Genomic DNA, 72,089 nt, shown 5'->3' with positions numbered 1-72,089 from the left:
GTATTCCTGGTAAACTATATGGGAGGGTATTGATTGAGAGGGTGAAGGCATGTACAGAGCATCAGACTGGGGAAGAGCAGTGCGGTTTCAGAAGTGGTAGAGGATGTGTGGATCAGGTGTTTGCTTTGAAGAATGTATGTGAGAAATACTTAGAAAAGCAAATGGATTTGTATGTAGCATTTATGGATCTGGAGAAGGCATATGATAGAGTTGATAGAGATGCTCTGTGGAAGGTATTAAGAATATATGGTGTGGGAGGCAAGTTGTTAGAAGCAGTGAAAAGTTTTTATCGAGGATGTAAGGCATGTGTACGTGTAGGAAGAGAGGAAAGTGATTGGTTCTCAGTGAATGTAGGTTTGCGGCAGGGGTGTGTGATGTCTCCATGGTTGTTTAATTTGTTTATGGATGGGGTTGTTAGGGAGGTAAATGCAAGAGTCCTGGAAAGAGGGGCAAGTATGAAGTCTGTTGGGGATGAGAGAGCTTGGGAAGTGAGTCAGTTGTTGTTCGCTGATGATACAGCGCTGGTGGCTGATTCATGTGAGAAACTGCAGAAGCTGGTGACTGAGTTTGGTAAAGTGTGTGGAAGAAGAAAGTTAAGAGTAAATGTGAATAAGAGCAAGGTTATTAGGTACAGTAGGGTTGAGGGTCAAGTCAATTGGGAGGTGAGTTTGAATGGAGAAAAACTGGAGGAAGTGAAGTGTTTTAGATATCTGGGAGTGGATCTGTCAGCGGATGGAACCATGGAAGCGGAAGTGGATCATAGGGTGGGGGAGGGGGCGAAAATTTTGGGAGCCTTGAAAAATGTGTGGAAGTCGAGAACATTATCTCGGAAAGCAAAAATGGGTATGTTTGAAGGAATAGTGGTTCCAACAATGTTGTATGGTTGCGAGGCGTGGGCTATGGATAGAGTTGTGCGCAGGAGGATGGATGTGCTGGAAATGAGATGTTTGAGGACAATGTGTGGTGTGAGGTGGTTTGATCGAGTAAGTAACGTAAGGGTAAGAGAGATGTGTGGAAATAAAAAGAGCGTGGTTGAGAGAGCAGAAGAGGGTGTTTTGAAATGGTTTGGGCACATGGAGAGAATGAGTGAGGAAAGATTGACCAAGAGGATATATGTGTCGGAGGTGGAGGGAACGAGGAGAAGAGGGAGACCAAATTGGAGGTGGAAAGATGGAGTGAAAAAGATTTTGTGTGATCGGGGCCTGAACATGCAGGAGGGTGAAAGGAGGGCAAGGAATAGAGTGAATTGGAGCGATGTGGTATACAGGGGTTGACGTGCTGTCAGTGGATTGAATCAAGGCATGTGAAGCGTCTGGGGTAAACCATGGAAAGCTGTGTAGGTATGTATATTTGCGTGTGTGGACGTGTGTATGTACGTGTGTATGGGGGTTGGGCCATTTCTTTCGTCTGTTTCCTCGCGCTACCTCGCAAACGCGGGAGACAGCGACAAAGTATAAAAAAAAAAAAAAAAAAAAAAAAAAAATATATATATATATATCCGACAAATCAGCTAATTTCTCTATGTTAAGGCCTGGGTTGCCCCACTTACGTATATAATCTTCAGTCGAACACTGTGTATAGCACTATGTGGACCCCCTTAACCTACTGCCACGATCCATCACTCACAAACCACTGACACACGTAAGGAAAAGTTTATCTGCCCTCAACAAACGCTGAAGACCATAGGTGCTCTATCTTACCTCGAAAGGACCCAATGGTCTATTGCTGTTTGAATTCCTTTGTCTCTGTATCCTCTGTGTCCTCGCCGGTGACCCATCCTCCAAGACTTTTTCTCTTTCTCTTTCTCTTTTCTCAGCGTGAGTCCCTGAGGTGGCTTATAAATCTCAAGGAACCGTCGTCTTGTACTAGTAATCGAATTGCCAGAGGGATGGCAATCGAATCAGAAAACCCCCCATAGAGCCAGTAGCATCCTGTAGACCCGTCGTAACATTAGGTGCCTCCGAGAAACTTCTTTAACCTTAAAGATCCAGGCAGTAAGATCCCCACAGTGTAGCAGCACCGTGGGAGTCATACAGAAACTTACCCGTACCCAAAAGGCGCCCAGAGATCACAATGGAGCCCCAGAGAGTGTGGCGCAATATTCATTATTCAAAGCAAGTTTTCCACGAAGAGTAGTAATATCATATCCATTCTGGACCAGGCTGGTATAATGAGCGCGACTTGTTTACCAAGTAAGCCGGACTGTCACACGCTAGATGTGTTGTCTTGTTAGGTCTTCGAATAGCTGTTGGTCTGACACGGACCTTTGTCTGTTACTTGAAGTGTTGCAAGAATTCTTCGTATCACTATAGTGACCGCAGAGAGAAAAGGTTTCTTGATGTTCGTATTGCAAATTTTATTTAATAACTGACATACGTAGTACGACCCCCCCCCCCCAAAAAAAAAAAAAAAAAAAAAGAAAAATACCGCCAACTTAGAACTTTTGTTTGGATGAAACTAAATGTAACAGATGCAAGAAAAATCAGCTAAAGCTAAATCTTGAGCTACTTAAGCTTCCAGAGACATGAATCTTCAAGGTGGAGAGGTAATAAGAAGAATGAAAGACAAAAGAAAACGCGAGAATTTCATTGCATTGTGGCAGTGGCACAACAGGCATGAAAGACTGTAAAATGCTACCTTTGAAATCCAAAGGTGCTACATGCACAAAAGAAGAGAACACTTTGAACATCTGCGGCTCAGGACCAGTTTGCCTGCCATCATCAGAAACACCGTTGGATGTATAGTGGAGATGTTAAAGAGTGCACTGGATAAGTAGTGTCCACAAAGCGTACCAGACTAGCCAGGCTCTAGGGGTTATGTGACCCTGCAGGCTGTGGGGGATAGAGGATCCTCGGAGTCTTCACTGGTTGTTCATCTTTATCCTATGATTACAAAAAGGAAGGTTAGAAAAAGGAGTTTGGTTGCTTAAAACATATCAAGAAAAGATGGACCTCAGCGTTTTGGGCTGTGATGATGACAAAGGCACACATCCCAGCCAGCCAGTATAAGAGACAAAGAAACGACCACAGAAAAATAAGGAAGAAAGAAGAGACAGAGACTTTGAAATGACTATAGTGGACGTGGTATGAGGCAACCCATCCACAAGCCCAACAGGAGTAGATTCCCATCGTCATGGAAAGAACAGCTAATTAGGCAAAGTGATTCAGAGGAAAGAGCTGGTGAGAAGGATGTAAAGATAAGCGAGGTATCACGAGTTCAAATGTGCTTTCACAGCGGAAAATACTACAGCCCCATTATCAGTGATGAAAGTACTGAGGTATGAAGATACAAAACACAATTCTAATGGTCATGACTTATATAAAATTCACTGTTCAGACAGCATGTGTCCGTATGTGTTCAGTGTGTGGGAATACGTACTTCACAAACCACTTGAACTATATCACTCACTGTTTCATTGAAGATAAAGAATGTGTTAAGGGAATGGAAGAGAGCGAACGTTATACCTATCTTTAACAGAGGAGACAGAGAGGGTACGCTGCAATATAAACAGGTCATCTTGACGAACGTGAACTGCTGAGTACTGGAAAAGATAATCAAAAAACTAAATGCATGACATAGCTGAAATTACTTACGTAAGAAGCTACACAGTTTGGGGAAAGATCATGGGTAACGAGCCTTTTAGATATACTCAAGAGAATAAATTCTGCCTTTGACAAAATTGCCTTTGTCATAAGAGAAGGCTGAATGGACTGTCTGTGTTTGGACTGCCATAAAGCATTTGACACTGTGCCATATAATAGCTTGTAAGGAGGCTTGCTTATCATGCAGGAATATTGGGAAGACTAATGTTTGGAAGATTATCTTAGACAGAGGCTAAAGAGGATATACGTGGATGAGGTCACCAATGGCGTGGTTAAGAACTCTTGTTTTAGGATCGATGGTCTTCGCGATCTATATAAATAACCTAGATTCTTACCTGGATATGTTTGCAGATGATGTCAAAGTGATGTGGGAAGCGAGAAGTATGAGGAATTGCATCAAATTACAATGGGAGTTGGTCAGGGTCCAAAGTCGATCTGATACATGGTCGACAAAGTTCAAATTACAATGGGAATTAGTCAGGGTCCAAAGTCGATCTGATACATGGTCGACAAAGTTCAAATTACAATGGGAATTAGTCAGGGTTCAAAGTCGATCTGATACATGGTCGACAAAGTTCAAATTACAATGGGAATTAGTCAGGGTCCAAAGTCGATCTGATACATGGTCGACAAAGTTCAAATTACAATGGGAATTAGTCAGGGTTCAAAGTCGATCTGATACATGGTCGACAAAGTTCAAATTACAATGGGAATTAGTCAGGGTCCAAAGTCGATCTGATACATGGTCGATAAAGTTCAACTAGAGTAATAAGAATGCGTTTCAGCGAAAGGAGGTTTTTCTCTTATGAATGTTGACAAGCAGACCATACGACCCGGGAATCGGTGTGTGAGGGGGAACTTAGGACCAGACAACGTCCTTAACCACTCGACAAAGTCCCACACTTACAGGATATATATTGAAGGAATCAAAGGATATATGAATACAGATATATCCTAGGGCCCGATGAGCTTGAAGCAGGTGCAGTGGAACAGAGACCGGGAGAAATTAGAAGAAATGAAAATGGAAAATTATGAAGTGAAGCTATACAGCGACTACTAGATGTAGAGCAATTAGGGAAGTTTATGTTTTATGGTACAGAGAATTCGTATAAATGATTTCAGATAAAACCCATAACATGATATGTGACGAATCGACAGTGCTCGAAATAATTGACACATAAACTGCACCAAATAAAAGACCATTAGTGAGGATTGGTCGACTGGCACAAACGCCACACTCCAGCCAGCGTAGAAACGTGCGAAGATATGAATAGTCATTGAAAGATGGATAGGGACGAATGATATGCCAAAAGCAACATCTGGGATGAAATAAATGAAGAGAATTGATAGATATAGTCTGGTGCTCAAAGGGATCGATCTATCAGTAATGATTACGTTCGGTTTGAAGTTAATGAAGCCGCGAGGTACTTAAAGAGACTACGAAACTTTGCAAACAAGAGAGGCTTCCATAGGGTATTAATTACAGGCGATAGATCGAGGATGAGATGATCTAGAGAGATGCACAGAACACAGACAGACTATAGAATCAGGGCACAGCTGAGGAGGCTAGACAGTGCAACACCCTCTGGCAGTACTTCAGGGAGGTCAGGAGTCTTAATTAGTGACGGGAATGGTCGACTGGAAAAGTACTGCACACAAATGCAGATGGAAGAGCAGTGAACCGAAAAGAGCTGGACTTTTCTGATCAAATTAGGGAAAGGAGATGCGTTCAAGGAGTGGACACAAAACTTTGCGAAAGAGATAAGACTCGACCCTAAGCTCTTAGGAAAGGGAACATGGAAACAAGGAGCAGGCAAGATTATCTAAAGTTCCAGGATACATTATAAGATTTATTCAGACAATAAATAAAGGAAGTATACTGTTGGAGACGTAGTAGTGGATCTCATAATCTTTAAACATAAGGAGAGTTTTGGTAAACTAGAGCAAACGCTCTCCCTGTAGTATAACGGTTATGGCTGCTGACCGTGAGGCTGGACAGTTACGTACACCCCAGGGGTCAATGCCGTTTAGGTTTGAATCCTGGTCGTGGCATTCCGTCCACAGTCAACCCAGATGTTTATCCTCTTTTGAAGGATACGAGACCCAAGGAGGAGATACGGTTATGGACGCTACAATAAGCTCAATAATTTCTATGGAGGCAAAAGATAAGATGGGACATTGAGTTACGTAGTTACATGTCATTAGGATGAAAGTTTTCTGCGAAGGCTGCAATGACGAAATGATAGTATTGGTACCTATAATCAAGAATATAAAGAGGAGAGAGAGAGAGAGAGAGAGAGAGAGAGAGAGAGAGAGAGAGAGAGAGAGAGAGAGAGAGAGAGAGAGAGAAGGAGGCTATCCAGTAAGTCAAGAAGCGAAGGAGCCTAGAGTTGATCTATAGCGGAGACACAGGGACCACTAATAGGGTCAGCCAGCGTTTCGAAGGTGTAGGGAAGATGATGATACATGTAACATAATAAAGACAGGAGGAAAAGTAGAGAGCTTTCTGAAAAGCATAATGTGGCGAAGGTGGGGCAGTATCCAGAACCTTTCCCGCTTTCAATTCACCAGGAGTAATGTGTTCTTTGGAAAGCACCCAGTCAGGCGATGGGGATTCACGGGGGACGAGAGTAACAAAGAACGCTTGGGGAGATATGGAAACAGGTGAAAGACAAGTGCAAAATCTTCTTCACACTGGATGGCTTTATAGCCCCCCGTACTGGTGAGCTGAAATGAGGAAGGGCCAGAAAAAAAAAAAGACATAAACAGTCTTAGGTCCTTGACCCATGTGAGGATTCTGATACTGAACACATTTATTTACATGGCAAGCAGATACGCTCGACAGGTCATTTTCATTATCATTTGAATTGTCAGAGATGGTAGGCAAAATCCCAAAGGAAGTGAGAGTAGGCAAATGTTATTTCCAGCTCTAAGAAAGGAGGTAAGAAATTTATGCTAAACTACAGACCGGTCTCTTTGTCGAGTGTCACATATATAATACTGAAAAATATGTTAAGAAGGCGTATGGATGACTATTTGGAAAAAGGATAAACTCCATAAGTGATATATATCACGGATTAAGGGAAAGCAGGTCATATGTGGCAGACTTGTAACTCAAGAAAAGAGTGGGCAACTGGTTTAGAGAGAGGAGTATGTGTATGTGCACTACCAGAAAGCCTTTGACACTGAGGATCCTCTCCTCACATAACCACACCGCCCACCCTTATAATAAGGTTCTCTCACCACACACTCTGCCCTGATTTGTAATGAGGTCTTCTTCAATCTCAACCATCCTCCTCCTTCTTGGAGATGAGGCCTACGTACGCCCATTACCTTGCCTCATAACGAGGCCTTCTCACACACTCACTATCCTTCCCTTGGAATGAGACCCCCCCTCGCCTCACACGTCCTCCACAGGACTCACAATAGTGTCTGCAGCCTATCGCCTCGCTAGGCTTCACACACACACACACACACACACACACGGTATTGTGTATCCAAGATCTATACAAGGATCCCGAGGGTTTAGCCTCCCTGTGAAACTCCCTCGCCTATTAATGTGTGAATCGTACGTGTAAGAAACAACAACTCTCTCAGTCCAAGATCTCTTCCTCCGCTCATCTCCCCTACTCACCAACCTACTCACCTCCTTCACTCGCCTACCTTCCACACATCCCATTCATCTAACTCACTGAGCACACTTGCGACTCATCTCCCTCACTCATCTTACCCATATCACATTTACCAATCATTCACCAAACCTCTCCTTATATCTCGCATTCACCCACTCCCACTCACCTCCCCTTCTTATGCCTCACTTATCTGCCCCATTTTTTTTCTACCATTTTACCTTTTCTATTCATCTTCATATACTCATCTCTTCCATTAATCTCTCTTACTTATCTGTCCCTCACTACCCCAACCCCCCAAAATAGACTCATCTAAGACAAATTATTCTTTCAGGACAAGTTAGTGTCATTTTCTTTTCATTACTTCGTAAATATTTCTGGTCAGACTTGGAGAATATCACAGAACTACTGACTTAGTCTTCTGAAATATTGCTCATCCACTGGATAATGATAGCTGTGAATTTACTGAGATGAAAGTCACTTTCTTTCGATTCGGAACAGATGGCTTTCCATAAGACTCTCCAATGAACCAGACACAGAAACTTCAAACCTTATAAGGCTTTCAGAGAAATGTCGTTATTCTTAGAGAGAACGAGATGATTGGACTTGATCCCCTCCCCTCGTTGCCCTAACAAAGATCATTAAAAACTAGATAGTCCATTAAACATAACTTGATGTGCTATGAATTACAGTTATATATTGAAGTTACCCACACATCCGTCATTGATAACGATGCTTCGTCAAGCGTCTAAATAGCCAATTCGAAGCATAAAGACGATCTCAGCTCTCAACGCCTATTGGCGGCGTATGGCAACAAATGAATGAGGAGGTTTGGGCTTAATTACATAACCCCAGACAGAGCTTCACCACTTGGACCTTATAGTTCTCACCTCCCTACACCTTCAACAGACCATCACACACTTGACCGTAAGTTTCAGACGACACAATTTCTTCTATTGCTCTGCTCAGATCAGGAGCATTTGAACCTCTGACAAATTCTAATAGATAATACATGTTACCACTTCCCCATTGCAGTTATACGGAGCGTCCTAGCTACGTCTCTTCGTTGTATATCAACTGACTGTTATATTTCTCTCTTGTGTCTCCCCTGATGATGTGATTATTACACGAGAGTGCACTTGGGAACTTATCGTGTTTCATTTTCCCTGTGGACTCTTAAGAATATATATATATATATATATATATGTATATATATATATATATATATATATATATATATATATATATATATATATATATATATATATATATATATATCTTTCTTTTTTTCTTTATATATATATATATATATATATATATATATATATATATATATATATATATATATATATATATATATATAGAGAGAGAGAGAGAGAGAGAGAGAGAGAGAGGAATGTTACTTACCAGTACACCAGTCAGTTCTCACCTTCTCTAACTTGAGGAATCATAACCCTTGGCTTGCTGTGTGGGATCTAATTACCAGAATAAGGAAGGAAATGGATATAGCCGAGAGTACACTGGGTGCGGAGGAACATAACCTATGCATCCTGCTGGAAAATTCAGCTTCAATTTGAAGGGGAGCAAGCCTCTTCCTCCTCCTCCCACATATCTCCTGCCAGGGTTTAGAAAGGAATCTGGTGGAAGTAATTCACGCCTCAGACCCACCAATAGTCCTCCCCGTTGATGTAATTTTTTTCCTCTCAGCTCAGAATACGGTGACTGAGGAAAACTGTAGCAGGGTACATGGCCTGGCTATGGTTGGTGATGTGTACATGGGTGCAGACTGGTCAAGGGGAAAAGCCAACACGCTGTACACGTAAATTGGCTATGTAGGGCTCCTGTATAGCCAATTAAGGGCTTGAAAATATTGAGGAATACGACTACAGAACGGGAGTTACGCGAATTAGGGAGCAAGTAGGAATCAAAAATGCTAACACCCTGATTTCTAATCACAGAGAATGGATTACCAGAGCTCAGAACACTTACTTTTGTCCCGTTTGCTTTTATATAATCGCACTATAAAGGCATTTTGATCGTCCTCAGACACCTCACCTTGAGCCATTCATGAGGTGAAAACCCTGTTTAACAAACCAACGGCATTGTATCCCATTTGTTGATTGATACCTCTTCTCCAGCCACTCTGCCTCACCTCCTCTTACGCAATGCTTTTTCCACTTCTCTTTCATCAGCCAATTAGTCACGACCCTCTCGCTCTAATTGCATGTGCGTCTCAGACATGCCACATCCTGACACCTAACACATTCAACAGTCCTTCAAGATACTCATTCCACCTCCTATTTACTTATCTTATGTTTGTTACCATATCCATACCAGCTCCCCTCACTGCTACTCTCATATCTTATACATCTCATTTGCCTTACGACTCACAGTTAAGAGTCATTGTCAATGTGTATGAGATGTCTCTTCCGTCCACTCGTCTCCACCATCCCCACTCATTTCCCAGTCATCAACCTAATTCACCCTCTCTCCTCATCGCCCCATCCACATACCCACTTATTTCCTTTACCTATCCTCCCAACCTATCTTTCTAACTCAGCTCCTCGCTCAGTTCCACCATTCAGCTACCCACTCAACTCTCTACATTTATCTTCCTTCTCTCCTTTCCACTAACCACCCCAGAGCTTCCGCCTCTTATCTTCCAACTCACCTCCGCTCTCGCCGCCTCACTCATGTCCCTCCCACTCACTTCACTCCCTCCCTAAGTGATGCGCGCCCTTTCCAGTTCAGAGAACACAATTCGTTTCAAGAAGCGTCTGTGTAATTCTGTATTCAGTGTTTCGTAAACATTTTATTTCACACTTGCATAATATCGCAGTGTATTCCAGCCCGTTCTCTGAGCTACTGACTTAACACCATGGAATACTTTCTCTCCTGCATATGAATCTCGCCTTGCACCAGATTCTGACAAATGTAAACTTGGGGAAGTGGAGCTCAAGTTCTTTTGAACTCGGAATGGATGATGCTCGACTAGATTCTCATATGAACGAAAGATACATTCGTTAAGCACCTCACATAAGTTCTGCTATGATCATGTCACGTTTGGATATCTCATTACGTGCTGTGGGGCTTCCAAACTGCTATCCAGTAATGCCCTCAGAAAGAAAACGATAAGCAAGACACTCATAAACTTCGACTGATGCAGTAGCCAATCTTGATTGCACTGGAGGTTCTCCTATGCAATCAGGAACTGCCTTTGAGCCTATATGATTCACAGGGGCGATGACGGCCATTCACGTACACTGGCTTATGTCGAATATGAAGTGAAGAGATCTGTGTCTTTCGGCCCTAGAGAGTTAGACAGTTACACAGACTACACAGATCTACATGTCCGAGCTAAGTGGTCTGGCCTTAGCACTGTTGAGGAAAGAGGCCATCCTAATGCTCTGCGCATAAATCAGACGAGTGAGAACCACACAGACCTCTGATATACACCTGTGTCTGACGCCTTCTGCCACGTCTCTTGAGGCAAATTGATTGAAGCATTGTCGACTGTCGACTGACCTCAGTCAGTGTGGCTATAATGTATCCCGATGAAGGTGGAGAAAAACCTGTAAGAGACGAATGTTTATCTACTCAGGTGTTGTGACTTGGGGTTGAAGCAGCTGGTTCGTCCTCCTCATGCGTTCGCCACTGGCAAATTTCAATGAGAATTGGTGACAGGCCTTTGGCGAACTGAAGATCAAAGTCGTTTAGTATTGTTTAATGATTTGATTGGTCAATTTTGCTGATGCTAATTGTTTACATAAAACTGTAACCTCATTTCACTTAAGTTTAATCAAAAGCTTTCGCTTTTGAGATGTTACTGCAGCATTTATGTAATAGTACTCTGGTTGGTTCTCACACATCATTATATTTTCGATTCGATGTGGCCATTCTAGCCGGCTAACTGCCACAACTGTGTCGAGCAACAGACATCTTGTTGGAGAAGATGTGCCATCCAAACATATATAGTTATTTTCAGCTACTCCTGGCGACATACAAGAAAATCTCCAACGTCTGGAAACTTGCCAACATAATAAGAATCCTAAAACCCACCAAGTCATCCAACTCCACCCATCACAACCTGTTATTGGTTGTGCATTGACTGACAAATATCATTATCATAAATATTCCAAAACAAAATGAATGAACCCTAAGATGCCACACTTTTATTACTGGATAACCAAACAAGGATTTTTTTCTTTTTTATTCTTCTAAACCAACAAAAAATACAGGATGCCCCACACGAAAAGCAAATCATTCTTTTACCTTCTGCGTCCATCTTGTCCATCACACCATCCTGTATGATCCCGTACACCCACTATCAAAAGCCATAAGACAGCTTTTATATCCAGGACAACCCTCGTCCATTCCCTCACAAGCCATTCGGTCAACGGGAACTCATTCACTCGATTAACCTGCCTTACATCCACTCAAGTAATTGCTGAGGCTCTGGCCCCTCCTAGGGTAAGTGTTTGAGGACTTGACTCTGGCCTCTCACCCTCGCTAGCCACCTTCCACATGTCCGGAGTAATACTTTCCAATTCTTTTTTTCAAGTCATTGTCTACCCTCCATATGATCCTTGTGTTTGTGTCTCACAGGAGTCCTACATACCATCAGATGGCTGCTCAACCTCTTGAATTTAAGGGATAGTGGAAAGAACAAAGCCAAAAAAAAAAAAAAAAAAAGATATCCAAGACTCTCTCTCTCTCTCTCTCTCTCTCTCTCTCTCTCTCTCTCTCTCTCTCTCTCTCTCTCTCTCTCTCTCTCTCTCTCAATAGGGTGGTAAGAGGAGAGGAAGAGGAGGTGAGACAGGGGTAAAGGGACAGTTTGAAATGAAAGAAAAGATTGAAGTGTGGACAGGTTTATGGCGTAAGTGTTTTGATGAATGTTGCTGGTTCTCCGGAAGCGTGTTTTTGGTGTCTTAAATATACATACTTCCCCTCTCTCTCTTTTTCTGTCTCTCTCTGTCTATCTGTTTGTCTGTATAACTATATTTCTATCTCCGTCTGTCTGTGTCTCTGTCCTTCGCGAAGCTAATTCTTTACAACTGAGGTTATAGTGGCCATTCTTCGACTTATCTTCAGCAGTGGCGCCCACAACTCCATACCATTATTCTATGCAGTGTGTAGGCCAGGATTGCGTAAAGTATAAAAACCAAGGATCAAAACCGCCACCGGGTGAGACCAGTGAGCATCATGGTGAATTTTCTGTAAACTGGGGGGGGGGCGAGACCGTGTCCTGAGCTAACAGGGTAATATGCACTGTAAGATCACATGCAATATGGAAGTAATGTAATGTAATGGCTTAGTCCATGTGCACCGCAGGAGGTCATGACCATGGTAAGAGAACATGAGCGGGAGCGTGAGTGGGGTTATGTGTAGAGCGAAGGAGGTCATGAATACATGTGAATGGGGTCGTGTCTTCCTCGGAGAGAAATGTGAATGATAATTTCTCCTCCCTACTTCAGTGAATTGATGACTAAGGTAATATCTATGAGCTCACCCCCTGCAGTGACGTGGGTCACAGAGGCGTTTTCCTGTTTTAGGAGAAAGTAAAACACTTGATGAGTGTCATCCTAGACCACAACAGCGACTTTAGTAAGTGATGGAAGACGAAATAATCTGGTATACACTAAGAGGGATATGTTGGAAATGTCCCGAGATCCGGCCACCTGACTCTAAAGGAAATGTTTCAGCGATTTTGTACGATCAGTCTGACAGCTGAGTCCACTGGACAAGAACGTCTCTGATGCAGAACACCAGCCCCGGTTGTGACCCAATTCAGAACCCAGTTCCATAGGTTTTTTTACGGAACGCGTGGCCTCGGACTTTTTAATGAGTCATCTGCCGAACGAACAGTAATCCACCTGAGTGTTTACTAAGATGCTATTCAACCCTCCTGTGAACGTGTTTCAAACTTGAACGTGACAAAGATTCTACTCAAATGCTGACATACGCGGGAGTCTTGAGGATGGTGGTTGAAACTAGTGCCAGGATGAACAGCAGGGTTAACTGTGGACTAACTGCTGCGACCAGGATTCGAACCTATGCTCACTCGTCCCCAAGGTGACCCACGAATTCCTCACGATTTAATTAATCTATTCATTATCCAGGTTTCGAGGAAGGTGATCTCTGTTTATCTTCACCCAAAAAGTTTTTCCTTACATCTAGGTGTTATGATAAGTAATATTCAGGTGTTAGACTAGCATTAGTATGATTTCAGTAGGTAGACGATGAAGGAGGTGCAAAACTTCAAACACAAACGCTGCCAGTGTTAACATACTTGACTTTATGACGTCAAACTCTTCCGTTTTTAACAACGCTTTCCTCTATGTTTCGACATACTGGACGAATGGATTGAACTGAAGTAGTCGAAGCTGTGGGGACACCAGTTGAACTACGTGCATTACCAGAACTGAAAGAAAAGGACCGATATCATCCGAACTGGGAACAAAAATAAAAAAGATGGCTGAAAGGGATCCCAAATCAAGAATGCTATATACATATGTGTTCATCGTAGATTTGGCTGAGACTGCCCGGGCAACTGAAGCGCTAATCAAGGTCAAGAAGCTCTTAGTAGTGAATGAACAGCTGGGTTGACTGTGGACCGACTTTCACGACCAGGATTGGAACCCATACGCTCGAAACCTAGGCCGCTAACCACTACACCACGAAGGTCCATATGTATGCCAACAAACATATTGCAAGTCTACTGAGGTTGATATAAATCACATAATGTTTTTTGCAAGAGTAGGCCCAGATTTGCCAGTATATTACAAACATCATCTTACTCGCTTATGAACTAAAGAAGGTTTAAAACACCTCCGTGGTGTAGTGGATAGCGTCGCTGCCCTTGATGCCTTCGTGGGCCGCACGGGGGTCAACGAGACGAACTTAATAAGGTCATTCACTTGTACCTTCCATCTCAGCTAACGTTCAGAAATGAATACAAGATGTGTAGAGTTTAGAATGGTTAGCTTGAGTTGATGAAGATAACAAACACTGTGTATGAAATGAAACATCAACTGTAATTAACAGGGAACCAGGATGCTGTAAATATCATCGATATGTTCGTTCAACAATGACTGCATGTAAGGAAGGTACTCCTATAGCAGTAATTACCATCGTCACATGTCCTCTCTCTAAGTGTCCTTTACTCATTCACATGTTGCATATACGGTGATATGATGGATGCAAACAGATCAAAGAAGGAGTGAATATTTGAGGAAAATCCGTCTACTATCATCTGATATTGTACCCTCTCCTTGTAGAGGTATTTGCAGATGACCCTACAGCTGAAGACGAGATTAGAAGGTACAGATTCATATATCTGTTGGCGTTGCTGCCAGGCATTCTCCGGAAAAATTTGCTACTTTCAATTTGGCATTCGTTTGCTAGCATCTCGTACTAACAGTGTAAGAAAATAAGACATGATTCTGATGTTTGTAGTCAGTTTTGATGCTAGTTATTTCTTCTTCTTCAGGCTCTAGTCACGGCCAAAAGTCCACATCAAGCCGGGCTGTAATTAAAATATAGAGCGAATTATGAGAGTGAAAAAGAATAGACAAAGGGAAAGTGTCTACGAATTTTGGAGGAAATGAAAAGCCTTTCTTTTTTTAAATGGGGAAAGACATGAGAGGGTAGAGAGTTCCAAAGCTTCGAGGTGTAGGGAATCCTTAACTAAAGAATCCTTAACTCTACGTAACAGGATTCTTAAGGGTGCATCTTGCATATCGCTAGCACATATGACCATTGAAAGGAGGTTAATTGCAATGGTCTAATTGCCATCAATGCCCAAAATAGTGACTAGATTTTACCCAGAGAGTTTGCTGAAGGACTTGGATTACCTCCCCATATGTGAGATAAGAATCTCATCCCAATACGAGCCTAGTTTTGGTAAAGTCTTAGAAATTGGTAAGATTAGGGATAGAAACGAGTACGATAACAGAAGTTAGTGTCTGAAGTATCTGTCAACCAAGACTGTGCTAAGTCCAGGAGATATTGTGGTTTATAGCTATTCTTGCCATGTTGATTGGAATAAACGTTATAGATAGATGACAAGTGTCATACTCACGAGAAAATGTAATGAAATTGTGTACATTGTGTCTGGTTAATGGCTGTGAGATCACAGTCCTAAACAGTCCAAAAGGAGGGAGGTGGAGGACTGGCTGAACACACAGAGTAAAAGTTACTTCGGTGCTTAATTTCACCCAACACTGAGTTTGTACTGGTTGTGATAACTGTTTCCAAAACATTCATTTGTAAAGGTTTAAAAGTTTAATTGCAATCTATTTCCCACCTGGTAAATTCTATGAATGATCAGGGGGGAAAGGAAGTGCATGATAGTAATACTAAGTGAAGCATTCTGATCTTTGGGGTAAATTAAGAGAAAAGAGCCAAGTGCTCGAGGTATCTCTTTTGACGGAACTATATTTCTACTTTTTTGTTTACTCCGTGAGGATACTTAGTATTGCTGTAACATCTAGAGTGTTTTGGGAACCTCACCTGAGGGAAATAGCTGAGTCTGCCACTAAGAAAACTGGGAATCCTCTTTAGATATTGATCTTATCTTTTCTTTTGAACAGTTGCTCCGTTTATACAAAGGACTGATTCGTCCTTGTATGGAGTACTGCTCTCACATCTAAGAATGTGCGGTCTGACTTATAAACTTTCCTAGGCTAACTTCCAAGCTTGACTCCTCTCTTGCCCCGCGCCGCAATGTTGGTTGACTTTCCCTCTTCTATACGTAAAACTTTGGCTATAGGTACAACTTGTTTGCTCGTGTGCCCGCACCTCTAGCTAGACCATGCAAGACTCGGCAAGCTGCTGTGTCACATGATCTCTGTGTAGCAGCTGGCAACTCAAAGGTGGGCCGTTTTGATAACTGTGTCTTTCCCTATACCTCGAAGCTTTGGATATCTGTACTCTCTCATGTTTTTTCCCGAGTGGCCTGACACTTTTAAAAAGACTGGTTTCTCACTTTTCTCACTTTCTCTAAAATTCGTAAATATTTTTCCTTTTCTTTCTTTTTTTCCCTATTCATTAACCTCTTTACAATTCAATCAAGGCCCGGTCGTGATGTAGATTTGAATATAGGACCGGAGCCCCGACGTAAAAATAGAGAGAGAGAGAGAGAGAGAGAGAGAGAGAGAGAGAGAGAGAGAGAGAGAGAGAGAGAGAGAGAGACCTTTCGAGAAAATGGGCGATTCAATAGAACGTCGATACATAAACTTGTCTTATGCTGTGCCTAGTTATCATGGGATATCTTATTAAATACTCATGACGGCTTGTAATCCCCAGGTTAAGGGTGTGGCCATTCGTTCTGTGAGGATGAGCGATGTTTGCGGAGCATGGCCACTTGTGTGAGGATGAGCGATGTTTGCGGAGCACGTCCACTTGTGTGAGGATGAGCGATGTTTGTGGAGCATGGCCACTTGTGTGAGGATGAGCGATGTTTGCGGAGCACGTCCACTTGTGTGAGGATGAGCGATGTGTGCGGAGCATGGCCACGTTTGCGAGCGTGTATGTGTGGATAAACAGTTTAGGAGGGAGAGTTTGGCCACAAACTAAAGGATGTCTTGGCTAAGTTTAGCCACTGTAACAAACTACGGCGTAAATTCGTACGAAAATACGAGAGCCACTTAAAGATACGGTGCACGGAAGGACCCAGATAAACTGCAGGAAGTTATGCGATAGTTTACTGGCAAGTAAGAGGGCCAGGGATATTAAAAAGAGGAAAAATGTGTTTCAGGCGACAATTTGTAGCGGGAGACCAGCACATGGCGCGAGTAATGAGACCGCTGTACTTCTCGTACGGACTTTAACTTTTGGCCAGAGGAGGCAATTTGTCTTGCTTCAGCAAACCTTCAGGCCAGCTATATGCTCTCTCTCTCTCTCTCTCTCTCTCTCTCTCTCTCTCTCTCTCTCTCTCTCTCTCTCTCTCTCTCTCTCTCTCTCTCTCTCTCTCTCTCTCTCTCTCTCTCTCTCTTACCTTGATATCTTACCATCTGTACATCAGTCAATAAACAGTGCATATATATATATATATATATATATATATATATATATATATATATATATATATATATATATATATATATATATATATATATATATATATATATTCCTATGAGTCCACGAAGAAAATGATACACGAAAAGTTCCCAAGTGCACTTTCGTGTAATAATCACATCATCAGGGGAGACACAACAGTGAAATATAACAGTCAGTTGATATACATCGAAGAGACGAAGCTAGATAGATAGATAGATAGATAGATAGATAGATAAGATTGTCACACTTGTCCTTTATGCTAGTACGAAAGTGAAATCGCACTTCAGTAGGAGTTTATACAATTTTATCTAACCTGTAATTTTTCTATACATGTGGCACGACATGTTTCGTGGAGACAATCCACCTCATCAGGTGCCAGTACTTAACAAAGTTATCTAAATTCCAACGTCACACTTCATTCCCGCCGTCCAACACCAATCTTTATCGACCAAGTAATAAAGATGGCCAACTGGTATCAATGTATTACATGGAAAAATGACAGACGTACAAAAGGTAGACTTATAGATGTGAAGTGCTGAGGGAGGCAGCTGGTAAGATGTCTGATCACTTCCTCGTGGAAGGGAGGGTGAAGATTTGTAGTGTTTTTTCGGAAAAGAGAAAACGATATGGTGGAAAATGGTGAATTGAGCGTAGAATGGCAGAAGGTGAGAGCAGACAAAGCCTAAGGAGTGGGCGAGGAGGTATGTAGAGAAGCGAGTGGCATGCTGAAGGTAAGAAGTGGGCAGAAGAGAAAGGCTAGCTGAGGTGGGCGTGGACAGCGACAAAGTATGATATATATATATATATATATATATATATATATATATATATATATATATATATATATATATATATATATATATATACATAAAACGGAAAAAACAAAATGGAGTGTTCAGAGAAAAGATGAAGTCTGGGAATATTGCCTCATGTTCAAGAAAGTTTTTACAGCAGGAGTCAATACCGGATGTGTCGACTCTGCTGAAGGAGGTTATAGTGGAAGGCAAGAGAGGGATGACCATGTCCGCCATGTAGAAAGAGGAGAAATATCCGGGTCAAAGGCCAAGTACGGGTTCAGTAGAACATACCGCCGATGGAGGGTGAACGTTGAGACTGTAATCTCTGGCGTTCATCATCAGCTTCGGTAGGATACGAACAGGTGCATCTAGAATCATATTTAATGAAGTTAGATTATGCAGTGAAGGTAGCAGTATATATATGAACGCATAGGAAGAACAAATTGATGATACATATATCTGTCTGTCTAACTTACCGTGCATCATTTTCATAATGTGGCTCAAGGACATCCAACCCTGCGTCTTTTGTAGCAAGGAATTTTGGTGGTCTATCACCATGAACCCACCCTTGCTGTCCTGTGATTCTATAGCTAAATGCATGTATGTGCTGGGAGAATGTTGAGACAACTAAGCAGCGAGGTTATACCTCACCATAAATATGACTTTTCTGTAACGTCCCTCAAACCTTAGCCAACCTTAGCTTACATATGTACATTATATATATATATATATATATATATATATATATATATATATTTTTTTTTTTTCCGTACTATTCGCCACTTCCCGCGTTAGCGAGGTAGCGTTAAGAACAGAGGACTGGGCCTTTGAGGGAATATCCTCACCTGGCCCCCTTCTCTGTTCCTTCTTTGGAAAATTGAAAAAAAAAAAACACGAGAGGGGAGGATTTCCAGCCCCCCGCTCCCTCCCCTTTTAGTCGCCTTCTACGACACGCGGGGAATACGTGGGAAGTATTCTTTCTCCCCTATCCCCAGGGATAACAGGGATATATATATATATACATATATATATATATATATATATATATATATATATATATATATATATATATATATATAGATAGATAGATAGATAGATAGATATAGGAAAGGTCAATAAACTTCTTATATCTAATACCTAAATAGAATGACAAGAGTCCACATAAAATGACAGTGATCTGTGTCTGCGTGGGATACCTTAACATCTAAGTCTACTCACCGTTTCAGAAATAAGAAATAATGTAGCATGAATCCTAACTCAATAACTAATAGTAACTAAAGATCCTAATTCACAATTCCTAATTCACAATTGCAAAGGACTTTCTTGTTCTCTGGTGTTAAAAATTCACTTGATGGGTCGGTTTGTGACACTGGATTTGGAGTGGCTGGAGTGCAATGCAGCCGGGTGTCTGGGCGTGAGTGTGTCCGTACACGCGTTGTACGTAGAGGCATTGGGTCAAGCACGCCACAAGCACGTCCTTAAGACTCTCCCCAGTTGGGATCTTGACCGATGCCCTACAGGTGCTCTCCCCAAACAAGCCCTCGACCCAACCTGGCAATCGACCCCAAACAGGTGCTCGACCCATACAACTGCATGACCCAAACAGCTACTCGAATGAACCAGGCTGTGCGAGATTTCCTATTGGATGCTGAATGCCACTCTCTCCGGGTTGGGTAACTGTTTTCAAGGACAATAGGATACTCACTCAGTCTCGTCTGTGTACTGCGTGACCCGAAATCACGTTGGGTTCCTAAGGCGATCATTTCAGTTTCTCCCAGTTAATGACTTCACTATGTCACTTTGTCATATTTTCCACACTCGATACATTTTCGTGGTGTCATTAGTTGAAACTGTTTGATTGTGTGTTCGTATTTAAGCGCCGTAAATAGCAAACTTTTGCACTTAGCTTAATCGTATATGGGAGCTGCTATGGACGAGGACATGTCCCTTATGAGTTTAGCAATTCTATTTCTATAATAAACCTTAAGATACAAGCTATGGGTTATTCTACGTGCTAATTCCTTACATTATCTTTATGACAATTTGCTCCTTACTAGTTCAACAATATTACAAAAGTACTCATAATTTGCATCTTCCACACACACACACACAAACACACCTGGCGAGAGTCTGGACATGACGGTGAGTTTCGAGGGGTTTCAGCCTCCCGCATGTAACCTCACTTCCCCTATTGTGACTACGCGGGGTTGCTATGAATACAGTGCATATGAACGTGCACCTCTATAGAACACACAAACCTCCAGCAGCCAGGTTCGAACCCGGGACCCCTGCGTGGCGATCGGGAGAGCTACAGCTAGGCTATAATCGCCCCTTATTGTTAGGTTCGGTAAAATGCTATCTGGAGGTTGTGTGAGCCTGATGATAAATGACCGGTGTAGACCCCGTTACTCACCAACGTGAGGCGAAGGGTATTCGAGTACATAGTATTCGAATGGTCATTTCCCTGTTTAGGGGTGATCATAACCTAGCGGTAGCGCTCCCGCCTGTTGCACAGGGGTCCTAGGTTCGAGCCTGACTGTTGGAGGTTTGTATGTTCTATGAAGGTGCCCATTCATATGCACTAATATATATATATATATATATATATATATATATATATATATATATATATATATATATATATATATATATATATATATTTCTTTCTTTCTTTCAAACTATTCGCCATTTCCCGCATTAGCGAGGTAGCGTTAAGAACAGAGGACTGGGCCTTTGAGGGAATACCCTCACCTGGCCCAATTCTCTGTTCCTTCTTTTGGAAAATTAAAAAAAAAAAACGAGAGGGGAGGATTTCCAGCCCCCCGCTCCCTCCCCTTTTAGTCGCCTTCTACGACACGCAGGGAATACGTGGGAAGTACTCTTAATCCCCTATCCCCAGGGATATATATATATATATATATATATATATATATATATATATATATATATATATATATATATATATATATATACACACTAAAATTACGCAAGTAGCAAGTGTATAAAACATGCAGGTTTAAACCACTTTTCGATACCTTGAAGTTATATATATATATATATATATATATATATATATATATATATATATATATATATATATATATATATATATATATATATTCTTTCTTTTCTTTCAAACTATTCGCCATTTCCCGCATTAGCGAGGTAGCGTTAAGAACAGATGACTGGGCCTTTGAGGGACTACCCTCACCTGGCCCAATTCTCTGTTCCTTCTTTTGGAAAATTAAAAAAAAAAAAAAAAAAAAAATGAGAGGGGAGGATTTCCAGCCCCCCGCTCCCTCCCCTTTTAGTCGCCTTCTACGACACGCAGGGAATACGTGGGAAGTATTCTTGCTCCCCTATCCCCAGGGATAATATATATATATATATATATATATATATATATATATATATATATATATATATATATATATATATATATATATATGTGTGTGTGTGTGTGTGTGTGTGTGTGTGTGTGTGTGTGTGTGTGTGTATGATGATGATGATGAAAACAGTGTGTTTACAACACACGCCCCGAACAGTTGGCCCACGCTCCCCTATAAGGGCCGTCTGCTGGGCTTCTTGGGCAATGTGTGGCTAAAACTTCCCTCATCAAGACATCCCTCTCCCTTGCCAGGTGACCAAACTCGCCACCATCCTGGCACATTGTACCCAAGCAGATGGTCAATATCTCCCCAGCAGGGGACGATGCTCGCGAGCAAGTAGTGGCCCCCCCTTGTGATCCTTGGCCAAAGATATCTAAGTCGAGAGAGATATATATGTTAATCTCCAGTGGTGAAACAAATATTAGCTCTCAAGTTAAGTCGTGAGGATTAAGTGTTCTGGAAAGTTCTGGAAAGCTCAGCCGGCAGGGAGGGAGTTATTTCATTACTCTTCGTATATTACCAAAATATCGATATAATGTCGACTGCTGGCTATTCATGAGTGAGTGACGAATAAGTGAATAACGTTCCTGCGCAACTTGGTTCCCCTAATGTATATTTTCATTCATTCTTCACCGTCTTTCGCCGGCTTCTCCACTTACGTGTGTCCAAAATGACATAAAACTCTGTCGTTGCTGAGTACAGAATCACCAGTCATTAAGGTCCACATGTCGGATAGGTGATATTCTTGATAAGGGAGCCTTCGTTGTCTGTAGAAGGATTCATGACTCCTCCACATCTATCAGTCGGTAGTCCTCTTAGGCTTGTAGTCAAAGCCTATGTTTGAGAAGAGAACACAAGTTAGCGAGGAAACCAGTGTGTCTCTCCAAAACTAAGGTGGCCGATCAGACAGATTAGGGGTTTCAAATATGCTGACTCTACCAGTGGGACTTTCCGTGGGAATTTCCACTATTCGTCTTCTCCCTTCACTAAACCACTCTCCCTGACTCTCTCACTTTGCACACCACTCCGATCAAAATACCCTACATCTGCATCTCTAACATCAAACACATTCAACAGTCCTTGAAAATGGTAGCTCCATCTCCTCCTCACTCCATCACTAATTCTTGCTCACCTCTCTTGCTGCCCTCTTCACTGATGTTCTTATTTGTTCTCTTGTCTTTTGCACGTTATCTACCTCCTTCCAAACCATAATTTCAGTTTTCTTAAAGTTTAATGACACTCTCTCACCCAACAATCACTCGCCCTCTTTTTCAACCCTTGCACCTTCCTCTTGACCTCCTGCCGCTTTCTCTTATACATCTCCCACTCATTTGCACTTCCTTGTAAGTATCATCCAAATGCCTCTTTTTTCTCTTTCACTAATATTACTTCTTCATCCCACCACTCACTATCCTTTCTAATCTGCCGACCTCAAACCTTTCTCATGCCACATGCATCTCTTGCATGTTATCACTGCTGCACTAAATACATCCCATTCCTCACTCACTCCCCTCATTCCATTTGCTCTAACCTTTTGCAATTATTATACGTTCAACCTCTCCTGATATTTCTTCGCACAAGCGTCCTTTCCAAGCTCACTTACTCTCACCACTCTCTTTTCCCCGACATTCCACTCCCCTTCCCCCTATTTTTCAAAACCTCTACAAATCTTCACCTTCGCCTCCTCAAGATAGTGATCAGACGTCCTAATTATTAGGAGTGTAAAAGAGAGTCTTTTACATGTAAATGTCCTAAGAGGGGCAAGGTCGTTTTCCCTGCATCTTACGTACAGTTGTTATGAATTATACCTATACAAAGTAGTTCTTGGGTTCTAAAGAACCTGTAATTCCTGGCAAGAAGGAAAGACCTCTAGAAAAAAAAATATTCATATAAGCTACTTATGTATATCAACCACTAGCATGTGAAGAATCCGTTGTGAAAAAATGAGAAATTCTCTTATGCAAAGGAGAAGAATGAAATAGATCGGAGAAAAGCTGAGACTTACAAAACATACCCCTCAGCCCGGAGACATATCACTTGCCCTCAGCCTGCAGAAATATCATTGGCCAGAGAGGAAAAATACCTTGATAAACAAACACTTCAAGCAGGGATCGTCATTTTTATAACAGGTATGGACGTACTTTTGTGCCAGCTTAGTAGCCAGCAATATGCGGAAAGGAATGTTCCCTTTAGTCTCCGTCAGCATATAATTCGGAGACGTGAGAGAGGCAAAAATGGCCACTTCCTCTTCTTTGTCGTCTTCGCCAGAAGGATCTGGTGATGATGGAAGAGAGGCGGCTCCAGACGTGAAGGATCCCGGAAAAGCACTGGCCACAGGAACCAGAAGGATCCCGGAAAAGCATTAGCCACAGGGACCAGAAGGATCCCGGAAAAGCACTGGCCTCAGGGACCAGAAGGATCCCGGAAAAGGTCCGAGCGAGATACTCTGCCCTGAACACTACTTAAACAGAAAGAAAAAGATAATGCAGTCCCCTTAAAACTACTAGAAGAAATGGATAGCAAAGCTAAGGCTCTCTCCTCTCGCCACTCCCTCCGGCAACACTTCGAACGGGAAACTGGTAGGACTGAACTAGGTAGGACTAAACCAAGTTATTTGAAGCGGACGGGAGAAACCATAGTGAGGTCTGTGGGACCTGGTTGTGGATAGGGCGCTTTGGTTTCGGTGCATTGCGCATGACAGCTAGAGAATGAAAGTGAGTGACTAAGTCGCTTCTTCGTCTGTTCCAAGCAATACCTCGCTAACGCGGGATACGGCAAACAAGTATTGGTAAAAAGTTGTCTCTACCAAACACATTTGAGAGATATCTTGCACTACCAGACATAATAGCTCTGGATCGTATTTTTTTCATCTGGCACCATTAACTGTCACCTGTAAGAGAAATTATACTTGCAATACTCACTGACGCAATTAACGGTGGCACAAAATTTTATAGGAGGAATTATGCTCCCAATACGCACCTACAGAGCGTTAATATCATTTACTGTTCATGATCAAAAAAAGTGTTAGGGACAATATTGGAACATAATTATTTCTGCTTTGTATTTGTAGATTACCCATCATACAACGTTAAGAGCGCATATGAAAGTAATTTGACTCGTTCTTCGAACACATGAACACAAGCGCCACATACACTCTCTGAGTGTCGGAGAGAGAGAGAGAGAGAGAGAGAGAGAGAGAGAGAGAGAGAGAGAGAGAGAGAGAGAGAGAGATTTTGGTACAAATTGTTTGATGGTTTTTTTCTATTGCGCACACACTCAGCCACTTTCTTGCTTATGGTGATAATTACTTCAAGAATTAAACTCTCCAATTCCCACATTTCCTTCCAATTATCCGTAAGTTCAAGTTGACTACAGTGATAATCTTTATGACAACAACAAAGTACAAATGCACCATTGTATCTCACATTATATTTCACAAACAATTACCTCGAGAGGAACGTGCATGTTGGGGTATTCCTTTCTTTCTGTCTTGGATTACTTGATATTCCAATGAAAAAACATATTTGTTTTTAAAGTTTCTGTAGAAAAGACTAACCTCCAGAAGTGCAATAAACGTATAAACGAGCTAGAATATTAACCTAAAACGTATGACAAGATCAACTGATTAATGATAATTATTTATTGAGTTTGTGGAGTGGATGTGCTTGCAATATACATGATAGGTTGGAAGTAAATGGGTCCGAGGTTTGTCTCTGGGTGGCGCCCCCTCGCTAAGGTGGGATACGATGACAAGAATAAGATAGAAAAAAAAAAGTTTATGAGATTCTTTACAGATCATACATGTAACTTGTATTTCATATCGACCCAAGGATGATGCCTTTAGTGATGACTTGTGTGAAAAAAACAAGTGGTGAAGGTCAGGCATTGTGATAGAGACAAGCTTGCTTATCCCATGGAATATAAACAATATAATTCTGGTATGAAGAAGTGCAGCTCAAGTCTTTCTTCACTCACGCGAGATGAATAATGAACATTGTCTCTCTGGTATGTATGATTTATATGATAGGTAATGTATATAGATGGATAAGTATGTATACTGTAGTGTTTTAGCCTACCAATATCTATGAATAATGAACATTGTCTCTCTGGTATGTATGATTTTTATAATAGGTAGTGTATATAGATGGATAAGTATGTATACTGTAGTGTTTTTGCCTACCAATATCTATGAATAATGAACATTGTCTCTGTGGTATGTATGATATACATGATAGGTAGTGTATATAGATGGATAAGTATGTATACTGTTGTGTTTTTACTTACCAATAACTAAAGGCCATTTGTACTACATCACAAGATAATATTTCTTAGCAAACCCTCTCCAGTTTAGTCAAGAGTTAAGTATGATCAATCTATCATCCATATCATACGTTATACATACATTTGATATTCTCGTAGTGCGTACATGGAATATACATTATGTAATGGCATTCAAAGAGACAATGGGGAATGATTATTGTAAGTTGTTCGGTTGTTTCAGCGGAGATTGTGGTGGTTATTCTGCTATGTGACTACTATCTATTGTAGTGGTTATCCTGCTATGTGATTATTATCTATTGTAGTGGTCATTCTGCTATGTGATTACTATCTATTGAATCTAAGTTATACTACAGTCTAAAAGACCTTTTACTGAATATAATCTGTTTTGGGGAGAAACAGAAAATGTGTCTAAAATGAAACGATTAATGTTTTGTTACTGTAAGAGTGTGAGGAACGACTATGAACACATCATAAATAAAAGGTTGGAGAGCGACGACACTTTCATCAAGGAGGTGTGTGTGTGTGTGTGTGTGTGTATAAAACGCCATATGCTTCTATAATCGCGCCATCTATTGAGGAGGCTCAGCTTGATATGTCGGATATAACGGGGAAATCTAGTAATTCACATTACCAAATTATTTAGTTGAATAATGGTATGAAGAATGATAGTGACCTCCATATGGAACGAAAATTATGTTGAAGCTATCAATAGATTTAACTCATATGCTAAAATGGAAACATAGTTAACTGTATATAAGTAGCTTCTCATTCACCAAATACGAGAATGTCTGATCTCCACATTATTTTCATTTTCATGATATACCAGGTGTTCAAAGCTATGCCAAATGTCCAATAAAGTAAATGAATGATAAATTCTCTAGGAACCTCACAGAAACGTTTACTCACATTTTCCTTTTCTCTCGTTTTCTGTAAGGGGGAGGGACTACGGTTAGGAAAGAAATTTATAATCATATTTGTTTACCAAATAGCGTCCTAGTTTTGTCTCTTCGATGTATATCAACTGACTTTTATTTCTCTCTTGTGTCTTCTCTGATGATGTGATTATTACACGAAAGTGCACTTGGGAACTTATCGTGTTTCATTTTCCCCGGGGACTCATGGGAATATATCTTGATCACGCGCAAACTTGTGATCCTTTCCAACATTATACTGGATGTGTAAGTCTTGTGCACATTAGCTTATATCAAATGTTTTCTTTTTTTTTCATTTTTTTCATTGACGCTGTGCCTTACTGCAACATAGAGTACTTGATTATTTTCCCTACTGCTTTGGACACAAACGACATTATTCTACCTGCAGAAACCAATGGAAGCTATTTTCAGGATTTGGAGGTTTTTTCACCTTTTTTGCATAGAGCAAAGACTTATGATCACGATATCAATCCAGATTGACTACAGGTTGCCCTCAGCATGAAACTCTGGCTGTAAACATAAAGGCGACAAAAGCAGACATGAGAGCCATCTGGTGACTGGTAAGAAGGTTGGGAAGGGAGAGGGGGTTTTGTTCATTGTTTGTGAGTGTGTTCGTACGTTCACGTAAACGAGGTTCTAGTTAGTGAAAAACCATTTGTATTACCGAGCTTTCCTGTCCTTCCTATAGTGAAGGAGGTGATGACGTGGACGGCTGAGGAACTGAATGTCACTTTCTTGGTTTTCTTCCAGTAGTCGACATCTGTTGTGTTTGGTTCTGCCGTTGGTGTAAGATCCATTCTGGTAATGTTTGGTTTTTGTGTTGGTGTAATTTCTATATAAGGTTTCTATTATAAAGATGTTTAGTGAGATATGGGTGAATATTGTTTTTGATTGGTGGGTATAGGTTCAATTTTCACTTTTTTGAGTGCTTTTTTTTTTTTTTTTTTATATTTTCATCTTGCTGTGACTTCTAGTATTTCACTTTGTGATTTTCATCGTTGGATGAAATTCAAAGTGAAATTAACGCTTGTATTTCTCTTTTAACGTTAGAAAAAAGATTAATGTTGAGTAAATGCAGTTTTTGTTAGATACCAGTGATTTCAGGTTTGGGGGATCATAAGGTAGTGTATACGTATGCTTTACGACTGCATTGATAGTTTAAATTCCTGCAAGATTAAAGTCAAACGAGTGATTTTCTTTAACATTTTTAAACTCCATATACTGAAAAATCTTTCAAACGTACGGATTCGAAGGTTTTAATTGTAAATTGTGATTTTTGCCTTCGAATTTGAAATTGCAGATGGCGTGGAAATCATTGGTGACACTTGTAGTATGGCAATGTCTACTAACTACCGCACAAAATTTCCAGGTTGGTGTTTTTCCTGTAACTAAACATAACAGGATAGGTTGAAATTTTTCTGAACAATAACACATTTTCTAAATTTTCGTAAATGTTCATACAGCTACATTATATATTTTGCTAATTTCCATATTTTTTCGTCCATGTTCATACATCTACATTATGTATTTTGCTAGTTTCTATAGTTTGTCGTAAAACTAATCTACAGCTTGTATTAACTTCAGAATGTTTACATTGGTGCAAATGACGGAACCAACTCGCGCCAATCCGGGAACATCTTCACTGTAGGCGGGAATGAAAGAAACATTGCAGGTCAATTCTTTAACGAACCTGCTCAGAACTTCGGTGACTTCCCTACAAGTGGCCACATCGGCAGCGCCGCTAATGAAAACTTTGGTCGAGGAGCAGATTTTCATGGTCGAGGAGCAGATTTTGATGGAAGTTCTAATCGTAAATTTGGCAACGTTGGTAATGTAATTGGCATTGACACAACGAGAGTAGTTAGCCCAGCGGTTATCCTAGGTCGACCTGTCGACATGGTCGGTCAGCGACTTAACACTCTTAAAGGAACCTTGTCAAACGGTTTTGGTCGCGGTGACGCTAGTGGTCCTGCCTTAATTCTAGAAGCCATGGAAAGGTTTGCTCCCAGTTTCGGAGGCCCAGCAATCCCTCTAGGTGGTGACAATGCCAGAATCCGAGGTGGCATTGAAGTTTCTGGTCTTGCCATCCCCAAGTTGGGTCCAGCTGCTGTTTTAGGTGATCCAGATGGTATCTTGGGTGGTAGCTTTGTTACTGGCCCTGCTGCTGCTGTTACAGGTGGTCCAGCTGGTGTCTTGGGTGGTAGATTTGGTACCGGCCCTGCTGCTGCTGTCACAGGTGGTCCACCTGGTATCTTAGGTGGTAGATTTGGTACTGGCCCTGCTGCTGTTACAGGTGGTCCAGCTGGTGTCTTGGGTGGTAGCTTTGTTACAGGTGGTCCAGTTGGTGTCTTGGGTGGTAGATTTGGTACCGGCCCTGCTGCTGCTGTCACAGGCGGTCCAGCTAGTGTCTTAGGTGATACATTTGGTACCGGCCCTGCTGTTACAGGTGGTTTAGCTGGTGTCTTGGGTGGAAACATTGGTACCAGCCCCGTTGGTCAAGTCAACAGAATTTTGGAAGCTCCAATCACTCCCACAGTCACACAAACGATCACCATAGACCGGTTTGTGACCCTGACCGACACTGCTTTCCATAGCGTTCCTGTGACCCTGACCGACCTCTCTGTACGGACTGTGCTTGCTACAACGCAACAGGTAAATACGTTCGGAAACTTTGCAGTTTTATTCTTTTTCTTGGTCCAATGTTCAAAAGTTCTTGTAAAGGTGGTAATTTTTTGATCCAATACTCAAAAGTCTGTGTAAAGGTAATAGATTTAATCTTTTTTTGGTCCAATGTTCAAAAGTTCTAAAGGTGATAAATTTATATTAAGTCCTTGCCATCTTCAACAGGTGTTACATACTCCCACGAATGATTTGGTATCACTTGAGAGAACTGTGGTGGTCCGTCCCACGTCCGTGACTGTAACAGCCACAGATACAGACTACAGATACGTGACTGAAACCTCGGTAGACCACGTCATTATCACCCACACATCTTACAGAATCAAGCAAGTCACTTACACTACGACAGCTACTAGAGCGTAAGTTCAGTAAAGTTGTTAAATTGGAAAAAAGAATACCATAATGACAATTTAACTTCGATTTCAAATTGACAAGTGCTTAAACATGTGTAATTGATCGTTGTACCTATTATGTAAAAGCCAATAATGTTGATTTATTTCTTGCAGATCAACACATACTTCAACGTTCGTACGAACAATCGTCAGAACACAAAGGACTACATTGACTGAGTACCTCACTATTACTGACGCAGCCTACGCTCCCAAGCCTTATTACTAGTTCACAATGGAAATTTGTCCAATGTTTGTCCATTAAGAAAATAACCAAATAAAAAAGATAAAACTTATTTGATGTATTATATACAAAACCTTTGACATCCCTTCCGGCATTACGTCTTTTATCATGGTAATGCAAAATAAAGTTGGAATGTACATTAATGGTAAAAGTCCTTCACTTTAACTATGTAATAAATTGATCAATTACAATAGGTTCCATATCGTTCCACGGAATAAAAAAAGTTTTCTGATCACGTGTAGACTTTAAAACCAAAGCAATGACACGATGTTCAAATTTGAGTATCTAAATTACTAATGCAACTAATCTTATTTCGTACTAGTCAGTGATGTTCAGTATTGTATTCGGATGCTATCTCATAGCATTACTGAAATATTCGTGCATGTATTTGATATTGATCCCGTTGGTAATAATGCACTAAATTATATAAAGATACAGTGGATTACACTTATTAAACTAAAGTATATGAAGATACAATGGATAACAACCGTTTTCAACTAAAAGTATATGAAAATACAATGGATAACACACGGTGGAAATGCAAAGGAGAGAACACGCATGACGTACAAATAAGACTAATAGAGCACATTTTGCATATCCCCCTACAAGACAATGTAGTTATACGTAGACTTTGTGCCAATAACGGCACTGAGAGCTCACGCACTCCTGACATGTGCCAATAACGGCACACCTACAGAACTGGCTATCATTGACAAGATCCCGAACCAAACTAAGATTTTTACTAATCTTAACACTCGCAAAAGTAAAGCTAATGAATAAACAACACTTGCTAACTGATTAAATGAAGCAAATGAGAACTAGCAACCACATGTCCCATAAAACTACCACAGATTACAAAAGACGCTAGAAAAGTATCAGAGGTGAACTATATTAAGATGGCTAAGAAATTTACTTTCTCTTGAGAGCAAAGTTTCGCGGGTATTTCGTCTTGATTTACTTCCCAGATTTTACGAAGTGAAAATTTTTTTTTTTTTTTCGCCTTTTTTCACAAACTCTTCAGAGTCGCTCTTCACGGGTATTTCGCTGACAGTACAAGTCCCTGTATACTAAATGGTGGAAGAAGACTTTTCAGTCTCCAAATGGGTACTCCGGGAAAGACAGATTTGCGATAGCTTTATACTTTTGCTATCCTTTCGTATCCTGCTTTTAAGGTGGAGACCACACCATTCAGTATTGTTAAAGCCAGACGACTTCGTTCTGACCTTGGTTTTGTGTGGTCTGTGTACCTATGTAACTATATAAGTCAAGACCAAGTGAGGAATGGAGAACGTGTCTCTCGTACGTCTTGAACTTCGTCAGGCATCATTATTAGCAGTTATATATAGAAAAAAATGGAAATCCACGTCTCATTCTATCTATCGTTCAAACTCCTGTCTTTCCAAGCAGGCGCAGAAACTACCAATTGAATTACGCCATTTGGTCTCTTCATAACATAGTTTACCAAGCTGACTTGGGCACTAGCAGATTTTCTATCGGCCATTACCTGTTGAACTTGGTCGATTGGTCCATTCAATCATAGGCGTCCTCTATGGTCAGCAGCACCACCACTCAAGACGGATCTGGATACGAGCAACGTCAGTGTTCACTTCTCGGGTAAAGAAGTTGGGCACCACCACCTAAAGCATAAGCGGCGGGGTTCAGTCGCCTTTACGACGAAGTCTAACAGGTGGGTCTTCATCACTTGTTCTCTTCTTCGTCTCCCAAGATCCTCAACTGCGTCTGCCCTCAGCTTCGTACCCCTCGGAGGGTAGAGTGTTCGTCAAAATTCCACTGTTGGAGGGTGCAGACTTGGTGCATCCTCCTCCTCCTCCTCGAGTTGTGTCTGTACGTACTCCCTCTGGACGAGCACCTACAGGCATGCTCAAGGTTCAGGTCTCTGAACGAGTGACGTATTACCCAAAGACTCTGGAGGTCGACTTTATGGCAGAACCAATCGTGCGAGAAAGTGTTTCAATCTCTCCTCGGGGAGCTGGATCGCCACCCACCTCGGAGGTAACAGGTCCTCCATCTTCCACAACCTAGGAAGAACTACCCACAACGGAGCGGTGGCATATCACCCGACGTTGCTAGCTGACCCATAGAGCTCTATTGGTTTTGATACTTCGCTACACCTTCTCAACCTGATCAAACAGAGCGTCTTCCTATAGCGACCACCTCCGAGCCAGGAAAAGCGCTGTTTTAGTCAGTACAGCGTCACGTTGCCTTAAACTCCGCTGCTCACGGAGGCCCCGTTCCTGGAGGACCAGTTGAACAATACTTCGTTGCTCGTTGATATGGCATTAGGCCTCCGTGCATTCCAACTCAGATGTTGACACACCACACGAACTGGACATTGTCGACCCCGGCCATATCTCCCTAGCTACACCATGTAGTCCGCGAGCAAAGAACGAGAAAGGATCACCAAAACTCCCTCCTGCTGTTATCCTGGCATGGACAGAGGACGACACTCGTTTCCCTTGTCGTGTAGTGCTCGACGAACTTGCATTCCTAAGCCACTGAGGACGCTGATCTCTCCTCCCTGTTTGTCCAACACACCTTGCGGTCATTCGAAACGGCCGATCCGGGGAAGCATCCACTGGCACATGGGGCCCGACAAGATTCTCTCATTTCTAAGCACAAGTTCATTGCATGAGTCGTGGGAAATGGTACGTTCCATTAGAATTTGGTACCTGGCACACTGAATCTAGACGACACAACGTGATTAGCTATGCCACATCACCAGTTTTGACTGGATGCGAGTCCTTACCAGAATGTGTAAGTGATTTTCCATGTACAGGTCAATTCGTGTTACGTATTTTAGTTTAGGCATGGGAGCGTCCACTCTCACTATGTACATAATCCTACTCAATATGTGCATCTTTATTTTTGGAAATTAATTTTCTGAATAACACAATTATGCGTAACTGTACTTTATTCTTATTCCGTAATATATGTCTTCCAAAGTATTGATAATTTCCATATACTTTCGCATGGGTAAATTGTGCTCGTTCACTGGAAATTTTTCTGTCTTATCCTTCACTTAACTTTGAGGTGCGTGTTTTTTTTATTTTCTTTTTGTGTGAGTGTTTAATACAACTAAAACAAATGTGAATATAAACCTCTTTCCTAACAGTAGTCATTCTCCCTTATAGGAAATGAGGAAAATAAACGTTTCTGTGAGGTTCCTAAGAGAATTTATCATTTATCTTATTGGATATCTGGCATAGCTTTGAACACCTGGTATATCATAAAAATGAAAATAATGTGGAGATCAGACATTCTCGTATTTGGTGAATGAAAAGCTACTTATGTACAGTTAACTTTATGTTTCCATTTTAGCATATGATCGAGATAATGTGATCAGACATTCTCGTATTTGATGAAAAGCTACTTATATACAGTTAACTGTATGTTTCCATTTTAGCATATGAAATAAAATCTATTGATAGCTTCAACATAATTTTCATTCCATAAGGTCACTATCATTCTACATACCATTATTCAACTAAATAATTCGGTAATGTGAATTACTAGATTTCCCCATTATATCCGACATATCAAGCTGAGCCTCCTCAATAGATGGCGCGATTATTGAAGCATATGGCGTTTTACACACACACACACACACACACACACACACCTCCTTGATGAAAGTGTCGTCGCTCTCCAACCTTTTATCTATGATGGGTTCATAGTCGTTCCTGAAACTCTTACAGTAACAAAACATTAATCGTTTCATTTTAGACATATTTTCTGTTTCTCCCCAAAACAGATTATATTCAGTAAAAGGTCTTTTAGACTGTAGTATAACTTAGATTCAATAGATAGTAATCACATAGCAGAATAACCACTACAATAGATAGTAGTCACATAGCAGAATAACCACTACAATAGATAGTAGTCACATAGCAGAATAACCACTACAATAGATAGTAGTCACCTAGCAGAATAACCACTACAATAGATAGTAGTCACATAGCAGAATAACCACTACAATAGATAGTAGTCACATAGCAGAATAACCACTACAATAGATAGTAGTCACATAGCAGAATAACCACTACAATAGATAGTAGTCACATAGCAGAATAACCACTACAATAGATAGTAGTCACATAGCAGAATAACCACCACAATCTCCGCTGAAACAACCGAACAACTTACAATAATCATTCCCCATTGTCTCTTTGAATGCCATTACATAATGTAGATTCCATGTACGCACTACGAGAATATTAATTGTATGTATAACGTATGATATGGATGATAGATTGATCATACTTAACGCTTGACTAAATTGGAGAGGGTTTGCTAAGAAATATTATCTTGTGATGTAGTACAAATGACCTTTAGTTATTGGTAAGCAAAAAGACAACCGTATACATGTTTATCCATCTATATACATTACCTATTATATAAATCATACATACCAGAGAGACAATGTTCATTATTCATCTCGCGTGAGTGAAGAAAGACTTGAGCTGCATTTCTTCATACCAGCATTATATTGTTTATATTGTTTATATTCCATGGGATAAGCAAGCTTGTGTCTATCACAATGCCTAACCTTCACCACTTGTTTTTTTTTCACACAAGTCATCACTAAAGGCATCATCCTTAGGTCGATATGAAATACAAGTTACATGTGTGATCTGTAAAAAAATCTTAAACTTTTTTTCTATCTTATTCATGTCATCGTATCCCACCTTAGCGAGGGGGCGCCAACCAGAGACAAACCTCGGACCCATTTACTTCCAACTTACCATGTATATTGCAGCACATCCAGTCCACAAACTCAATGACTTATCATCATTAATCAGTTGATCTTTTCATACGTTTTGGTTAATATTCTATCTCGTTTATACGTGTATTGCACTTCTGGAGGTTAGTCTTTTCTACAGAAACTTTAAAAACAAATATGTTTTTTTCATTGGAATATCAAGTAATCCAAGACAGAAGCAAAGGAATACCCCAACATGCACGTTCCTCTTGAGGTAATTGTTTGTGAAATATGATGTGAGATACAATGGTGCTTTTTTGTACTTGGTTGTTGTCATAAACATTATCACTGTCGTCAACTTGAACTTACGGATAATTGGAAGGAAATGTGGGAATTGGAGAGTTTAATTCTTGGAGTAATTATCACCATAAGCAATAAAGTGGCTGAGTGTGTGCGCAATAGAAACAAAACCATCAAACAATTTGTACCAAAATTTCTCTCTCTCTCTCTCTCTCTCTCTCTCTCTCTCTCTCTCTCTCTCTCTCTCTCTCTCTCCGATACTCAGAAAGTGTATGTGGCACTTGTCATCTCTTCACAGAAAGAATGGGTGTGTTCACAGGAAAGTACAGGAATATGTAAGTCCTCGAGGGTAAGGAGCAGCAAGAACTGAGCTTGGCCGTAGCTGTTCTTTTGACTGTTGAATATGTCACGTAAGGAGATCAAGGCTCTTACAACACATTCCAATCATTACAGTCTTGAAAGATGTTCTCCTATTCCTAAGTCTTTAGTTGGGAGGTATGTTGTGGGTGGATGACGATAGCTTAGAATACTGTACTGATCCAGACTGACTCCAAAAATGTACGTTCTAATACGCATTCTCACAATCTCACAAATGCACAAACACTTAAGTCAGTTTATATATTTCATTCCATCAGTTAGATCTCCAGGTCCAGTTTCTAGTCTACTAACAGTACTCGCCGAAGCTGACTTTTCACTCGAGGTGAAATGTCTTGCTGCTTTCCTCCTTCCCCTAGACTCTCTTTACCTCACAGGCAAGGAGACTGCTGCAGGCGAAATAGATGTGTTGCACTTATTTCCAGCAAACCCAATGAACACCTTTCATGATATCTTATCAGTCTTTTCAGTTCTATTTCTCATGCATCATACGTGACACATCACATGACCTGGTAACTAATGGGCAGATGTTTGACAATTATGATCAACGTCAATGCTGGGAAATGTTCTCACAATCTCACCATCTTGCCATTCCTCATGGTCTAGTGGCAGAGGATGGTACGACCTCACACCTTCCAATTCAAGGGGCTCCTCCTTTGCTTTCCACTTCAAAGGGAAGGTCATCTCATCTTTACTAAACTGCACCTTGACTAATTTCTCATCTTCCTTACACTACATCTTCATTACACCCGTGTCATCGTTCAACTACATCTTAATTACACGTTTATCTTCACTAAACTACATCTTATTACACATAATTTTTTACGATACTCTTGTATTTGCTTCACTGTCATCTCCACTACACCCCTAATTTCATGATACCCCAATTCTTGATAGTCTGTCATATTCATTATACTTTTTTCTTCACGATACCCTGATATCTGCTACGCTGTCGTCTTCACAAAACCTTATTTTCCCCAAAGACGTTTTTACATTACATTCTCACATTCACCACACCTTCATAATTACACTTTTTTTTTTTATTAAACCATCTCGTTCTCGCCTTCATTTTCACAATTCACTTTCATTATAGCCATAATTGTCAGGTCTTGGTCCATGTGCACTATATTTTTATCTTCACTACAATCTCATCTTATCATATCTTTGTCTCCTCTATACCCATCACATTCAGTATATCCTGATCTTCACAATACTTTTTTCACTATACTGTCATCTTCACTACACCCTAATCTACACTTATTCACAACACTACTATCTTCACTAGACCCTAATGTACACTTTTTCGCTATACTTTCATCTTCACTACACCCTACTCTACACTTACTCACAACACTGCTATCTTCACTAGACCCTAATGTACACTTTTTCACTATACTTTCATCTTCACTACACCCTACTCTACACTTATTCACAACACTGCTATCTTCACTAGACCCTAATGTACACTTTTTCACTATACTTTCACCTTCACTACACCCTAATCTACACTTATTCACAACACTGCTATCTTCACTAGACCCTAATGTACACTTTTTCACTATACTTTCATCTTCACTACACCCTAATCTACACTTATTCACAACACTGCTATCTTCACTAGACCCTAATGTACACTTTTTCACTATACTTTCATCTTCACTACACCCTACTCTACACTTATTCACAACACTGCTATCTTCACTAGACCCTAATGTACACTTTTTCACTATACTTTCATCTTCACTACACCCTAATCTACACTTATTCACAACACTGCTATCTTCACTAGACCCTAATGTACACTTTTTCACTATACTTTCATCTTCACTACACCCTACTCTACACTTATTCACAACACTGCTATCTTCACTAGACCCTAATGTACACTTTTTCACTATACTTTCATCTTCACTACACCCTAATCTACACTTATTCACAACATTGCTATCTTACTAGACCCTAATGCAAACTTTTTCACTATACTTTCATCTTCACTACACCCTAATCTACACTTATTCACAACATTGCTATCTTACTAGACCCTAATGCACACTTTTTCGCTATACTTTCATCTTCACTACACCCTACTCTACACTTATTCACAACACTGCTATCTTCACTAGACCCTAATGTACACTTTTTCACTATACTTTCATCTTCACTACACCCTACTCTACACTTATTCACAACACTGCTATCTTCACTAGACCCTAATGTACACTTTTTCACTATACTTTCATCTTCACTACACCCTACTCTACACTTATTCACAACACTGCTATCTTCACTAGACCCTAATGTACACTTTTTCACTATACTTTCATCTTCACTACACCCTAATCTACACTTATTCACAACATTGCTATCTTACTAGACCCTAATGCAAACTTTTTCACTATACTTTCATCTTCACCACACCCTAATCTACACTTATTCACAACATTGCTATCTTACTAGACCCTAACGCACACTTTTTCAGTATACTTTCATCTTCACTACACCCCTCAGTACACTTTTTTCACAACACTTCCATATCCACCACACCCTAATATCTTCACTTTTTCGCAACACTTTCTCTTACAACTCTCCCTAATCTACACAATTTCGCAACATTTCTATCTTCACCACACCCTAGTCTACATTTTTTTCGCAACACTTCCATCTTCACCAAACCCAAGTCTACACTTTTTTTGTATCACTTCCACCTTCACCACACCCTACTTGTGCACTTATTTCAAAATACTTCCATATTCACCAACACTATCTTTTCACTTTTTCTAGACACCTCCATCTTCACTACAATCTAGTCCACATTTCTTTACAACAATGCCATCTTCACTATGCCCTAATCTGCACTTTAATATACACTTTGTCTCGATACTTCCATCTTCACTAAACCTCAATATATACTACATCCTCGACACTTCTGACTTCTGGCCTCTTTCAAACTGTCTTTATCATGCATTTCTTTTTCGTTCGTAGTTTCTTTGACGGTGCATGTCAAAAACAAATCACACTATCAATAAAAAGAAACAAACATGGCTAAATTTCTTACCAGATTGGAGAACGTGGCTGTGTGTGCGCTCGTTACGCTCTGTTTGGTGACGTGTCTCGGCACCCTATACGCCTCGTACTTGAGCATCAGGTGCGACGCTCTCCTGAGCAACGTAAAGACGGCGAGAGCCCGCCTACCGCTGTCTTTGTTCCCGTTCTTTTGGAAGCGGCCCCTGCCCTCGACAGAAGACCCGACCTCAATATGGTTCCCCGTCGTGGGAACCATCCGTGTTCTAATGTTCAGGTACAGGTTGTATCAGAACCTCAAGAATATTCGGAACGCCGAGGTGAGGATTGCAAAAACTCTAGAGTTCGTCTATCATTGGCCTCTCCTGGTGGTGGCCGCGGGCGCTCTTGCTGTTGGTTTGTGGTGGAGGCGGTGTTTACGTAAGCGGACACCTGTCACAACCGGCCAAAGGAGACAGTCTCTGGCTCCCGAGACTGACGAGCCTCTGATTCCCGAGACTGACGCGCCTCTGATTCCCGAGGATGCCCCTGAGGAAGTCCTAGCTTTCCGGGAGGACCAGACTAAGGTTTACCCTTCAAAAGACTTGGACGACAGGCCTGTCCTCGAGACGTTGACTACTCGGCCGAAGGTCCAGGAACAACAAAAAGAGCAGACTAAAGTCCTCAAAGCTCAGCGAGAGAAGACTAAGGTCCTTCCTACCCAGATGATCAAGACTGCGGTCCAGCATGCAGTAAACTTGGACGACACGCTTATCCATCCGACACCGTGGTTATGGTCAAAAGTTCAGGGAGATACGAAGGACCAGACTAAGGTTTTTCCTACTAGGAAGAACCGGACTGTGGTCCACCCATCTACAAACCTGGACGACAGGCCTATCTGTCAATCACTCATGACATGGCCCGACCGAGCTAAGGTCCTGGACCGTCGGAAGCAGCAGACTGAGGTCCACTCTCCAAGAGACCTGGATGACAGGCCTATCCGTCAATCACTCATGACATGGCCCAAAGTCCAGGTGAATGACCGAGCTGAGGTCCACTCTCCAGGAGACCTGGATGACAGGCCTATCCGTCAATCACTCATGACATGGCCCAAAGTCCAGGTGAATGACCGAGCTGAGGTCCACTCTCCAGGAGACCTGGATGACAGGCCTATCCGTCAATCACTCATGACATGGCCCAAAGTCCAGGTGAATGACCGAGCTGAGGTCGACTCTCCAGGAGACCTGGATGACAGGCCTATCCGTCAATCACTCATGACATGGCCCAAAGTCCAGGTGAATGACCGAGCTGAGGTCGACTCTCCAGGAGACCTGGATGACAGGCCTATCCGTCAATCACTCATGACATGGCCCAAAGTCCAGGTGAATGACCGAGCTGAGGTCGACTCTCCAGGAGACCTGGATGACAGGCCTATCCGTCAATCACTCATGACATGGCCCAAAGTCTAGGTGAATGACCGAGCTGAGGTCGACTCTCCAGGAGACCTGGATGACAGGCCTATCCGTCAATCACTCATGACATGGCCCAAAGTCCAGGTGAATGACCGAGCTGAGGTCGACTCTCCAGGAGACCTGGATGACAGGCCTATCCGTCAATCACTCATGACATGGCCCAAAGTCCAGGTGAATGACCGAGCTGAGGTCGACTCTCCAGGAGACCTGGATGACAGGCCTATCCGTCAATCACTCATGACATGGCCCAAAGTCCAGGTGAATGACCGAGCTGAGGTCGACTCTCCAGGAGACCTGGATGACAGGCCTATCCGTCAATCACTCATGACATGGCCCAAAGTCCAGGTGAATGACCGAGCTGAGGTCGACTCTCCAAGAGACCTGGATGACAGGCCTATCCGTCAATCACTCATGACATGGCCCAAAGTCCAGGTGAATGACCGAGCTGAGGTCCACTCTCCAAGAGACTTGGACGACAGGCCTATCCGTCAATCACTCATGACATGGCCCAAAGTCCAGGTGAATGACCGAGCTGAGGTCCCGGCCCTTCGCAAGAAGCAGACTGAGGTCGACTCTCCAAGCGACCTGGATGACAGGCCTATCCGTCAATCACTCATGACATGGCCCAAAGTCCAGGTACCTTGGAATGACCGGAAGAACCAGACTGAGGTCGCCAAGGATATCGTTGGGGTACCTGATAAGAAAATCCTCCCCAAATCCCTGAAAAATATTAGGAAAACAGTATCCTGGTGGGACAAGGATATGGCTGTCCTTCCGGAGAGCATTTCCATGACAAGCGAAACTCCAAAACCACCAAGAGTAGCTACCCCGACCAGCACTGCTGTAGTGCCCTACCGAGGCAAAGTTGTCGTCCCCCATGGAGTCACCAAAGAATTGCTCCGGAGACTATTTGAGTATGGTGCCTTTCCGTTACTAGGGAATTGGAAAACACCAGCTTTGACTATGATACCTCGAGGCTTAAAACCTTATATGGTGATACCTGAAATCATCACTCCTTCAGATGATGATGAAGCACTGGACCCTGTGGCCAGTGCTTTTCCGGGATCCTTCACGTCTTGAGCCGCCTCTCTTCCGTCACCACCAGATCCTTCTGGCGAAGACGGACAAAGAGGAGGAGGTAGCCATGACTGCGTCTTATAGAAATGACGAGCCCTGATTGACATGTTTGTTTATCGAGGTATTTTTTCCTCTCCGGCTCGTGATGTTTCTCCAATCTGTTTCATTCTTCTCCTTTATATAAGGGAATTTCTCATTTATAAAATGGATTCTTCACATGCTAGTATATATATATTTTTTCCAGAGGTCTTTCATTCTTGACAGGAATTACAGGGTCTTTAGAACCGAAGAACTATTTTGTATAATTGCCATTCATAACTGTATTAAGGTGTAGGAAAAACGACCTTGCCCCTCTTAGGACATTTATACGCAAAAGACTGTCTTTTACACTCCTAATAATTAGGACGTCTGATCACTGTCTTGTGGAGGCGAAGGTGAAGATTTGTAGAGGTTTTGAAAAACAGGGGGAAGGGGAGTGGGATGGCGGGGAAAAGAGAGTGGTGAGAGTAAGTGAGCTTGGAAAGGACGCTTGTGCGAAGAAATACCAGGAGAGGTTGAACGTATAATAATTGCAAAAGGTAAGAGCAAATGGAATGAGGGGAGTGAGTGAAGAATGGGATGTATTTAGTGTATACCAATCGCATAGATTAATGTGCTATGTGATTATACTTTCCAATCACATGGATTAATATGCTATGTGATTATACTTTCCAATCACATGGATTAATATGCTATGTGATTATACTTTCCAATCACATAGATTAATATGCTATGTGATTATGCTTTCCAATCTTTCCATTATTTTCCGTCGCTATGGTAATCCTAATCCTAATCCATCTTGCAGAGTATTAGAAATGAAAGTTCTCTTCATGTGAATGAATAGCCAGTCGGCGAGATTCTCTTTTTATCCTTAAAGTCAAAAGCTTTCCATTCATCACAGTCAAAAGTGTTCAAGAGTTTTCCCGATGTAGCAATCACAGTCCGGTGAAAATGCCCTTTGACAGAAATGGACGGATAAAGAGGAAAAATGCCCTTTGACAGAAATGGACGGATAAAGAGGAAAAATGCCCTTTGACAAAAATGGACGGATAAAGAGGAAAAATGCCCTTTGACAGAAATGGACGGATAAAGAGGAAAAATGCCCTTTGACAGAAATGGACGGATATAGAGGAAAAATGCCCTTTGACAGAAATGGACGGATAAAGAGGAAAAATGCCCTTTGACAGACATGGACGGATAAAGAGGAAAACAAAAAGGATCGTTTCGTTTTGCCATGCCTGTGGGCGTCTGTGAATTCCCAGTAGCGTTTTAGGGGAAACAGAAATCGTTTGGCCAAACCTGTAACCGGGTTGGCTGTGTTTTGTTCGTGACGTCCTCTGATTGCTCCATGTTTCTCCATGTTAGCACAAGTAACCACAGCAGATAAGATGGTCCAGATGATCAAACAAGCATTTCCTGATGACTGTGTCTTAATGCCTTTACACTGTTTATTGTCAATGGATGACTGTTACGTTTGTGAGCTCAGGAGATATGTGGAGAAGGAAACTTGATATTCTACTTTGAGTATTGCAGTGAGTATGGCATGACGGGACAACAAGGTCTGTACTCTCACTTCATCATGTACAAATGTCAGCCTTAGTGAATACATTAGAATACATTGAATACATTTAGAAGGTGGTACTTGCGCTAACAGCAATGCAAACTGAGACTCTGAACATGATAAACACGGGCCTGGCCGGGCCGGGCCGCCCAGCCTCTCGCCAACGCGGTTACTGGTTTGGCCAAACGATTTCTGTTTCCCCTAAAACGCTACTGGGAATTCACAGACGCCCACAGGCATGGCAAAACGAAACGATCCTTTTTTTTTTTTTTCCCCTCTTTATCCGTCCATGTCTGTCAAGGGGCATTTTTCCTCTTTATCCGTCCATTTCTGTCAAAAGGCATTTTTCCTCTATATCCGTCCATTTCTGTCAAAGGGCATTTTTCCTCTTTATCCGTCCATTTCTGTCAAAGGGCATTTTTCCTCTTTATCCGTCCATTTCTGTCAAAGGGCATTTTTCCTCTTTATCCGTCCATTTCTGTCAAAGGGCATTTTTCCTCTTTATCCGTCCATTTCTGTCAAAGGGCATTTTCACCGGACTGTGATTGCTACATCGGGAAAACTCTTGAACACTTTTGACTGTGATGAATGGAAAGCTTTTGACTTTAAGGATAAAAAGAGAATCTCGCCGACTGGCTATTCATTCACATGAAGAGAATTTTCATTTCTATTACTCTGCAAGATGGATTAGGATTAGGATTACCATAGCGACGGAAAATAATGGAAAGATTGGAAAGTATAATCACATAGCATATTAAGCTATGTGATTGGAAAGTATAATCACATAGCATATTAATCCATGTGATTGGAAAGTATAATCACATAGCATATTAATTTATGTGATTGGAAAGAATGATCACATAGCATACTAATCTATGTGATTGGAAAGTATAATCACATAGCATATTAATCTATGTGATTAGTATCACACAGAAAGACGAATCTGTTGCCAAATTCTTCGTAACTACACGTTTATTTAGAAACTTTTTGAAGTCACTGAATTAAATGGAAGTCAGCTGAATCAGCCTGTTCACTGAATTAAGCTGAAGTCAAATGAATCGGCCTGAAACACTAAAGTAACCTGAATTCATCGAATCAACCTGAACTTTCTGATTTGATTCGAAGCAATGAGCCAATTTAAAGCAGTGAATTAGTCTGGTCAATGAATGATTTTGAGCCCAATGAATTGGCATCAGAGAGATTGTAGGTATATATATACCTCTATGAATGATTAAACCTCCAGAGCACTGGTATTGGTACTAAGGGAAAAAGCAGTGGCAAAAGAGATTTATTAAATGAAACAGAAGTTAAGGGCAACAAGAGCAGGTGAACCTGCTGATGCAGAGAATAACATCAAAGAAAAGCAAGAAAGGTTTAGCCACAATGGGAGTCAGAAATGCAATGGAAACGGACAGATTTGTAGAAATCCATGTGCCTTGAGATACTGAGATACATATGTGAGAAGATACAACTGTGCAGAGGTACACATATGTAAAGATACATAAGTGTTAAGGTTTCTTGCATTTGATTTGAGAGAGAGAGAGAGAGAGAGAGAGAGAGAGAGAGATGCATCCAGCACCTATAATCCACAAACAGACGAATAATGGCTGCTTTCACTCATATCCATCTGCCATGCATAATGCATCGAAACCACAGCTCCCTATCCACATCCAGGCCCCACAGACCTTTCCATGATTTTTTCCAGGCCGCTTCACATGCCAAGGTTTAGTCTATTGACGATAAGGCGACCCCTAATACACCATATCGTTCCAGTTCATTCTGTCATACGCACGCCTTTCACCTTCCTGCATGTTTGCGCACGCCATTCACCCTCCTGCATGTTTGCGCACGCCTTTCACCCTCCTGCATGTTCAGGCCCCGATCATCAATATCCTTTGGTATCCTCTTTTTCCTTGTCTCCTCCAGTTCTGACACATGTATCCTCTCTGTCAATCTCTCCTTACTCATTTTTAAGTGTCCATAAAAAAAGGACTCATTTGACTAGATATTGATACATAGTGGATATTTAGAACATCCCTCTTGCAATCCCGTCACCGACCCCATGAAATAAGAAATACGTCTCATTCAGTGGGCCACACAGCCTTCCTCTCGCTGCATCGGTCCCATGACGTCAGAGATGGGTTGGCAAGCCATTCAAGCGAACACCAGTCCTGAGATTCTCCTTATGCAGTTCCAAGTCTCTTCTGTATTGATCGCAGTAAAACTATTCACAGGAGGACTTGATTCTTTAATGGATGTTTTCTACGTCTATTGCCACATTGAGGATTAAGCTCTCACGTTTGGTGTTGTGTTGTAGATATCTACACTACGAGAATGTATTTCGTAGTCGCAAAGTGTTTGTAAGATAGCAAAGAGAGTCACCTCAAATCTTGGTAATGCACACACACACACACACACACACACACGCTACTCGGTTGTTGACACTGTACACAAACTTGGTTGCCTGAGATAGAAAGGTTTACTTTTTCCCTAAAATCTCAGCTTCATCATCTTTATCTTTGAAGTTTAACTAGCAGGTTAGTTTTGTCAAAGCTCCTGTGGTCGAATTTGGAATTAGACTTTTTTCTAACATTGATAGATAACTTATATGATGTAGGTAGGCAAGATGACTTAAATCAGATAGATTGATACGTTTTCTATATCTTTAACTTAGACCAACACAGTATCTTCCTATACGTTGGATAACAGAATATCCTTTATTATATTAGGGTCAACTGATGTATTATTCCTCTGTGTATGTCTCTCTATTCATCAAATTCTTTCTCTATCTTGGCGCCATATGAATCCCCAACAGACCCAATACAATAAAATCATCAGGAAAGACACATTAAAAACTTAAGATATCTTCTGTGATGACAGAGCCGAATTTCATCGATCCAAAATTGACACATTATCAATCATTTCCGCCAGTTTCATTGAGTAAAATTTTTTTAATGTTGCTTTTCTTTTTCTGAGCATGTTTCTTCCTGAGCACGCAAGCACATCGCTCAAAGTTTCTCAATCCCGTGCACGCCTCACACCGCCTTGCATGTTCAGTTTCTCAATCCCGTGCACGCCTCACACCGCCTTGCATGTTCAGTTTCTCAATCCCGTGCACGCCTCGCACCGCCTTGCATGTTCAGTTTCTCAATCCCGTGCACGCCTCACACCGCCTTGCATGTTCAGGCCCCGACCACTCAAAGCATCTTCCACACCGTCCATCTCTCTTATCATTTGGTCTTCTTCTCCTCCTTGTACCCTCCACTTCTGACGCATGTTGTGTCTTCGTCGATATTTCTTCACCCTTCCTCTCCATATATCCAAACATTTTGATCACAGTCTGTTCAGCTTCCCAGTGACTTCGACACCTCTCTCTCTCTCTCTCATACCACCATTCATTACTCGAACGACCCTCCTCACACAGCTTGAAAGCAAAGTGACTTATCTATCTCCTTGAAGAACATGGGCTTACATATTCATTGACCAGCTTTATAGAAATAGAACGTTCTGATAACCCCGTAAATGATTCAATGACTTGAAACTTAATCTTGAACCTTTGATTTTCCATGTTGGCTATATGCGTTTGCTAATTTCCTCTCATTAAACTTATGCAGTTTGACCTGATTTGGTTCTGTGTTATGACGGTTTTGTAATCTGGGGACAATCCTTGAATTCCAAATGTTGCTATGAAGTTCCCCTGAGAATTCTTATTTCATCAGGGACTATCGTGACTAACATAATGTTTCCGCTCATTAGCCGGTTAGCATTGCTTGGACTCAACAATTCTTGATGTTTTACTAGAAATATAATTCGTCTTGATTACTTTTTGAGATTGAAAGTAATTCGAGTATATTTAGTACTTTGTTTTCTGGGAACGCAGTGATTGCAAGTAATTCTCCGATCGTATCATACTATTCATACTATCATACTTTCATACTGTTCGCCATTTCCCGTGTTAGCGAGGTAGCGTCAAGAACAGAGGACTAAGTTTTCGAGGGATTATCCTCACCTGGCCCCCTTCTCTGTTCCTTCTTTTGGAAAATTAAAAAAAAAAAAGAGAGGGAAGGATTTCCAGTCCCCCGCTCCCTCCCCTTTTAGTCGCCTTCCTTTTTTTTTTTTTTTTTCCTAAAGAAGGAACAGAGGGGGGGCCAGGTGAGGATATTCCACAAAGGCCCAGTCCTCTGTTCTTAACGCTACCTCGCTAATGCGGGCAATGGCGGATAGTTTAAAAGAAAAGAAGAAAGAATATATATATATATATATATATATATATATATATATATATATATATATATATATATATATATATATATATATATATCTGTGTGTGTGTGTGTGTGTGTGTAAATGTGTGGAAGATGAGAACGTTATCTCGGAGAGTAAAAATGGGTATGTTTGAAGGAATAGTGGTTCCAACAATGGTATATGGTTGTGAGGCATGGGCGATAGATAGGGTTGTGCGGAGGAGGGTGGGTGTGTTGGAAATGAGATGTTTGAGGACAAAGTGTGGTGTGAGGTGGTTTGATCAAGTAATGAAAGAGTATGAGAGATGTGTGGTAATAAAATGGGTGTGGTTGAGAGAGCAGAAGAGGGTGTATTGAAATGGTTTGGTCACATGGAGAGGATGAGTAAGGAAAGATTGACAAAGAGGGTATATGTGACAGAAGAGGAAGGAACGATGAGAAGTGGGAAGCCAAATTGGAGGTGGAAAGATGGAGTGAAAAAGATTCTGAGTGATCGGGGGCCTAAACATACAGGAGGGTGAAAGGCGTCTGGGGTAAACCATGGAAAGTTTTGTGGTGCCTGGATGTGGAAAGGGAGCTGTGGTTTCGGTGCATGACACATGCCAGCTAGAGACTGAGTGTGAACGAATGTGGCTTTTGTTGTCCTTCCTTAACGCACGTCAATCAATCAATCCTCACACCTCGCGCTGTTTTACAACTTCGATAAGCTTACATCATCTGGGATGGTCTTTCATTTCTTAGTAACAATCCTTGCAACCGAGTTAATGACCAGTACCTTATCTAGATAATCGGGGGAGAATGACAACGGATGGTATATATCTGTTTGACTCCGAGGCGCAAAGTGAGGAAAGGGAAGGGAAAGCCTTATGCTGGAGGTGCCACTCACTCCCCACATTCTTTTGCCACCCCCCGACCCTCAGGCTCAACACCACTTCCCTGCTTCTTCGCGACCCCATCCCTACCTTATTCTACCCTTTTAGTGACTGTTCCTACTCATCATTATACTAATAATTCGTACTAATATCCATTATCCAACTGATACATGAGAAAATTGGGAGGTTTATCCCATTCCTCTTTATATTCTTCCAACGACCAGACTTAACACGAGATTACCACAGAGGAACGGCACTAACAAATTAATGAATATGGTTGCAAGGTTGTAGTAACCGTCGAAACTACCAGTTTTCTTCCTCTCTTCTGCATGTTGTGTTCGCTCTACCCAGCTACCAGGGACTGAAGGAGAAGCAAGAGCCACATAGAAAACGATTCTTCCCGACTTTTAAGTGGGGTGACTTGTCTAGCCTTGCATTCCCCCTTCATCCACACAACCCTGAATTTCAAATCTGTGAATATATATATATATATATATATATATATATATATATATATATATATATATATATATATATATATATATATATATATATATATATATATATATATATATATCTTTCTTTTTTCTTTCATACTATTCGCCATTTCCCGCCTCAGCGAGGTAGCGTTAAGAACAGAGGACTGGGCCTCTGAGGAAACATCCTCACCAGGCCCCCTTCTCTGTTCCTTCCTTTGGAAAATTAAAAAAAAAATGAGAGGGGAAGATTTCCAGCTCCCCGCTCCCTTCCCTTTTAGTCGCCTTCTACGACACGCAGGGAATACGTGGGAAGTATTCTTTCTCCCCTATCCCCAGGGATAAATATATATATATATATATATATATATATATATATATATATATATATATATATATATATATATATATATATATATATATATATATATATAAGAGTGAGTGCTCAAATTACAGAGGTATAAGTTTGTTGAGTATTCCTGGTAAATTATATGGGAGGGTATTGATTGAGAGGGTGAAGGCATGTACAGAGCATCAGATTGGGGAAGAGCAGTGTGGTTTCAGAAGTGGTAGAGGATGTGTGGATCAGGTGTTTGCTTTGAAGAATGTATGTGAGAAATACTTAGAAAAGCAAATGGATTTGTATGTAGCATTTATGGATCTGGAGAAGGCATATGATAGAGTTGATAGAGATGCTCTGTGGAAGGTATTAAGAATATATGGTGTGGGAGGAAAGTTGTTAGAAGCAGTGAAAAGTTTTTATCGAGGATGTAAGGCATGTGTACGTGTAGGAAGAGAGGAAAGTGATTGGTTCTCAGTGAATGTAGGTTTGCGGCAGGGGTGTGTGATGTCTCCATGGTTGTTTAATTTGTTTATGGATGGGGTTGTTAGGGAGGTAAATGCAAGAGTTTTGGAAAGAGGGGCAAGTATGAAGTCTGTTGGGGATGAGAGAGCTTGGGAAGTGAGTCAGTTGTTGTTCGCTGATGATACAGCGCTGGTGGCTGATTCATGTGAGAAACTGCAGAAGCTGGTGACTGAGTTTGGAAAAGTGTGTGGAAGAAGAAAGTTAAGAGTAAATGTGAATAAGAGCAAGGTTATTAGGTACAGTAGGGTTGAGGGTCAAGTCAATTAGGAGGTGAGTTTGAATGGAGAAAAACTGGAGGAAGTAAAGTGTTTTAGATATCTGGGAGTGGATCTGGCAGCGGATGGAACCATGGAAGCGGAAGTGGATCATAGGGTGGGGGAGGGGGCGAAAATCCTGGGGGCCTTGAAGAATGTGTGGAAGTCGAGAACATTATCTCGGAAAGCAAAAATGGGTATGTTTGAAGGAATAGTGGTTCCAACAATGTTGTATGGTTGCGAGGCGTGGGCTATGGATAGAGTTGTGCGCAGGAGGATGGATGTGCTGGAAATGAGATGTTTGAGGACAATGTGTGGTGTGAGGTGGTTTGATCGAGTGAGTAACGTAAGGGTAAGAGAGATGTGTGGAAATAAAAAGAGCGTGGTTGAGAGAGCAGAAGAGGGTGTTTTGAAGTGGTTTGGGCACATGGAGAGGATGAGTGAGGAAAGATTGACCAAGAGGATATATGTGTCGGAGGTGGAGGGAACAAGGAGAAGAGGGAGACCAAATTGGAGGTGGAAAGATGGAGTGAAAAAGATTTTGTGTGATTGGGGCCTGAACATGCAGGAGGGTGAAAGGAGGGCAAGGAATAGAGTGAATTGGATCGATGTGGTATACCGGGGTTGACGTGCTGTCAGTGGATTGAAGCAAGGCATGTGAAGCGTCTGGGGTAAACCATGGAAAGCTGTGTAGGTATGTATATTTGCGTGTGTGGACGTATGTATATACATGTGTATGGGGGGGGGGGGGTTGGGCCATTTCTTTCGTCTGTTTCCTTGCGCTACCTCGCAAACGCGGGAGACAGCGACAAAGTATAATAAAATATATAAATGATATATATATATATATATATATATATATATATATATATATATATATATATATATATATATATATATGTATATATATATATATATATGAGGTAGGTACCCATTTTTTCGATCAACTCCAAGTGGTGGATGAAGAGCTGGGTTGACTGTGGACCGACTATCGCAACCAGAATTAGGACGCATGCGCTCGAACCTTACGGGAGGGGGGGGGGGGGTTCGTAAATGCATCACGGCCAGGATCACTAACGGGAGTCCATTACTGATAAATGATGATTAATATTTGATATAATAAGATAATTTACTTATTTACTACATCCAAGATGCTTATAGACATGACTTTAAACATGAGCAGCCACATTCACTTTCCCCTAAGCTGCCCAAACACACATCTCGAGGCGTAACAGGAGATTCACACTCTAGTAGAGGAGAATAGATGGGAGTCCGAGATGTGACAGTTGTCTTGTAGCTTGTCCTGGGGAAAGAAGATAGATAAGACACGTTAGGTAATACGAGAAAGATAAAAAAAAAAAAGGGCGCAAGATATACTATTTTTGCCTTACGGGCCTCTTGATCGAAAGCCGTATTAAATGGAAGAGTGTGTGTGTCCTGTGTGGCAAGATATATTGGCCCATTCTTTACGCTGGGATATATTGACTTGGTAAATGGCGACAGTGGGAAGTACTTTCGGGCAGCCTTTTATCAGGCTCAAGTTGAAAGTATCTATTTGTAGTCATACCGACATATATAAGGTTTACTGTTACGTGGTCTCTGGGTTTTATGTGTGTGTGTGTGTGTGTGTGTGTGTGTGTGTGTGTGTGTGTGTGTCTGTGTGTGTGTGTATACGCGCGCTTATGCGTTTGTAGGTACGTATATGTGTGTGTGTGTGTGTGTGTGTGTGTGTGTGTGTGTGTGTATACGCGCGCTTATGCGTTTGTAGGTACGTATATGTGTGTGTGTGTGTGTGTGTGTGTGTGTGTGTGTGTGTGTATACGCGCGCTTATGCGTTTGTAGGTACGTATATGTGTGTGTGTGTGTGTGTGTGTACTCGCGCTTATGCGTTTGTAGGTACGTATATGTGTGTGTGTGTGTGTGTGTGTGTGTGTGTACGCGCGCTTATGCGTTTGTAGGTACGTGTGTGTGTGTGTGTGTGTGTGTGTGTGTGTGTGTGATCTATTCTAGTGTTACCCTACCTTGTGAATATTCGTATGCACCATGACTTTATTCCTATGTGTATTTAAATACACACATACACACACACACACACACACACACACACACACACACACACACACACACACACAGAAGTCAAAGCCAGGTACCCATTTATCGATATACCGCGAGGGGAGGATGAACACCTGAGATTTCCTGTGGGTCGCATGCCGTGCCCAAGACTCGATCCCATGCGGGCCCAACAGCTATGTGGGGTCCAAATGTGTGCATCGATACTTGCTTATCTTGCGCATGAGTTTATGATAACGAGTGTGTTTGATTTTCCTTCTAACTATATAGAAAAATGATAGAAGAGATCTCTCAGTCTTGGAGATGTCAGAAATATATATATATATATATATATATATATATATATATATATATATATATATATATATATATATATAGAGAGAGAGAGAGAGAGAGAGAGAGAGAGAGAGGGGAGAGAGAGAGAGGTGTCATCTGGTCCGAACATGTGCAGCCTTCTTTAAAATGACTGTTTCTAGGGTCTGTGCTCGGTACGCAGGCGTAGCGGTTTGTGAGCTACGTAGAAGGGGAGCATCTGGGTGTGGTGGCACACATGGAAGTGTAGTGGTACACATAGTCCATGGCACTCCACACTCCCTACTCAGTATCACACATAATCCCCTCCCCCTTAACCATAAGACATAATAACATGCCACGTATCATCATCTCTATTGCCCCCCCTCACCAAACACCCTACACTCCAACATCACCTGATCTCACACACCCCACCAGACACAACACATCAGCACATAACATTAGCCATCTCGCACTGCACACTGCACTACACCAAACCACACACCTTAAGAAAATCTCACAACACTATATACACATAACATCATACAGCAGTGAACGCCATACACTAGGATATACCACAATCACCACTACATAACATACACCATACATCGCAGACCACAACACACCGTATGTCACACACACCGCTATACACCAAACATCACACATCACTACATACCACAAACCACGCACCATAACAAACCAGACATCACCTCACGTCACTATACACATCAGACATCACCTCACGTCACCATACACATCAGACATCACCTCACGTCACCATACACATCAGACATCACCTCACGTCACCATACACATCAGACATCACCTCACGTCACCATACACATCAGACATCACCTCATGTCACTATACACATCACATCAGACATCACCTCACGTCACCATATACATCAGACATCACCTCACGTCACCATACACATTAGTCATCACCTCATGTCACCATACACAACACATCAGACATCACCTCACGTCACCATACACATCAGACATCACCTCACGTCACCATACACAACACATAAGACATCACCTCATGTCACCAAGTGCATAATATGAAGACGTTGATGCTAATCCTAGATTGAATAACCTTTCTTAAATTAACGTTTTGTTAAATAGGTCATAAAATTCCCTAAACCCCTTAAAAGTTAGATCTATCATTTCCCAAACCTCCTTTTAAGCCACTCATGTCTATGTAAACCTGAAAAAGAAAGTCTCTAGATGTTGATGCTCTAAATATATGAATATACGTTATTTCTATCCTATTGTTACATAAACATTTCGGTAAATACTTAAAAATTATATCGATATTTTAGGAAAAAACTCTAGTATTTCTTAATTTCGTGGTATGTCATTTACAAAGACGTCTGTTATTTCCATTATAATTTGATTGTATTTGTTAGTCATTACGATACACTAATTGCATCGGAACTGCTTTAACCAGTTTAGTATATCATATCTTATTTAGAATCACATAACTCCTCACTTCTGCATGCGAATACGTATTCTCTCAGTGAATGCATTAACGCAGTTCTAACCCATTCTGCAGTGTGTTACTAGCAGTCATAGCCGGCTGCGTTGCATAGATATTAATTAGAATCTGAATATTGAGTCCTGGCGTCGCATTGAGACATCTTCTAATCTGGGAACACAATTGTCTAATCTGAGTTTCATAATGCAGGCTGACAGGCGCAACGCTATCAGTGGCTCTTAACAACTGCCAGAGAGCACAGTTTGCGAAGACTCCCCCCTCAGAGCACTTGATGCGCCAGGCCTAGGATTTTTAAGCTGGGTTCTAGAGAATCCCATGGTTCTGTGGAACCTTATCTGGGGTTCAATGAGATCTTCCATGAGAGACTGGGGGGAGGGAAGTGAGATGATTCTACACTCTTTGTTCTCTCCAAAATCTTTCTTTTGTTTCTTCACTGACAACTTAGAGATGTCTGGACTGAATGTTTTTTTTGAGAAGAATTTATGATATATCTTTTACTGCAGATGGCGAAGTGGCCATGATTCAGAATCGTCTAGAGAGAGAGAGAGAGAGAGAGAGAGAGAGAGAGAGAGAGAGCTGGCAACTCTGTCAGGTTCCATCGAGTCAGACCTGCGCATGGTGTGGAGTCTCGTGTCCTAAGGGACTGTCTGTTTTTTTCTCCTGAAGAGACAGTTTTAGTGCCTTTATTGATGAAGTTCATGTGCGAAGAGGATAGTGACGTGCCAGTGACAGCGCCAGTGACCGTGTATCATGCCTTTGTATGCGTCATATTCGCTTGAGTGACATTGTTTTGAAAAAAAACGTTGTCTGTGCCTCTGCGTCAGACATTTCTGGTCACATAGGCCCCTCTTATACTGACGTTGTTGTCACCCTTGTGCACCAGGCGCAGAGGGACTATACCGTTTGTTTAACGTTCATTCTAAGCAGCAAACAAGCCATCCGACCATCTTAGTGCAGCGCTGCCAACGCGTTCCATCCCCTGTGGTAAACTCTGCTGTTCACTGGGGACGTTACATAGAACAGATGACATTGACTACGATAGGCAGGTAAACAAGTTTAGAAAATGTGAGTTTGATGTCTCTACTAGAGCTTAAGGCTCCCTCTCACCCTCAGGCTGGGTAGGGAGAAGGGTGAATCCTTTCCCAGTCGCCAGACGCGACAACTACACACGGGTCAGTGGGCGACTCCACCGCCAGTGTGAGGCATTGTAGGGCTCATGCATGCATGGACCCGCCAAGCCTTCGTCATCTGGCATTTCCTCGGGAACTGTCTCTATATACCGGGACGATGTGGTTCTTCCATCACTGCTCTTCTGCTGCAGGACTCCGCGCTCAGCCTTCGTTGTGCTCCCACAGCCGTAAGAGTCACCTCTCAGATGGCCTACTACGTAACTCTCAGCCTCTGCCTTGGGGCTGGAGAATATTCCATTGTATCTTTGACGACATACTCCGTCGTTTGACTTAGAATGAGAGATATAGGTTGAAGATAAAGAAAATGGCTACTCTTTCACGGGTACTTAGGTCATTTTATTATTTGCGATGGTAAGCTATCTTATCAAAGGGTTGATAATATCACCCAACCCATCGTTACACTGAGAACTTCTCACTTGCCCGGGAAAAGGGCGCTGTGGAATACCCCGCTACTGATCATCTGTATATCATAATTGATACGTGGAACTTATTATCCTAAATCGGTCGTGAGGGCATGTCAGATCTTACGGTGGGGTCCCAAACCAATTCAAAAAGGAAGTACGAGGTAAATTTCCTTTAATTTGTTGGGCGCATGACGAAAATCCAGAGCAGACTTCCAGGTGTTCCACTGCGGGTCAATTGCCGTGGCAGCCATCACACCTGGAGTTCCAAGTTGCCCACAGCGTTCTTAGCACTCGCATTAGGAAACCTTCGTCTCAGATCTTGTTCACCAAGACTCACTGTGCTCCACCACCACCACTTCTTCCCTCCTCTTTGGGCAAGAACTTCCCAGTAAATTCCCTCTCCCCGCTCCTCCCTCCTTCCTCCACTCCCACCCATCCTTTCTCCCATCCCTCCCTCTCCCTCTCGTCACCGGATTGCTGCTTCCCCTCCTCCTCCCACACAGCCATCACCACTACCCATCCAGCAGGCCGTATCCTCATCGCCATCTCCTCCTCCTCCTCCTCCTCAGTTGGTTCTCCACTGTCCTTCCCCACCATCCATCCCCACCATCTTCACATACACCCACACATCGTCCCTTTACATCGCCACTACCTCTTCCCCAAGCTGTTCCCCTCCGTTCCTCACCGTCGCTGTAGCTACCAGCTCCTACAAAGGAACACCAGGTTGGTCTATTGGAAAAGATCACCCACCATCTGCATCACCACTTCAAACGCTTCAACCTTCTCTCAACACAGCTTGCCTCTCTTGTGGTGACATAGAATCAGCAACAGCATATTCAAGACACTGATTTGACAGCGACAAGTTCTGCAAGCCTTAGTGACCCGCGCCCTTCCTTCTCAACAGACGAAGAATTCATCCCCACAGGGAATTCCATCATCGCTATCTCTCCACAATCCCCAGCGGAAACTGGAGATTCCACAACAATGCTGCGCGTGTCCTCGCTAACTCTTCATGTCACCCCCTCGAGGACACTCCTTCATCTTCTTACACTGGAGCATCCAGGGTCTTCGACCTCGCCGGATAGATTTCACCCAGTATGTCCTCTCCCAACAAGTGGATGTTGCAGTACTACAAGGAGGCCATCTCTGACCATGCCACCCCACTGCTCCTCGCTGGCCATATGTTCACTCCGTTCCTCGTTAACATGGACAGGTATGTGGTTCCCTCACTTTGTACGTAATACTCATCCCTCTAACCATCTCCTGATTCTCATGAACCCCCATCTGGGCTACTGGATGCCTTCCTTTACTCCTGGTGATCGGACTCGAGGTGATAATATCCACTTTAAGAATTAGGGTCTAAATCCTTTGGTACTTCATGATCTTTAGGATGGGTTTGCTACTCTCGTTCTTAGCGATTTCAATGCTCGTGATCCATCTTCCACAGTTCCTTGCTGTGGAAGATGACGTCCTTTTGCTGTGTCGTAACACTGCCACTCGTCTGTCTTCTAGCTTTCTTGTCGTTGGCCTTTTTCTAAAAGGCCATACATTCCTGCTGCCGTCTGTTCTGGACCCGCTTTGCGCATTGACCAATTTACTGCGTAGACGCATCTCAGGCTTTTTCCATTTCCGCTCCTGTGTCAGTCTCTCATCTACCCTTCTCATCTACGTCTCCCATTCTTATACCCATCACTTCTCCACTTGTGCATATTCGTATTCTATTCCCCTGTGCCTTGACACCTGTAGTGCTAACACTGTGGACGCTGTCCCGCCACCACGATCATGCTTATTGCTACCGCCACCGCGCCTACTACCACCACCACTACCACCACTACCACCACTACCACTACCACCACCACCACCACTACCATCACTACCACCACCATTACCACCTTCACCACTACCACCACCATTACCACCACTACCACCACTACCACTACCACCACTACCACCACCACTATAACCTCTACCACCACCACTACCACCAATACCACCACCACCATTACTACCACTACCACCACTACCACCACCACTATCACCACTACCACCACCACTACCACCTCTACCACCACCACTACCACCTCTACCACCACCACTACCACCACCACTATTACCACCATTATTACCACCACTATTACCACCAGTACCACCACCACCACTACCACCACTAACACCACCGCCATTACCACCACTACCACTACCACCACTACCACCACTACCACTACCACCACTACCACCACCACTATCACCACTACCACCACCACTGCCACCACTACCACCACTACCACTACCACCACTACCACCACCACTAACACCACTACCACCACCACTACCACCTCTACCACCACCACTACCACCACCACCATTACCACCACTACCACCACCACCACTACCACCACTAACACCACCGCCATTACCACCACTACCACTACCACCACTACCACCACTACCACTACCACCACTACCACCACCACTATCACCACTACCACCACCACTGCCACCACTACCACCACTACCACTACCACCACTACCACCACCACTAACACCACTACCACCACCACTACCACCTCTACCACCACCACTACCACCACCACCATTACCACCACCACCACTACCACCACTACCATCACCACAACTACCACCGCTACCACTACCACCACTACCACCACTACCACTACCACCACTACCACCACCACTACCACCACCACCATTACCACCACTACCACTACCACCACTATCACCACTACCACCACTACCACCACCACTACCATCACTACCACCACCACTACCACCACTTCCACCACTACAACTACCACCACTACCACCACTACCACCACTACCACTACCACCACTACCACTACCACTATCACCACTACCACCACCATTACCACCACCACTACCACCACCACTACCACCACTACCAACACCATTACCACCTTTACCACTACCACCACCATTACCACCACTACCACCACTACCACTACCACCACCACTATCACCACCACTACCACCACTATCACTACCACAACTACCACCACTACCACCACCACAACTACCACCACTACCACCACCACTACCATCACTACCACCACCACTACCACCAACCACTACCACTCCACTACCACCACCGCCATTACCACCACTACCACCACTACCACTACCACCACTACCACCACCACTATAACCTCTACCACCACCACTACCACCAATACCACCACCACCATTACCACCACTACCACCACTACCACCACCACTATCACCACTACCACCACCACTACCACCTCTACCACCACCACTACCACCTCTACCACCACCACTACCACCACCACTATTACCACCACTATTACCACCACTACCACCACCACCACTACCACCACTAACACCACCGCCATTACCACCACTACCACTACCACCACTACAACCACTACCACTACCACCACCACTATCACCACTACCACTACCACTGCCACCACTACCACCACTAACACTACCACCACTACCACCACCACTAACACCACTACCACCACCACTACCACCTCTACCACCACCACTACCACCACCACCATTACCACCACTACCACTACCACCACTACCACCACCACAACTACCACCGCTACCACTACCACGACCACGACCATTACCACCACTACCACCACCGCTACCACCACCACTACCACCACCATAACCCCAACTACCACCACTACCATTACCACCACTACCACCACCACCACCATTACAACCACCAGTACCAGCAGAACTACGTATGCCACTGCAACCATTCTTACTACCACCACTTCCACCACCACCCACTATTAGCGTTTTCCTCTCTGCCACCATCGCTGACAGCAACCATGTCTGTTACCATCTCTCTTATCACCAGGAGATGAATGGTACGTCACTTTACAGAACATCACAGTCAACTCCATACATCAACAGCGAATAATAACACCGTAATACACAACAAACATAGGCCCGGGAGAGTGTTTTTTCCCTGCTCCCTTGCGTATTTCAGATACCATATCTACACCGCCGTCGGGATAAGGGGAAACAAAATGATCATAGCGGAAAATAGAACATGTTTCCTCCATCTGTAAGACGAGAGGGCGAAATAAAGATGGACATAATAGGGACAGGGAGTACGTCCTTACGAGCGCTTACGACGCAACTTGGCTAAAATGGCAGGACACGCGAACCGCTCACCACAGAGAGAGAGAGAGAGAGAGAGAGAGAGAGAGAGAGAGAGAGAGAGAGAGAGAGAGAGAGAGAGAGAGCTGATGTGCTACTGTGCTGGTTAAAAATTAAAGAGTCTGTGGGGATGTCCTTTTTCGGAACCTGGGAACACCAACAGCTGTAGCAACGAGATGGGCCCACATAAGTTAAGCGTGGACAGTTCAGTTAATGTACGGACAGGTTATTGAAAGAGAGAGAGAGAGAGAGAGAGAGAGAGAGAGAGAGAGAGAGAGAGAGAGAGAGAGAGAGAGAGAGAGAGAGAGAGAGAGAGGAGGCAGTTGAGATAAGTTTAGGGAAGGATTGACTGGCAGCTATGTTTGTGAAATGTGTACATAAGACGTAGGTAAGTTTTGTTGAAACATCGAGGTATTTTCGAATGATATGCTGCTGTTTGAGGTTAAGTCTGGACAGTTTATTTTAGGGTGGACAGTTTGAATTTTGTGTGGGTGATTGGAAACAGTAGACAATTCAAAGAAAAAGGGAGATAAACAGTGGCAGTGGGAACACTTGAGAATGGGTAAAAGGCACTAAGAACCGTTTAAGACATATTGTATAATATACACACTGGGATTAAGGTAGACACGAGGGGAAACAGATTCATAAAAGAAACGAGGCAATATGTGTGTGTGTGTGTGTGTGTGTGTGTGTGTGTGTGTGTGTGTGTGTGTGTGTGTGTGTGTGTTATACATATTCGTCTTATCCCTCGTTAGCGAGGTAACTTTTCCTATCTCGACCCTTTCGTAACTCCTCATATTCGTGGTAATCAAAGACCTTATATTGTCACCTATGTTCAAACTGCTCTCGTGCAAATTCCTCCTCCCTACAGAGTGTAGTGAGCTCCGTAATGGAAGCGGTGCCTTTGTCACACACAACGAGAGATTCACGGGTTATTGACCAAGGCTTCCTTTGTATTAGAGACGATGGGGCTCTCACCAGTTAATGGCATCATTGCACCTCGCTGAACAACTATACCCACCTCCTCCCTCCGTTTTCGAAACCACAGTCAGCCGTTTATCTATTTGGTAATAGCTGTTGGGATCAGTATCTCCACCACGGGCCCTCCTGGCGCCAGAGCAACTGGTCAATCTATCCCACCCATCTCACTGACGCTAGAGCTATAACGGTGTGGCACTATATCATCATTTGTCTCTTACGCTCTCCTGGCTGGAGCCTTTTTCTCTCTTGACTCTGTGTTGGCAGCAAGCAAGCAGCAGCTTCATCAGGGTGTCTTGTATCGTCTCACAGGTTGTCTGTAAGGAGGTTCCACCGTCGGCTGCGCCTCGCAGGACGATCTATTCAACTCGTGGCTTATCCTGCAGTATGGTATTCGTCAGTGGGAGCCACTTCTTGCTTTCCATGTATTCTAACATAACACCTTTCATCTTGGATCTTCCCATTCATATACCCCGGATCCATATAAGTGGCTGGTGATACAGACAATGGACTAATGTTCCAGGACTGTGTCTCGTTAAGAGCAACGCCTACATAATATATCCCACATCTCTTTGTTGCGATATAGTAATTAGTAGCATGCTAATTACCATCGAGACACTACTCATTACTGTATTACCAACCCAAGCTTCACTTAGTGTATATAGAAGCATATGTTATATCCATCCCTATATGGAAGGCGCTGCGACCCTCCCATTAACACAGCTCTTGTTCCATTCTGTCATCTTACGAATTTTGCCTCACATAGTTCTGGGAGTAGTTAGATGGCAGAATGATACACACACACACACACACACACATTATATATATATATATATATATATATATATATATATATATATATATATATATATATATATAGCGACGGGAATGAATTAGGGCAGACAGTCTGAATTATGTACATGTGTATATATATGTATGTCTGTGTATATATATATATATATATATATATATATATATATATATATATATATATATATATATATATATATATATATATATATATATATGTATACGTTGAGATGTATAGGTATGTATATTTGCGTGTGTGGACGTGTATATATCCATGTGTATGTGGGTGGGTTGGGCCATTCTTTCGTCGGCTTCCTTGCGCTACCTCGCTAACGCGGGAGACAGCGACATTTCGATCTGATCTTCTCCTGGTCTTCCCTAGGTCGTCAGCGTTTCCCCTATGGTCTTCTCAGGTCTTCTCCAGGGTTTCACAAGGTCTTCCTAAGGTCTTCCGGTCTTTCCATGGTTCTCCCAAGTCTTCAAAGGTCCTCTCCAGGTCTTTCCGAAGGCTCTCGCTAATTAGAAAACAAATGAGTGAGATCTTGCAGAGGAGAAACCACTTAAATGAGAGACAGACTGGTTTCAGGCAATACTCTCAGGTTTCTATAAATGGGTGAAATCCGTTTGACACAAACGAGAAGGTTTATTGGGTTGTCTGTATTTGGACTAACAGAAAGCATTTGACGGTGTGCCACATTAGAGAACACATTAGAGAACGGGAAAAAGGTTGGATCCTCATAAAGGATTTGAAGATTCTTTTACTGGAAGAGAATAAAGGTCACCTGTCGTTGAACTGTTCTCGAAGTGGGTTGAGGTCACCAGAAAATGGTTGGATCTTCATAAAGGATTTGAAGATTCTTTTACTGGAAGAGAACAAAGGTCGACTGTCGTTGGACTGTTCTCGAAGTGGGTTGAGGACAACAGAGGGTCTCCGAAGAGTTCTGTTGAGAGAACAGACTGTTATTGTCCATGATATAATGAGATGACATTCCTGGTGGACTGGATTGTTAAATGATTTTTCTTTTCGGATGATTCCAAGGTCATACAAGAAATACGAAAGTAAAGGAGATGGCATCAACTCACAAGGGGACATGGACACATTCCAAAGCTAGTCTGATGAATGGTTGATGAAATCCAGACCGAGTGAGTGTAAGATAGTAAGGATGGGAAACAGCAAAAGGACTCGATATGAATATTATCTAGCGGCTTATAAGCTACAAGAACCTGTGTAAGAGAGGGCATCGGGAGTCTGTGTCGTCCTTAAGGAAGTCAATAAAGTAGAAAACTCTCTGCTCGCAAATATCAGAATTGCATCAAAATGCAAACAAAAGGATACATTGAGCAGATTCATCCTAATCTGACATTAAGATATGATTAAGAAAGAATTACGAAAGACGTATTGAAAATCTGTGGAGGATTTGAGAGACTCTAGGTACAACGACTTTGAAAATGACTTGGGAAGGACCTGGGCAAGACCTGGGTTAGGCCAGAGCAAGAATATTCTTCCTATCTTGGTCATCGCACTCAAAGAAGCCCAAAGAGCTCATAGAGAAGCTCTAGAGGAGAGCATCAAAGATAGGGAAAGAATAAAGAGTGTCGGGACACAGGGAAATGTCACAGGCACCAACTTTGTCGGCCAAAGAAGGTAGAAGAGTACTGGGGCTGCCTTGTCACAACCTATGAATATCTAAACCACCTTGATAACGTACACATGAAAACGGGTCTTCGAAATATATAAGGAGGAAACATCCATCGACCAAATGGTAAGATTAAGAAAGAAACTTGTTAGAAAAGGTGCGAAGAATCATGTTTATGTTACAAGAGTGAGGTATAAGTGGAATAAATTGAGTAAGGAGGGAACATCCATCGACCATATGGTAAGATTAAGAAAGAAACTTGTTAGAATAGGTGCGAAGAATCATGTTTATGTTACAAGAGTGAGGTATAAGTGGAATAAATTGAATCAGGAAATGATGAATGTGGACAGCAGGCAGAAGTTCAAAAATATGTGAGGCACTGGAGAAAGTTCAAGAGACTGGGCGCCACGAGTGCAAAACTCTTTCCCGTTCGGTACAAATACGCAATTACAAGCAAGTTATAACTCACACCCACCCACCCACCCACCCACCCACACACACACACACACACACACACACACACGAACACGTAATAGATGTTGGGCTACCATCATGGGGTGACACAGGCAGCTGTGTTGACGACACGGTTTGCCAACCATCCCTCGTCACGTTCTCCTCCCCCACACTTATTGACCAGGATCACCAGTTAACAATTTTTCTGAAGAAGTGGCAAAGAAATACATATATATATATATATATATATATATATATATATATATATATATATATATATATATATATATATATATATATATATATATATATATATATATATATATATATATATATATATATATATATATATATATTCATATATATATACATATATATATATATATATATATATATATATATATATATATATATATATATATATATATATATTTATTTATTTATTTATTTATATAATATATATATATATATATATATATATATATATATATATATTTCTTTCATACTATTCGTCATTTCCCGTGTTAGCGAGGTAGCATTAAGAACAGAGGACCGGGCCTTTGAGGGAATATCCTCATCTGGCCCCCTTCTCTGTTCCTTCTTTGAAAAAAAAAAAAAATGAGAGGGGAGGATTTCCAGCCCCCCGCTCCCTTCCCTTTTAGTCGCCTTATACGACACGCAGGGAATACGTGGGAAGTATACTTTCTCCCCTATCCCCAGGGATATATATATGTATATATATATATATATATATATATATATATATATATATATATATATATATATATATATATATATATATATCCCTGGGGATAGGGGAGAAAGAATACTTCCCACGTATTCCCTGCGTGTCGTAGAAAGCGACTAAAAGGAGAGGGAGCGGGGGGTTGGAAATCCTCCCCTCTCGGTATTCTTTTCTAATTTTCCAAAAGAAGGATCAGAGAATGGGGCCAGGTGAGGATATTCCCTCAAAGGCCCAGTCCTCTGTTCTTAACGGTACCTCGCTAACGCGGGAAATGGCGAATAGTATGAAAGAAATATACATATATATATTCCCTCGATGAACAGCTTGGTTGACTGTGGACCGACTGTCGCAACCAAGATTCGAACCTCTACGTTCAATTCTAGGCTTCCTGTGAATGACCTCAGGGTTCGAAACTCTATTCGTTACACCACTGGTGTCCATCCATACTCTCGTCATCGTGTCTTATTTGAGAGTCGTGATAAAACGTTTGTGCTACGTTGCAGTAATGAAGTTACAATGACAATGTCCCTCGGTATAACAGACCTTGTTTATCATAACTTTGGCTTCCAGTAAAGCCAAATAACATCTGTGTTATGATACATCAGTCACATGGGGGGGGGGGGGGGGATTGGGTGCCAAACCTCTTAGCCTCGTCCTTGACTTTGAAAGGAGGTTCTCGTCTCTCTTGAATATTCCATTTGGCCTCAGACGTCCATTTAAATAACATTAATGTTTTTGAGTCATTTCGCTTTGATGTGGAAACGTTCTAAGGCGAGCTTCAGTCTGTGCAAACATTGCGAAAGGAGACCCCTTTGTGTGGGCAAAGTCTTTTCGGCTATTGTAAGTCACAACGGCCACAATTACGTCTATATGCATTATGTTGTCCGACTGGAAAAACTACTTTCACTGTATTTTAGCTTTTCCACCCGTGTGTTACTTGAACACCTTTATTCTCTAACCCACATCCATCCATGAGAAATTACATACAAGATGGACAGACTCAGTAAGGACGTTTATTTTTGTTCATGTGAACGCCAGACGCTTCCTATGATAAGGAATGTATTCATCCTATTTCTTTTTCCAGTCACTTGCCACACTCATCACACCGTGCGTTTTGATCCTTTTCCCCTCACCTCACTTTCCTATTCCATTATTCCCGGTTTAGAAAGTTCCTATTCTCCGGTGTTTACGTTTTCTCTTCCTTGGCTCCTGGTGCACAATTTTCTTATCATTTCTTGCAGTCGAGGGAGGTGCTGGGGTTCAGGTGTGTGACCGGAAACCAAGGGAGGTGCTGAGGTTCAGGTGTGTCGCCGGAAACCTGGAGGATGGGTTGGGATTCAGTTGTGTACCATGGTAAGTAGGAGTTCAGATGTGTGGTCAGTAACCTGGAAAGGTGTCGGTGTACCGATGTGTGGGTCGGAATCTAAGGAGGTGTTGAGGTTTAGGTGTGTAGCCGGTACCCAGGGTTCAGGTATGTGGGCGAGAACCTGAGGAGGTGCTGAGGTTCATGTGTATTGGCGGGGACCTAGGGGGGAGCTTCTGGAGTTCAGGTGTGTGAGCAGGGACGCTATGGGAGGTGCTGGGGTTCAGGTGTGTGAGCGAGGACCTTGGGAGAGCTTCTGGAGTTCAGGTGTATGGGCAGGGACGCTGGTGGAGGTGCTGGGGTTCAGGTGTGTAGGAGAGGACCTTGGGGGAGCTTCTGGAGTTCAGGTGTGTGGTCAGGGACGCTGGTGGAGGTGCTGGGGTTCAGATGTGTGGGCGAGGACCAGGGTAAGGTGCTATGGTTCCGATTTGTAGGAGCGATCCAGGGAGGTAATGGGTTCAGGGGAGATTCTGGGGTTCAGCAATGTTGATTGGGAACCTAGGAGATGGTGCAGGGGTTCATTTGTGTGGACGGGGGACCTGGGGAGGTGCTGGTGTTCAAGCGTGTGGGCGAGAACCTTGGGGAAGGTGCTGCATTATAGGTGTGTAAGAGGGAGTCCGGGGAACTCTGGGGTTCAGGGATGTAGGCAGGAGGTTCTGAGATGGAGGTGCTACGGATCTCGTGTATAGACGTGGAACCTAGGAAGGAGGCGCTAAGGTTCACTTATTTGGTTGGGAACCCAGGGAAATGCTGGGGTTCAAGTGTGTGAGTAGGAACCTGAGGAGATGATGGGGTTCAGGTGTGTGGGCAGGAACCTAGGGAGAAGATGCTGGGTTCAGGTGTGTGGTTGGGAACCTGGGGAGCTGCTGGGGTTCAGGTGTGTGGGCAGGAACCAAGAGAGAAGGTGCTGGGGCTCAGGTGTGTGGGCAGGAACCTAGGGAGAAGGTGCTGGGGTTCAGGTGTGTGGGTAGGAACCTGGGGAGAAGATGCTGGGTTCAGGTGTGTGGTTGGGAACCTGGGGAGGTGCTGGGGTTCAGGTGTGGGGGCAGGAACCTAGGGAGAAGGTGCTAGGGTTCAGGTGTGTGGGCAGGAGCCTAGTGAGTAGGTGCTGGGGTTCAGGTGTGTGGGCAGGAACCTAGGGAGAAGGTGCTGGGGCTCAGGTGTGTGGGCAGGAACCTAGAGAGAAGGTGCTGGGGCTCAGGTGTGTGGGCAGGAACCTAGGGAGAAGGTGCTGGGGCTCAGGTGTGTGGGCAGGAACCTAGGGAGAAGATGCTGGGGCTCAGGTGTGTGGGCAGGAACCAAGTGAGAAGGTGCTGGGGCTCAGGTGTGTGTGGGCAGGAACCTAGGGAGAAGGTGCTGGGGCTCAGGTGTGTGGGCAGGAACCTAGTAAGTGCTAGGGTTCAGGTGTGTGGGTGGGAACACTTGGAAGTCCTCCGTGTGTAAGATAGATAAGAATAGATAACAGGTCATTGGATGTAGGCTGCTACTGGGGTGAAACTACACAGTTGAGGCATTACAGATATTACAGAACTGGCAGTCCATAATAATTATTAATTAACTAATCATACAAGAGCTTGAGAGTAGGATGAGTTGTGTATTTCCACACTTTGGATAAGCATATGGCTTAGGGGCATTTCGATAGCCAAGGTGGCAGATATACAGGAATGTTTACAGAGTCAGTAGTGTTTTATACATTATGAGTTGGATTGAACATTAAATGTAATACAATAATACAGTAGTCGACATACCATATACTTAACTAATAGGAAATTGAGCTCCTCTCTTGCATAGCTGCGCACTTGTTTATGGATTGTTTAAAGAGTTCATACCGGAACACATCATTTATGGTGACAAACTGTGACCCATGGTGGAGGGGTGTCAGTGTGTGTGTGTGTATGTGTGCGTCAGTTTATTTGTCAAGCCATATATATATGGACTCATGTGTCAATACATACATCTTATTGTAGCCGGTACGATTGGAGCAAAAACATACCCTAGTCATGACCGTCTTGGATGATGGGAAAAATTGTTCGAGATAGAAGAGAAAGAAGAAAAATAGCAGAAATGAAGTAAAAACAATATCTGGTAGAAGAAAAATAAGAAAAATAGCAGAAATGAAGTAAAAACAATATCTGGTCACGTGTCTTAGAACTGACTTAGATTAGAAAAGGTTATACGAAGAGGAAAAGATAAAACAAGGAAGTAAATGCAAGAAGAAAGAGAATTCTGAAAGTGCTACTCAAGAAACGAAGAAAAGATGAAAGAAGGAAGGGAATTCTACCTCTTTGCTGCTCAAGGGAAGAAGGAAGAGTGAAGGAAAGAAGGGATAGAATGCAAGGGAGAAATGAACTCTTACAGCTTTACTGTTCGAGGAAAGAAAGAAGAGAACGAAAGAAGGAAGACAATTCTAGGAAATTCGAGGAAAGAAGGAAGTGTTATAACAGCCAATCATCGTATTACTCGCCTCCATTACAGAAAATAAAGCAGACAGAAAATGTGTCTTTTCTGCTAAAGTACGTTGTGATGTAATGTGAAAAATCAGTCTTGCAGGAATGCCCAATGAAACTATAATCAGTACTCAGTATTTCATAAGGTTGCCAAAGGCAACTTCAAGAACTTAAGGAAAAATACTTGTCTTAACCAAATCAAATTATGAAATTCTGTGAATTTCTCAGGATCCTAATGAATAATCTTTTTATATTTTGTTCCAGAGACTTTGTGAACACCTTCTGTTAGCCTTCCTTGTCTCTGGTGACATTCCTAGAATAAACTTTGCCTCGTTAGCTCTCTCTTGTAGCAATAGCATTCCGCTGCCCTCTCAACAAGCGAGACTTATAATAGTTCATTATTGTAGTTTTTCCCCGAAGTGCCACGCTTCATGACGCAAAGAACACCCAGTACAGTTTAAGTCCGATTCAGGGATAGTCAAACACTGACAGACTAACCTATAAGAGATTTTACACACACAACACACACACACACACACACACACACACACACACACACACACACACACAGACACTGACACACTCATGGCATAAACAAAGGTGTGTATGTGTCTGTGTATACACACACAGGAGTAAAGACATGGTGCGTATATACAAGGCTCAAACGGGACGAAACGAATGTATGTATGTAGAGTTTCTCTCTCTCTCTCTCTCTCTCTCTCTCTCTCTCTCTCTCTCTCTCTCTCTCTCTCTCTCTCTCTCTCTCCTCAACAAACAAATAGAAATCAAACAGTAATCACACACAGGCACACGGGACTCCATAGTGTAGTGGGTAGCGTCTGACCCACCCGCGGCCTGGGTTCGAATCGTAGGCTAGGCAGCAGGCCCTGCTATTTATCCTCCCTTCAGGTTTGGTCGATAAACATAGACCATATATATATATATATATATATATATATATATATATATATATATATATATATATATATATATATATATATATATATCTTTTCTTTCATACTATTTGCCATTTCCCACGTTAGCGCGGTAGCGTTAAGAACAGAGGACTGGACCTTTGAGGGAATATCCTCACCTGGCCCCCTTCTTTGTTCCCTCTTTTGGAAAAAACCGAGAGGGGAGGATTTCCAGCCACCCGCTCCCTTCCCTTGTAACTTGTTAGTCTTGTTATCAACAAATATATGTAAGTTCTTTTAGAAATAGTTTTGCCTTAGAGTGAATGGGATAAGAAAACGAAAGAGGTCAGATACAAGAGCATACTGCTGACTCAACTGAATTCTTTTCTTTAAAAATGGTGGAATTCTAAAAATCTAATTTTGAGGAGGCAAGACCTGACTGAATGTGAACATTTTTGTACTCTAGGAAAATTAAGTCGCATTTTATAACTGAACTGGCCTCTTTTAGGATACCATATCAGACCCAATACTTTCCCTTCTTCCAAAACATCTTTTAATTCTCCCTAAAGTATAATCACACTCACCCCAACTCTCATTGACTAACTGGATCACATCAGACGTATGAAGTGATCATCAGGAGCTAGTTAGACTGAATACCCACCAACGACCAAAAGCAACACCGTCTCAAAATTCAGTTGTGGACAAAGTGATAGCAGGAAGTGGAGACATAGCAAGGGAACAGAGCTCAGACGACATCTTTTGTAATCACAGTCTCCGTAGTTAAGCCAAGCCTACAAGGAGGGAGGTGAAAAGCATGAGATAATCATAGCCACCTGGAGTGAATGATTAGGTGACAGCTAAGAAGAAACTAGAGTAATGTGGATGTACATTCTGACATGCACGTCACCCAAAAAAACTGAAGGCTGACGTGGGTGGCTTTTGAATAAGTGCCCTTTTACGAGAGCGAGTGTGTCTATTGACGGTGAGGGGATGCCGAGTTCATTAGGCGATCGTACATGAGGCGTAGGACCAGTCGCACTCCTTTGAAAGCTAACTTGTAAGCGCCGGACGGAACCTCTTCAAAAGATCTTGAATGGAGTCCGGGAGGCCGAAGGAGGGAGGCTTTTGCGTTCTACTGTCTCGTCTGCCAGTGTATGGCAGTGGGCGCCATCGGGCACATCGACCACCAGAGGAAGATGAATTTGCAGGAGGAGTGCAACAACTTCATGTGTCAGTTCCGTGACGATGAGTCGCCAGAACTGAAGAAGCTGAGGGCCATCCTGTTCATGGAAATCTAAAGCCACTACGACGCCAACGGTCATGGCTACATCGAGGGATCAGAGCTGGACGTCTTCTAATGAGTTATGTCTCCTCCGTCAACACCAGCGATAACCGCACCTCAAGTCTGTGTCGGACACCGTGCTGGCCGAGCTAAAGGTGTGCTTCATGGAGGCTTACGACGACAACAACCAAGACGGTAAGATCGAGATCAGGGAGCTGGCCCAACTCCTGCCGTTGGAGTAGACCTTCCTGCTGCTCTTTCGCCCCGACAACCACACCCTCGAGTCCTCCGTCGAGTTACGACAAAGACAACAGTGGTTACATAGAGGCTGGCGAACTGAAGAATTTCTTACGGGACCAAGACGTCTCGGAGGAGGACAAACGTACTGAATATACCGACACTATACTCCAAGACTTCGACTAGGACAAGGATAGCAAACTGTAACTTTCCGAAAGGCCAAGTTGCTGCTGGTCAAGAACTTCCCGTGCCGTTCAAGTGTTCAAGGTGAGCCAGGACACCTCCAAGTTGACGAAGGAAGACGTAGAGAGAGTCTTTGCTCTTTACGACAGGAACATTAGTGGAACAATTGAGGATGGGTAACTGAATGGTTCCTTGAAGCACCTTCTAGAATTGGTGAAAAAGGACTACGACGCAATGGACCTGCAGGAGTTCCAGGATGCCATCATGCGAGGATGCGACTTCAACAAAGAAGGCAAGATAAACAAGGAGTTAACCATAATCCTCTTGGCCCTGGCCAAGCACGGCCACGGGGCCATTGGGATCAGTCTAATGCAGTGTCTACATTCAAACACACTACTTGTCGAGATGTGGAGCTAATTGTTGGGGAAAACAGGAGCCTTAGGTACATGGCCATTGGTTTCTTCTCTGAGAACCTCACTAGTGCAGATATTTCCATTGGCATGGCCACTGGCAAAGCCAATGGCAACATCATTAGCATGGCCATTGCAAAACAATTTGCCTTTCCAGTAGCACAACCATTTGCATAACTACTTGATATAGCACTGGCAAGTCTAGCAACACCACTGGGGAGGACTCCATTGGTATATCCACTTAAGTATTTGAAGGTTCCACTGGCAGGAGCCTTAACCTTGGCTGCTCCTCTACAATAGACTTTTACGTAAAAGAGGAAGAAGAACATGACAGCATGTCCGCCAGTCCACGGCATGAAGGCGCGTGGGGGGAGTTACACTCCATAAAGCAAAGCTGGAAGGCTTGACCAGGGATCATCATGAACTGAATCATATGCAAGTTAGTGAGGTACTTTTTTCCCATCAAATGTAGCGTCTGTAGCGGTCACATGGGGTAACCTTGACGCCAAACAACACATTCATGAACATACAATTGTGATGGCTAACATGAATCTGTAAGTGATTATATAGTTGATTTGTGGAAGTTATCCACTCACTGTAATTTTGGACAGTTCTTAAGCCGAGAACTAAGAGACAGGATTGTCATAGGGATGAATTATGAAAGAAATACAGATTAAGTTAATGAACACCTCTGATCTAACTTTTGGAAAGGCAGGTCAGATAGCTACAAGCATGGAACTAACAGAAAAAAATCCTAAACACCGTTAGTGAATCAGTCGGCAAAGTAACTGCTACTAGAAGGAAGAATTATGTCACAAAAGAAGGAACACATGCTGATCTGAAATGGAAAAGATGCTTAGGGAAACATGAAAGCTTTAAATGTAAGTTTAAAAATTCAGGATATTACAGTTGCCAACGTATTGGACATATTGCTTCTGCCTGCACAACGCTTGCCAAAAGTGGGTAAAGGTAGAGTAAATATTATTGAAGGTGTTGAGAAGGAGAGAGAAAAGTGTATTAAAGAGAGTGTGAGTAATTTACACCAGTCATGAAGGAAAAGTTGTTTTATGTAGACTTGTACATTAATGATACACCAGCAGCCATGGAAATAGACACTGCAGCTAATTTATAATGAGTAAAGATATGTATGAAAAGTTATTTGCACATGGGCCTTTAGATGACTTATGTGTTAGGTTAAGAACCTACACTGGAGAGATTTTGAACACGGAAGGGAAACTAGAATGTGAAGTAAAGTACAATAATCAGCATTTAAAGTTGCTATTCTTTGTAGTTAGTTATGTGGCTAGACAAACTTTGTTGGGCAAGAATTGGTTGCGTGAGCTTAAGATGGACTGGAAGGAGATATTTTGTGTTAAAGTGTGTAAGTGTTCCAGGTCTTGAGAAATTGCTGGAACAATATAAGATGTTATTTGATAAGGGACAGGATGGTATAAAGGGTTATAAGGCTCACACCACCACTGACAAAGACGTTAGACCCATAGATGCTTAGGCGAGACCTGTTCCTTATGCGTTGAATAGTGAAGTGGAGAAGGAATAAGACAGACTTGTGAATGAGGGAGTTGTTAAGAAAACTACCAAGAGCAATTGGACTACTCCTACAGTAGTTGTACCTAAAGCTGATGATTCTATTAGATTATGTGGTGATTATACAGTTACCATTAATCAGTAATTGAAGATGAACAATATCCTTTTCCTACTTCTCAAGATTTG

The 72,089-nt window shown here is 42.4% G+C and overlaps 1 protein-coding gene and 1 pseudogene across 2 annotated transcripts; both read left to right on the top strand.

Moving 5' to 3' along the window:
• Nucleotides 1-27,405: 27,405 nt before the first annotated feature.
• Nucleotides 27,406-30,053, top strand: LOC139757440 (uncharacterized). 2 transcript variants are annotated; one of them, XM_071677959.1, is made up of 5 exons: nucleotides 27,406-27,490; nucleotides 27,990-28,058; nucleotides 28,274-29,341; nucleotides 29,537-29,727; nucleotides 29,875-30,053. In XM_071677959.1, exons 2-5 carry the CDS (start codon nucleotides 27,990-27,992, stop codon nucleotides 29,984-29,986), a joined length of 1,440 nt encoding a protein of 479 aa, XP_071534060.1. In that variant the 5' UTR covers nucleotides 27,406-27,490; the 3' UTR covers nucleotides 29,987-30,053. The 2 variants fall into 2 exon arrangements, with proteins under 2 accessions (XP_071534060.1, XP_071534061.1); XM_071677960.1 differs by having other exon boundaries at nucleotides 27,421-27,475.
• Nucleotides 30,054-68,682: 38,629 nt separating this feature from the next.
• LOC139757364 (calbindin-32-like) lies at nucleotides 68,683-70,976 on the top strand (annotated as a pseudogene).
• Nucleotides 70,977-72,089: the final 1,113 nt, after the last annotated feature.

Source organism: Panulirus ornatus, chromosome 26 (genome assembly GCF_036320965.1).
Source record: "Panulirus ornatus isolate Po-2019 chromosome 26, ASM3632096v1, whole genome shotgun sequence".
In the NCBI taxonomy this organism is placed as follows: domain Eukaryota; kingdom Metazoa; phylum Arthropoda; class Malacostraca; order Decapoda; family Palinuridae; genus Panulirus; species Panulirus ornatus.
Note: the sequence above shows the minus strand (reverse complement) of the source record. Positions and strands in the feature narration are given on the sequence as shown.

Coding starts and splice junctions, on each gene's coding strand:
- LOC139757440 (XM_071677959.1), top strand. CDS start 27,990: ATGGCGTGGAAATCATTGGTGACACTTGTAGTATGGCAATGTCTACTA. Junction 28,059..28,273: donor CTACCGCACAAAATTTCCAG/GTTGGTGTTTTT, acceptor TATTAACTTCAG/AATGTTTACATTGGTGCAAA. Junction 29,342..29,536: donor TGCTTGCTACAACGCAACAG/GTAAATACGTTC, acceptor CATCTTCAACAG/GTGTTACATACTCCCACGAA.